Below are 71,828 nucleotides of genomic sequence, written 5' to 3' on the forward strand. Positions count from 1 at the left end.
CAGCACTTTTGCAGAACACGTCCTTGGACGGTTCACAGATCACAATAGAGGCAGTGTAGTCTAGTATTTTGAGACACAAGTTCTTATCTCATCCTACCCCCTAACGTTCCTCACATGAATCACAGCTTGTTATGTGAAACAATTTATATCAGTACAGTACAAACCTTCTATGTTTAATCACCAATGCATTCCTTCTAAGCTATTCATCCCTCCAGTTATGAGAAAATAGATCCCCACATCACCATGGGAGAATCTCAATTGCATACTCCTCGCCTCCTCAAAACCCATTGGAGGAGAAGGTCACAGGGGAGGGAGCTCTGGCTTTCTCATCCAATGGGTTTTGAGGAGGCGAGGAGAGCCGATGCGAGGAGTATGCGATTTGAGATTCTCCCACGTGACTCCATTCCACAGGACTTTGTGTTGTGAGGTGTGGCTGCATGCTGCAGGACCCCTGACCCAATGGGAGTGGAGTGTGGGGCGTTGGGCAACATGCCTGAACTAAACACTGAGCCAGGGAGAGTAGGAGAGAGGAGAGAATACACCCCCACACCCCTCTGCTCCAGCCAGGAGAGAATACACCCCCACACCCCTCTGCTCCAGCCAGGAGAGAATACACCCCCACACCCCTCTGCTCCAGCCTGGAGAGATTACACCCCCACACCCCTCTGCTCCAGCCAGGAGAGAATACACCCCCACACCCCTCTGCTCCAGCCAGGAGAGAATACACCCCCACCCCCCTCTGCTCCAGCCAGGAGAGAATACACCCCCACACCCCTCTGCTCCAGCCAGGAGAGAATACACCCCCACACCCCTCTGCTCCAGCCAAGAGAGAATACACCCCCACACCCCTCTGCTCCAGCCAGGAGAGAATACACCCCCACACCCCTCTGCTCCAGCCAGGAGAGAATACACCCCCACACCCCTCTGCTCCAGCCAGGAGAGAATACACCCCCACACCCCTCTGCTCCAGCCAGGAGAGAATATACCCCCACCCCCCTCTGCTCCAGCCAGGAGAGAATAAACCCCCACACCCCTCTGCTCCAGCCAGGAGAGAATACACCCCCACACCCCTCTGCTCCAGCCAGGAGAGAATACACCCCCACACCCCTCTGCTCCAGCCAGGAGAGAATACACCCCCACACCCCTCTGCTCCAGCCAGGAGAGAATACACCCCCACACCCCTCTGCTCCAGCCAGGAGAGAATACACCCCCACACCCCTCTGCTCCAGCCAGGAGAGAATACACCCCCACACCCCTCTGCTCCAGCCAGGAGAGAATACACCCCCACACCCCTCTGCTCCAGCCAGGAGAGAATACACCCCCACACCCCTCTGCTCCAGCCAGGAGAGAATACACCCCCACACCCCTCTGCTCCAGCCAGGAGAGAGAGGAAAGCGAGAGAGCGGAGTGAGGAGGTTCTTGTTACAGTAAAGCAGGGGTGCTACTCCTAGTGTTCACCTCTGCCATCCAACATGTTTCACAGTGAAATGTGTGTCCAGTCCTGCTTCAGAGTCAGCAGGACACGTGTCATGATACTACTGTGTGGAATGCTGCTTGTCATACAGTAGGCCTATTCCTCACCAGTGATCCTCTACATAGAAATAGAATTACTAGATTATATTTCCATGGAAGAACATGGTGTGGAGATGTCATGACAAACACGCTTGGTGACACAGTAGCTCTAATTTGTAATACAACTGGTCGATCTCTAAGGCATTCCTAGTCGATCACCAAACATCTCTGTAAAAAAACAACAACGATAAAGCCTTGCGTTCCTATTTTATGTGTTTCACGCTGTTGGCGGTAGGTGCACTTGATTCAGAAGCCCTAGCGCCGGGAAGGCACAGTGTTCCCATTTTGAAAAATGTAATGCGTCTGATGATAGAACTCCGCCTACCCGGTAGACCCAGAGAGCAAATAAAATACGCCTTACAGTGAAATGCTTACTGACAAGCCCTTAACCCACAATGCATTTTTAAGAAAGAATACCCTAAAAATAGATAATAATAATAATAATTAAAGAGCAGCAGTAAAATAACAATAGTAAAATAACAATAGCGAGGCTATATATAGGGGCCACCGGCACAGAGTCAATGTGCACCTATAGGCATACCGCTGGCCAAACAGATAGCTCAGACCACCGTGTGCAGTTTTTTCGAGCCGTAGACTGTAAAAAGAAGACTCGAACGCACATCAAAGTTGATACTGTGACATTTCAACACTTTTAAAACCATAACTAGTGACCCATTGAATACAGCAAAGAGCTGCTGTTTTTATGTGTAAGTTCATGTTGAAGTTGTTATTCAACACTGTCAACACTTCAACACCTTTATAAGCCATATAAGCTTTATAAGCCACCAGCACTGCAGCTGCAATGAATCAGTATAGCAAAGTGTTCCGATAAGCTTGCGTTGATATTATTAGCAGCTTGTCTTTTTTAATATCGAGGAATATTTCACTTTCTCTGGTCACAGGAGTAACAACATTAATTTGTGCATGAGGCAGAAATAATGCAGTGCAATTTGAGTTTCGCCATCAGCTGGAAGACTGGCCCATTTTCTCAACGGAGGGAAGGAGGGCGAAGGGACCGTGAGTCGGGGGGAAGGAGGGCGAAGGGACCGTGAGTCGGAGGGAAAGAGGGCGAAGGGAACGTGAGTCGGGGGGAAGGAGGGCGAAGGGACCGTGAGTCTAGGGGAAGGAGGGCGAAGGGACCGTGAGTCGGGGGGAAGGAGGGCGAAGGGACCGTGAGTCGGGGGGAAGGAGGGCGAAGGGACCGTGAGTCGGAGGGAAAGAGGGCGAAGGGACCGTGAGTCGGGGGGATGGAGGGCGAAGGGACCGTGAGTCGGGGGGGAAGGAGGGCGAAGGGACCGTGAGTCGGGGGAGAAGGAGGGCGAAGGGACCGTGAGTCGGGGGGGAAGGAGGGCGAAGGGACCGTGAGTCTGGGGGAAGGAGGGCGAAGGGACCGTGAGTCTGGGGGAAGGAGGGCGAAGGGACCGTGAGTCGGGGGGGAAGGAGGGCGAAGGGACCGTGAGTCGGGGGGGAAGGAGGGCGAAGGGACCGTGAGTCTGGGGGAAGGAGGGCGAAGGGACCGTGAGTCTGGGGGAAGGAGGGCGAAGGGACCGTGAGTCGGGGGGAAGGAGGGCGAAGGGACCGTGAGTCGGGGGGGAAGGAGGGCGAAGGGACCGTGTGTCTCGGGGAAGGAGGGCGAAGGGACCGTGAGTCTGGGGGAAGGAGGACGAAGGGACCGTGAGTCTGGGGGAAGGAGGGCGAAGGGACCGTGAGTCGGGGGGGAAGGAGGGCGAAGGGACCGTGAGTCTGGGGGGAAGGAGGGCGAAGGGACCGTGAGTCGGGGGGGAAGGAGGGCGAAGGGACCGTGAGTCTGGGGGAAGGAGGGCGAAGGGACCGTGAGTCTGGGGGAAGGAGGGCGAAGGGACCGTGAGTCGGGGGGGAAGGAGGGCGAAGGGACCGTGAGTCGGGGGGGAAGGAGGGCGAAGGGACCGTGAGTCGGGGGGGAAGGAGGGCGAAGGGACCGTGAGTCGGGGGGGAAGGAGGGCGAAGGGACCGTGAGTCTGGGGGAAGGAGGGCGAAGGGACCGTGAGTCTGGGGGAAGGAGGGCGAAGGGACCGTGAGTCGGGGGGAAGGAGGGCGAAGGGACCGTGAGTCGGGGGGGAAGGAGGGAGAAGGGACCATGAGTCTCGGGGAAGGAGGGCGAAGGGACCGTGAGTCGGGGGGAAGGAGGGCGAAGGGACCGTGAGTCGGGTGAGGCAGCCTTACCGTTGCTCCCTTGCTCCCCTCAGATTGACCATCCGATGCAAGCCATCAATCCAGTAAAAAAAATAATAATAATAACTTAGTGGGAAAAAAAGTATTTAGTCAGCCACTTAAAAAGATGAGAGAGGCCTGTAATTTTCATCATAGGTACACGTTAACTATGACAGACAAATTGAGATTTTTTTTTCCAGAAAATCACATTGTAGGATTTTTAATGAATTTATTTGCAAATTATGGTGGAAAATAAGTATTTGGTCACCTACAAACAAGCAAGATTTCTGGCTCTCACAGACCTGTAACTTCTTCTTTAAGAGGCTCCTCTGTCCTCCACTCGTTACCTGTATTAATGGCACCTGTTTGAACTTGTTATCAGTATAAAATACACCTGACCACAACCTCAAACAGTCACACTCCAAACTCCACTATGGCCAAGACCAAAGAGCTGTCAAAGGACACCAGAAACAAAATTGTAGACCTGCACCAGGCTGGGAAGACTGAATCTGCAATAGGTAAGCAGCTTGGTTTGAAGAAATCAACTGTGGGAGCAATTATTAGGAAATGGAAGACATACAAGACCACTGATAATCTCCCTCGATCTGGGGCTCCACGCAAGATCTCACCCCGTGGGGTCAAAATGATCACAAGAACGGTGAGCAAAAATCCCAGAACCACACGGGGGGACCTAGTGAATGACCTGCAGAGAGCTGGGACCAAAGTAACAAAGCCTACCATCAGTAACACACTACGCCGCCAGGGACTCAAATCCTGCAGTGCCAGACGTGTCCCCCTGCTTAAACCAGTACATGTCCAGGCCCGTCTGAAGTTTGCTAGAGTGCATTTGGATGATCCAGAAGAGGATTGGGAGAATGTCATATGGTCAGATGAAACCAAAATATAACTTGTCGTGTTTGGAGGACAAAGAATGCTGAGTTGCATCCAAAGAACGCCATACCTACTGTGAAGCATGGGGGTGGAAACATCATGCTTTGGGGCTGTTTTTCTGCAAAGGGACCAGGACGACTGTTCCGTGTAAAGGAAAGAATGAATGGGGCCATGTATCGTGAGATTTTGAGTGAAAACCTCCTTCCATCAGCAAGGGCATTGAAGATGAAACGTGGCTGGGTCTTTCAGCATGACAATGATCCCAAACACACCGCCCGGGCAACGAAGGAGTGGCTTTGTAAGAAGCATTTCAAGGTCCTGGAGTGGCCTAGCCAGTCTCCAGATCTCAACCCCATAGAAAATCTTTGGAGGGAGTTGAAAGTCCGTGTTGCCCAGCGACAGCCCCAAAACATCACTGCTCTAGAGGAGATCTGCATGTAGGAATGGGCCAAAATACCAGCAACAGTGTGTGAAAACCTTGTGAAGACTTACAGAAAACGTTTTACCTGTGTCATTGCCAACAAAGGGTATATAACAAAGTATTGAGAAACTTTTGTTATTGACCAAATAATTATTTTCCACCATAATTTGCAAATAAATTCATAAAAAATCCTACAATGTGATTTTCTGGATTTTTTTTCTCATTTTGTCTGTCATAGTTGACATGTACCTATGATGAAAATTACAGGCCTCTCTCATCTTTTTAAGTGGGAGAACTTGCCCACTTGGTGGCTGACTAAATACTTTTTTCCCCCACTGTATCTGTGCCTCACAAGTAATACAACAAATTATCTATTACCAGTATGATCATATACCTAAATGTTTTAAATATAATTTCAAAATGACCTGAGAAGAACAACATTGGCAGGGCAATTCAAGCATAGCCAATGCAGTGATAATGTATTGGGGCCTATAGCCTACTGCACAAATCTCATTGCTACAGAACTGTTTTTAATTGGTTAATGTTGCATAGGCTTAAGTTTTTTAAGTCATGTAAAAAGAAATCTGAGCGGTAGATCTCGGCTTGCATTTTGACTCAGAAAGTGATCTTGACTCAGAAAGTGATCTTGACTCAGAAAGTGATCTTGACTCAGAAAATGTTGTTGACCACTGGGCTACAGTGTTGTGCTTGATTCTGTAACAGTGTTTAAAAGACCACCCAGTGAGCCACAACAAAGATAATATTGTTTTTCTATTCTCAAATGATGATTCAGATGACCACAAAAAAAGACGAAGATGAAACAGCCGTAAAAAGAAACCCCTAAAATAAGATGACAAATAATTCAAAATAGGATATTGCATAATGTCACGAGAATGTAAACAACAAAGTGACTAAATAAGCATAGCTCGTTAGCATACAGTGCCTATAGAAAGTCTAAACCCCCTTTTTTTCACATTTTGTTCCGTTAGAAAGTAGGATTGAAAAATATTTGTGATTTTTTTTGGTCACTGATCTACACAAAATACTCCATAATGTCAAAGTGAAAAGAAGATTCTACAAATTTGTACAAATGAATACAAATTAAATAACTAAAATATAGTTATTGCATAGGTATTCACCCCCTTTGTTTTAAGCAAGCTTAAATTAGTTCAGAAGTAAAATGTGGCTTAACAAATCACATAATAAGTTATATAGATAATAGGGGTTGACATAATTTTTTAATGACTACCAATTCCTCTGTCCCCCATACAATACAGTACAACATTTGGAAGGTCCCTTAGTCAAGTATTGAATTTCAAGCACAGATTCAACTACAAGGACCAGGAACTTTTCCAAAGCCTTATAAAGAAGGGCAATGATTGGTAGATGGGTAACAATAACAAATCAGACATTGAATATCTCTTTAAGCATGGTCAATTTAATAATGATGCTGTGGATGATGTATTAAACCACCCAGACACATCAAAGATACATACATTCGTCCTTCTGAACTGAGCTGCAGGACAGGAAGGAAACTGCTTAGTGATGTCAACATGAGGCCATTGGTCATTTTAAAACAGCTACAGAGTTCAATGGCTGTGATGGGAGAAAACTAAGGCTGGATCAACAACATTGTAGTGACTCCACAATAATGACTGAAAGGACAGTGGAAAAACAAAACATGCATCCTATATGCAACAAGGCGCTAAAGTAAAACTGCAACAACAAACACGGCAAAGTAATACACTTTTTGGCCTAAATGCAAAGTCTTCTGTTTGGGGCAAATCCAACACAACACATCACTGAGTAACTGCGTCCTTATTTTCAAGCATGGTGGTGGCTGCATCATGGTATGGGTATGTTTGACATTGGAAAAGACAAGTTTGTCAGGATGAAAATTAATGGGATGCTTCAGTCTGCTTTACACCAGACACTGGGAGAGGAATTCACCTTTCAGCAGGACAATAACCTACAACACAAAGCCAAATCTACACTGGAGTTGCTTCCTAAGAAGACGGTGAATGTTCCTGAGTGGCCAAGTTACAGTTTTGACTTAAATCTGCTTGAAAATCTATGGCAAGACTTGAAATTTGCTGTCCAGTCATAATCCCCAACACCTTGACAGAGCTTGAAGAATTTTAAAAAGAATAATGGGAAAATATTGCACAAATCCAGGTGTGCAAAGCTCTTAGACTTCCCCAAGAAGACTCACAGATGTAATTGCTGCCAAAGGTGTTTCTAACATGTATTGACTCATGGGGTGAATACTTATCTAATCAAGGTATGTGTTTTTTTTCTTCATTAATCTTAATAAATATATTTTCTTACATTTTGACATTACAGAGTATTTTGTGTAGATGGTTGACCAAAAAATTCTAATAAAATAAAAAATGTTCCTACTTCCAAGGGTGTTGTAGACTTTCTATAGGCAGTTGTTGCAGAATGTTACAGGCCCAGCTGGCTCTAACAGTCATGGTAACAGTCTTCCATTGCATCATACTTCTTTTCGATGGCTGCGAGCGTCAGATGAGAAATGTCTGATATGCTGGTGTCATTTGAAGACAGTACCATAGAAATGTCAGCCATATTGAGTGAACCCATGAGTGTTCCAATCAAATTGCCATGGTCTGAGGGGCTTAGTCCCTTCTAGTCTTTCTATATCTATGGTCAGTACAACCCCGGAAGAACATGAGGGGGCTGGTTTGTTGTAGTGTTGTTCTTCTCCGCACTCTTTGGTCCTCGGTTCAGGATGAAAATGGTCCATTGTACGAGATATGTATGGTCGTATTTTGAATATGGGAAATGAATGACACAAAATTGTCCTCAATCTGAGACTGAATGGTCCATTTCATGACCAGTTGTGTCCATTTCATGACCAGTTGTGTCCATTTCACCATTGAGGTCTTATCAGCTGTTGTATTACAAAGATAAGTCTGACTTTGATGCCCCCATCGACAATGACTGGAGCTGGGAGCACCAGTCAGTCTGTCAACCAGACCAGTCTGTCTCAGGGTAGGTGGCTGGTTTATGGATTAAAGAGTATTAAAGCAGCTGTCAGTGAACGGGAGACTCCAAGTGGAATCCACGTGCTTCTCAAAGCTCTGCACCCTCACACACACACATTCCACACCAGGTGATAAGCACAGTATAGGCGGATGGTTCCTCATAGCTCCTCATCTGCATCTCTGAATGAAGGTCATGGAACACATTCCCTCGCAACACTGAGGTCAACATACCCCATAATCTTCCTCATCCTATTCCTCCAACGTATTCCTCCTCCTATTTAACCATTTAATTTCACCTTTATTTATACAGCTTATTCTTAGTTAACGAGATCAAATCTGGTGATTCTCATCAAGACCTGTTCAAGATTCCAAGAGTGTGTGCCAGTGGCACACCTGCTGTCCTTCGGCCTCCTTCATCTGGCTCCAGTGGGCCTGCTGTTCCTCTCCGGTGCTGTTGAACCCCAGGGACAGCCAGCCCACCCTCTCCCTGGCCTTCATGCTGCTGCTCCGGCTGTACACCGACACCACCAGGGAGACCTCGGACAGCTGGAAGAGGGCCACCTGGAAGACAACAGAGATTGTGGTCCTCTGTAGCTCAGCTGGTAGAGCACGGCGCTTGTAACGCCAAGGTAGTCGGTTCGATCCCCGGGACCACCCATACACAAAAAAATATATATGCACGCATGACTGTAAGTCGCTTTGGATAAAAGCGTCTGCTAAATGGCATATTATTATTATTATAGAGATGGGGTGGGTTGTTTCTGTCTGTCTGTCTCTCTCTCTGTCTGTCGCTCTGTCTCTCGCTCTGTCTCTCTCTCTGTCTCTCGCTCTCTCTCTCTCTCTCTCTCTCACCTGAAAGACAAAGGTTTCCTTGTAGGTGGGGTTGGGCTGGCCGCGGCACACCGACGTCTTGCACTTGGACATCTCCTTGCCCTTGGAGTCCAGCATGTTCAGCTTCACATAGGTGTCTGTGGACAAAGGGAGGGAGGGAGAGAAGGGGGAACATGGTGAGATGCTGCCATCTACTGAAGATTAATGAACATAACAGTGAAGAATAGCCTGTGGATTGAGTGTCTTGAACCACAATAGTGTCATTTTCGATCCCAGTAATTTTTCGGTTCTCTTTCACGACATGCCAACATTATCAGAGAGGAGCAGACACGACTCTGGTACAGATAGTACAGATCGATAGCAGAGGACTCACCTCTCATGATATAAAGTTGTCCCCCTATTAGCTGTTTTATACAACAAAACAGACCGCCTGGGACACAACACACAGGGCCAGGAGGAAAGGGAAGAGGACACAACACACAGAGGGCCAGGAGGAAAGGGAAGAGGACACAACACACAGAGGGCCAGGAGGAAAGGGAAGAGGACACAACACACAGAGGGCCAGGAGGAAAGGGAAGAGGACACAACACACAGAGGGCCAGGAGGAAAGGGAAGAGGACACAACACACAGAGGGCCAGGAGGGAAGGAGGAAAGGGAAGAGGAAAAGCGAGGGAAGGAAAGAGAGAAGACAGTTTAGAGAGGATAAAAGACTGAAAGTAAAGTAAATAAGAGGCAAGAATAGAGAGATTATTCCACCATTATAAATAAAAAATGTTATTCAAATCTACGTATTTTAATGCTATAGCTACCCTACTCAATAACATGACCAGCAATGCCTTATACCAGAAGAGAGCAATGCCCCCCATGCATTAAGATGACCCCATGTCTGTCTCATCTACCGGTACAGACCTGGGTTCAAATAGCATTTGTTTTCTTTCGAATACTTAAGCTGCGCTTGATTGAGCTTGCCTGGCACAATGGAACCAATGCAGTACTATTTCAACCCTGGTATGCTATAGCTACCCTACTACTTCTACATAACATTATCACAGATACAGCGGAAGAGAGCTCATCCATATGTGATGTCATCCATATGTGATGTCCACTCACTGGGAGGTTTGTCTGAGGCTGTGTTCTTGAACTGTCTTCCCTGGATGACCTCTGCAGAGAGCCTGCCAGTGGTGGAGTTATAGATGAGGCCCAGTAGGATCTCTGGTGTGGAGTCCCATGTAGAGCGGTAGGACAAAGCCGCCACGCTGCGAGACACACTCAGCAACGACCCACAGCCCTGTAGGGAGACCGGAGAGGACAGCTAACACCACATACAGAGTTAGAGAGAGGCCTTGGTTTGAGAGAGGCCTTGGTAGGAATCAGTACAATGCAACTGAATGGCTTGGATTGTGTAAGACTATGCTTTGTCTATAGGGTCAGTCTACAAGATCCTGTACCATTTATAGTGCATGCATTTTAAACGATAGCTTCTACTGGTCATTTATCTACGTTCATACAAATCAGACTTCTTTGGCGAGACATTCCACAAACAGAATCCTCCCACACACAAGCCCCTCTCCACCCTCCAACCCCATCTCCCCAGCAACTCACCGTTAGTGCTGTGCCAGGCTCCAGTGTAACGGGCAGCGCCATCTTGCCCTGCAGGTTGAGTTTGGTCAAGTAGAACACCTTCTCTCCCAGCACCTTCTCCTTCTTCATCCTCCTGACGCTGTAGAGGCGGAACCTGACGGCGTGGTCTGCCAGCGCCTCCTCCTCCACCCTGGTGAAGCGGAAGGTCTCTGTGAACATGGGGCACGGCCCCCTCTGCACCCCCGTCTTGGCACGTTGCTTCTTAGTGGGCAGCAACACCAGGTGCACCTACATTTATATTTACAGGTAACACTTTACTTAAAGCATACATGTATCCTGTGTAGGGTTGCACAATTACGGGAACGTTCAATAAATTCCCTGGTTTTCCAGGTTCCTGGTTGAAGGATTCCGGATTTCCTCCTTATTCCCTCCTGATTCCAGGGTTCCTCCAACCGGGATTTCAGGAAACCAGGGAATTTATTGAAAGTTCTCGTAATTTTGCAACCCTACTCCTGTGTGGCTCAGTTGGTAGATCATAGCACTTGCAACTCCAGGATTGTGGGTTTGATTCCCTCTGGGGCCACCCATATGAAAGTGTATGTACGCATGAGTGTAAGTCGATATGGATAAAAGTGTCTGCTAAATGGCATGTAGTATTTTTTTATTATAGTTATAATGCTTTATAACTTGCTATAAGCATGAATGAGCCTTCATAATGTATTATTATAAGTGAGTTATAATACATTTTTGTATCAATTCAAAATCATTTTACTGAAGCAGATGCTCTTATCCAGGGTGACTTATAGTCAGTGCATTCAACTAAGGTAGGTACGACCACATATCACAATCATTGCAAGTAAAACTTTCTTCAAAATAACCGCTATCTGCAAAATCAGTGCTAGTAAGGAAATACGTTTAAGTGTGAGTGCAAGACCGACGAGTACAACAGTAAAGTGTTAGTTTGTTTACGCCCCACCTGCCACGCGATGTTCCCTGTCTGTTTGAGTGCGGGGATGTCGGTTGCTGCGGTGACAGTGACGGCAAGGCGTTGCTCGCCCGAGTCATACTCGAAGGCCACGTCCAGCGTGCCATACTTGGCCAGTGGCTCGGGCTCATAGCCCACGTGGAGATGGGAGGGGGAACCATCCTGGGGGTAGGGGGAGAAATAGAGAGAAAGACAGAAAGACGATAGATGGGAGGAAAAGATGCATTGAAATTCATGAATCTGTTGGATTCAGTCCTCATCTGTGACATCACAGAGTGAGGGTAGATATAGGCCCTTAGAGCAGGACACAGCACTGGGTGAAGGGGAGACGGGAGGGTGAACCATCCTGTGGGAGAGGCGGGGGAAAGGGGGTTAGAGAAAGAGAGGGAGGGAGAGAGAAAGATGAGAGAGAGAGAGAGGATGATAAGATGGATTTTAATGCATAAATCTGTCAGTGTCAGTCTTCATCTGTGACATCACACAGTGAGGGGAGATCTTAGAGCAGGACATGACACTGGGTGAGGGAGGGGTTAGAGAACGATGGTAGGCCTATCATAGCCAAACAGAGTACTAGCCAATAGGTTTATGTTGTTAGCATTTTCTAGATATCCGGTATGCAACTGAGCATGCCCGGCTAGCGTGACACATTGTCCTATGGGACATGCTAACAGTTCACCATCTGCCGTATGAGTGTCTTTGTCCTAGCTCACCTCTGGTCCCAGGACGGCAGTGCTGTCACTAGGTACGTCCTCATCGTAGCCCTTGTTGAGGTAACTCTCAGTGTCCTGGTCAACGCTGGCCTCACTGGAGCGCTGTGTAACATTACCGTCTGGGGACGACTCCCCCAGACCCCCCGCCCCCGACCGCGAGCGAGACACTCGGACCGGACTATCCTCGTCCTGATATGGGGGTGGCTGGAGCTCGTTGAGGGGAGAGCCTTGTCTCATCTGCTGGATGCTGTTGGCTGTGTAAGACAGTAATGGATATGTTTGATAGGTCTCTTGGGAAATGTTTCAATGATTTATGTGTGTTCTGCCAATCAGACATAGCGTGCATGCCTGTGTGTGTGTGTGTGTGTGTGTGTGTGTGTGTGTGAGCGTGTGCGTGCCTTTCTATGTATGTTGTCACATCTGTGAGTTTCTCACCTTGTCCGGTAGAGGCCTCACTGCTGTGGTCGCTGGTGTGTTTAGGTCGGTTGTCCCAGACTGAGGCTCTGTGCTGGGCTGAGGGTTCAGAGTGTCCCCCTGGTCTGTCCTCTTGAGTGTCCTCCTCAGAGCCACGCTCTGAGCAGCTCTGGTCTGGACAGGTGCAAACAGATACACACACACACAAGATCATAGTAGCTCATCACAATCAGCCCAACATAAGACACAACTCCACTCTCAGGGCCCGTATTCACACGCGTCTCAGTGTAGGAGTGCTGATCTAGGATCAGTTGAGCCTTTTACATCATAATGAATCAGACTATATGGACAGGTTGGGGATCATAGACCAGCACTGCTATTCTGAGACACTTTGTGGATATATGGGCCCTGATCATAGAGGATGTGTCACAGTATTTCTTTTTTTACGGAGCAAGCCCCTATCTCCCTGTTCTATCTATTTAATGGTCTCCAGATAGAGGACGTATTAGATATCAAACTGATAAAAGCATTTACTACACTTTATCTTAGCTGAACGTCATAGAATATAATTATCATATTTCTAACTGGTAAACTCTCTCCCTGTATCCATAATGTGACATCTACAACAATCATTGAGAGAAACAGGTAAAGCCGTGAGGAGAAAGAACTGAAAAAGTGAACGTGACAGCCACAGACAGATGTATTTTGATCCATCCATGACTGTTAAAACTTAATTAGTTTTCATGTTTAGAACCCTAAACACTGAGTTACAGTTAGGTTTCAGTTAGGTCACAGGTCACAGCCATGAAGAGTAGAAGAGGGGGGAAGCAGCACACCCTCTCACCTTTATCCCCTTTATTCTCCTTCTTGCTCTGTTTCTTCCCTTTCTCTTTCTTCTTGTCACTCTTTTTCTTCTTTTTCTCAGAAGAGGGAGAAATAGCAGGTTCGGACTCTCCATCTCCCTCAGGGCTCATCTTATTCTCTTCCTCCTCTTCAGCTTTCCCCTTGTTTTTCTTTTTGGATGCTCTCGACTCTTCCTCAGTGCAAAGAGATTGTGGTGGATCGCTATGGTCGTCACGCTGGTGGACCCCATTGGATTTGTCCTCTTTCTGTTCCTCTTTGTTCTGACTAGTAGTGTGGTTCTCTTTCGGTAATGAGCTGGTTTCTTTATCTTCAGGCTCCTCCTCGATGGTCTCCTGATGGCTATTCTTCTTCTTCTCCTCCTCCTGTTTCAGCCTCTCCTCCTTCTTCTTGTCTTTCTCCGCCTTCCTCTTCTCCTTCTCCTCCTTCTTCGTCTTCTCCTCCTCCTTCATTTTCTCTTCCTGTTCCTTGCCCTCTGCAGAACTCTCTCCTGGTTTTACCACTCGCCAGCCTCCATCTTTCCACACCCATTCCAATTGGGCTGGAACATAGTCCTCTGCTGTGACGTCACTCGATTGGTTATTCTTCGAGTCATTGGATTGGCTGAGGTTGGAGCTGTAGTCTGCCAAGCTTGAGCAGGCCTCTGAAGCCTGCCGCTTGATTTTGCTCCTGAATGAGTCTGCTATCCCTTCCTGGGCCTTCCCTTCCTTGTTCTCCTGGCCCCCCTCTGCCGGTTCTGCAGCCGCCTCCTCCTCCGTCTGCACCTTCTTGATGACCTGGTCACTGAGCTCGGTCAGCTGGTCACTGACGCTGTAGGTGGCATCACTGACGGCGCTGGCTAGGTCGTCCACTTTGCTGCTGACCGAATCCAAGATGGAGGAGATGTTTACAGATGGTAGGTTCTGCCCGAAGCTCTTGAAGAACGCCATGTTGGGTGGACTTGCTGACGGCTGGAGCTGCTGTCCTTCTCCACACTGTCTGGTGGATTCTAGATTATCTTATCACCTCATCACAGGCTCTGGCTGGGATATTTGGTTCATGAGAGTGTGTGGGCCAGGTATTACTGTCTGAAATCCATGACTGACACTTTATACATGTATGAGGAGGACAATCTGTGATTAGGGATAATGTCTATTCATGACCTTCTCATCCACAAGCATTATCGTAACAGTGATTGTGAGAGTTTTAAATTGTTGGTCAGACAATCAGAAATTGATTTATTTGTATATTTTGGGACGATCCCCCAGACCTACATTAAGCCTAAACCTGAACAAATAAATGAGCTTTTCATCCCAGAGCTAGGCTTTATCTGGGTCCAGGAAACTAGCCCAGGACCATAGAACAACAGACAAACTGCATACTGACGTTGAGTGTTGTACCACTTGACGTGTTTACCTTGCTGGTCGGGCCTATAGTCGTCGAGGCGTGGCAGGTCGCTGGCGCTCTCCACTGACAGCTTGTTGCTGAGGTAAAGAAAAAAGAGAACCATCACGGCCACAAAGGCCGCAATTGAGGATAGGACCCCTAGCAGCTCAGGAGACACTAGAGAGAGAGAGAGAGAGAGAGAGAGAGAGAGAGAGAGAGAGAGCAAAAACAGAGAGACAAAGGGAGGAGAGAATGAGTTCAGACTTGATAGCTTCACCTGTATAGTACAGTAGAGACCTGATAGCTTCACCTGTATAGTTCAGTAGAAACCTGATAGCTTCACCTGTATAGTTCAGTAGAAACCTGATAGTTTCACCTGTATAGTTCAGTAGAAACCTGATAGCTTCACCTGTATAGTACAGTAGAGACCTGATAGCTTCACCAGTATAGTACAGTAGAAACCCGATAGCTTCACCTGTATAGTACAGTATAAACCTGATAGCTTCACCTGTATAGTACAGTAGAAACCCGATAGCTTCACCTGTATAGTACAGTAGAAACCTGATAGCTTCACCTGTATAGTACAGTAGAAACCTGATAGCTTCACCAGTATAGTACAGTAGAAACCTGATAGCTTCACCTGTATAGTACAGTAGAGACCTGATAGCTTCACCAGTATAGTACAGTAGAGACCTGATAGCTTCACCTGTATAGTACAGTAGAAATCCGATAGCTTCACCAGTATAGTACAGTAGAAATCCGATAGCTTCACCTGTTTAGTACAGTAGAAACCTGATAGCTTCACCTGTATAGTACAGTAGAAACCTTTCACCTGTATAGTACAGTAGAGACCTGATAGCTTCACCTGTATAGTATAGTAGAGACCTGATAGCTTCACCTGTATAGTACAGTAGAAACCCGATAGCTTCACCTGTATAGTACAGTAGAAACCTGATAGCTTCACCTGTATAGTACAGTAGAAACCTGATAGCTTCACCAGTATAGTACAGTAGAAACCTGATAGCTTCACCTGTATAGTACAGTAGAGACCTGATAGCTTCACCAGTATAGTACAGTAGAGACCTGATAGCTTCACCAGTATAGTACAGTAGAGACCTGATAGCTTCACCAGTATAGTACAGTAGAGACCTGATAGCTTCACCAGTATAGTACAGTAGAAACCCGATAGCTTCACCTGTATAGTACAGTAGAAACCCGATAGCTTCACCAGTATAGTACAGTAGAAACCCAATAGCTTCATAATTACAGTACAGACCAGTTAGCTTCACTATTACAGTCCCTGGATGGGAGACCAGATGCTGCTGGAAGTGGTGTTGGAGGGCCAGTAGGGGGATCTGGTCTAAGGAGATCCCAATGCCCCAGGGCTGTGAATGGGCCATTGCCATGCGTATGGTGCCGTCTTTAGGATGCGATATTCAACGGGTGTCCTGACTCTCTGTGGTCATTTAGAATCACATGGTTCTTATCGTAAGAGTAGGGGTGTTAACCTTGGTGTCAAGGCTAAATTCCCAACCATGCCCCATTCCATCATGGCCACTTAATCATGCCCCTCATTCCTAATTGGTATATATCACTCCTTACCTCTCTAGCTGATGTTTGGTGAGCGTTCTGGCACAAAACTGGTTGCTGTGCATTGATGAGTTGAGTTTCCCCCTTACTATGTAAAGCGCTTTGAGTACCTCAGTTGGTAGAAAATAACTATAGAATACAATCAATTATTAGTACAGTTAGCTTCACCATTACAGTTATAGCTTCACCATTACAGTATGTATAGCTTCACAATTACAGTACAGTTAGCTTCACCAATACAGTAAAGTACAGCACAGTTAGCTTCACCATTACAGTACCGTTAGCTTCACCGGTACAGTACAGTTAGCTGCACCATTACAGTACAGTACGGTTAGCTTCACCAGTACAGTACAGTTAGCATCACCATTGAAGTAAAGACAACACCGTTAGCTTCACCATTACAGTAAGGTACAGCACTGTTAGCTTCACCATTACAGTAAGGTACAGCACTGTTGGCTTCACCATTACAGTACAGTACAGTTAGCCTCACCAGTACAGTACAGTTAGCTTCACCAGTACAGTTAGCTTCACCAGTACAGTAAAGTACACCACAGTTAGCTTCACTATTACAGTACAGTTAGCTTCACCATTACAGTACAGTTAGCTTCACCGTTACAGTACAGTTAGCTTCACCATTACACCACAGTTAGCTTCACCGGTACAGTACAGTTAGCTTCACCATTACAGTACAGTTAGCTTCACCATTACAGTACAGTACAGTTAGCTTCACCAGTTCAGTACAGTTATCTTCACCAGTACAGTAAAGTTATTTTCACCATTGTAGTAAAGTACAGCACAGTTAGCTTCACCATTACAGTACAGTACAGTTAGCCTCACCAGTACAGTTAGCTTCACCAGTACAGTTAGCTTCACCAGTACAGTACAGTACAGTTAGCCTCACCAGTACAGTTAGCTTCACCAGTACAGTTAGCTTCACCAGTACAGTAAAGTACAGCACAGTTAGCTTCACCATTACAGTACAGTTAGCTTCACCATTACAATACAGTTAGCTTCACCATTACAGTACAGTTAGCTTCACCGTTACAGTACAGTTAGCTTCACCATTACAGTACAGTTAGCTTCACCAGTACAGTACAGTTAGCTTCACCATTGTAGTAAAGTACCGCACAGTTAGCTTCACCATTACAGTAAAGTGCAGCACAGTTAGCTTCACCATTACAGTACAGTTAGCTTCACCAGTACAGTACAGTTAGCTTCATCAGTACAGTACAGTTAGCTTCTCCAGTACAGTTAGCTTCTCCAGTACAGTACAGTTAGCTTCACCATTACAGTACAGTTAGCTTCACCAGTACAGTACAGTTAGCTTCACCAGTACAGTACAGTACAGTTAGCTTCACCAGTACAGTACAGTTAGCTTCACCATTGCAGTAAAGTGCATCACAGTTAGCTTCACCATTACAGTACAGTTAGCTTCACCAGTACAGTACAGTTAGCTTCACCATTGTAGTAAAGTACCGCATAGTTAGCTTCACCAGTACAGTACAGTTAGCGTCACCATTACAGTACAGTTAGCTTCACCAGTACAGTACAGTTAGCTTCACCAGTATAGTACAGTTAGCTTCTCCAGTACAGTTAGCTTCACCAATACAGTACAGTTAGCTTCACCAGTAAAGTACAGTAAGCTTCACCAGTACAGTCAAGTACAGTTAGCTTCACGAGTACAGTACAGTTAGCTTCACCAGTACAGTACAGTGGAGTACAGTAAGCTTCACCAGTACAGTACAGTGGAGTACAGTTAGCTTCACCAGTACAGTACACAACTCTTGGGAACAAAAGCATTAATAGGATATTACACTCCAAAATCAAAGTTTGTCAGATGTTTTTTAAATCTCAAAAGTAGTCAAACGTCAAGACAAATCCACGTCTCACGCCATCAATTGTGTTGATCCATCTAAATACCTCAACCCCAAATTAATGGAAAGGATAAGCACCAAATAAGATCTGGAAATTATATGGTGCTTATCTTTCCCATTCATTTGGGGTTGTAGTTGAAATTGTAGTTATGGAAACAGGGTAGTTAATTGACAATATACACTGAGTGTACAAAACATTAAGAACACCCTCCTAATATTGAGTTGTAGCCCCTTTTGCCCTTAGAACAGTCTCAATTTGTCGGGGCATTGACTATACAAGGTGTCAAAAGCGTTCCACAGGGATGCTGGCCCATGTTGACGCCAATGCTTCCCACAGTTGTGTCAAGTTGCCTGGATGTCCTTTGGGTGGTGGACCATTCTTGATACACACAGAAAACTGTTGAGCGTGAAAAACCCAGCAGCGTTGCAGTTCTTGACACACTCAAACCAGTGCGCCTGACACCTACTACCATACCCCATTCAAAAAACGTAAATATTTTGTCTTGCCCATTCACCCTCTGAATGGCACACATACACAATACATGTCTCAAGGCTTAGAAATCATTCTTTAACCTGTCTCCTCACCTTCATCTACACTGATGGAAGAGGATTTAACAAGTGATATCAATAAGGGATCATAGCTTTTACCTGGATTAACCTGGTCAGTCTATGTCATGGAAAGAACAGATGTTCATTTTGTTTTGTACACTCAGTGTACAGGCCATTGAATAGCCACTGGTGCATGAGTGGGTGTTTAATTATAAAAATAGCACAGAGCTGCCCGAGGAAAGAAAAGTTCAGAACATACTTCAAAAGTCCACATGAGAGCCTCAATTTAGATCTGATGTGCACATGCACTGCCACTGAGAACAATTCAGGAACACTGAGAATAATTCAGCAACTATGAAGGGTCGTTGGTAGAGTATTGTGGGCAGACGATCATCAATATGAAAACTTGTATTGCCTGAGGAGTCAAGGCATTACAGCTCTCGTTCACACTACATCTCCAGAGAAAAGGCCCACCATTCATCCAACCTCTTGCCCCGACTGAGTTCAGAAGGAACTACTTCTCGTGGACTATCTCTTCTTCTCACCATGGCAACAGGCAGAGACCACTGAAACTGACAAGAAGCAGTGCCTTCTCCTGTGTCCTCCTCTCCCAAATGAATAGACTGATAGTCAAAGCTCAGCGAAAAGACAAAGAGAGGGAGAGAGATAAAGAGAACCCATGGACACAGCTCACCTTCTCCATTCTAGCAGCTGTAAAAAAATGTTTTACATTGAGTATGAGTCTGAAATCCCTCACGTCTCGCCTGCAGTGAAGTATTCCATTCTGTCAAAACAGCAGTGTTGTTCCTCTTAGTGGTGATCTGGTTATCCAAGATAATTATTGAGTCATACACAAAGAAAAAGGACATTTTAAAAAGTCCCAAAACATAGAAATCGGTTATGATCCTAATATTGAGTCCAACATAACCAAAAGCTGTTACAACACTTCGAGACCATGTGGTGATCTTTCAAGTTTGGTACAAAATTCCTTAATTCTCAACAACACCTAACATAGTTACAGTACCTATCCTCTCTCACTGGCGACAATTCTGGTAATTGAGTCGTTAGGTCCTGAAGTGACCCTGAAGTCCAAAAGCCAGGCATAACTGTACTGTACACTATGTCCCTGTCCCTAACCGGAGTGTGGTGGTGGTGTACTGCTGTGTACATGTCAACATCTAAATAATTCAAACACCTGCAGTAACAGGATGCCTCTCTCATTGACAGACGCTAGCTGAGCGTTAGCCATTAGCCACCCCATGCTAACTTGACCTGAGCCGGTGTTCACAAAGTCCAAGTGCTGATATAGGAGCAATTTAGCCTTTTTAGATCTTAATGAAGGTGAATATATGGGGACCTGATCCTAGATCAGCACTCCTAGTGAGATTATTTTTGAATATGTGCCCTGAGCCCCATGTTGTCCCACTCTGCACTCACTAAGGAGTGCTGTAATAAGCCAATGGAGGCTGTGGTCATGGAGGCTGGTGGTCATGGAGGCTGGTGGTCATGGAGGCTGGTGGTCATGGAGGCTGGTGGTCATGGAGGCTGGTGGTCATGGAGGCTGGTGGTCATGGAGGCTGGTGGTCATGGAGGCTGCTGGTCATGGAGGCTGCTGGTCATGGAGGCTGGTGGTGAGTGAAGTCATGGTAACTGTGGACTGACTCATGTTATACTGCCAATCAGTCATAGGACAGATGGGATGGGCTTGTATGATGACTTTCCACAGCAGCAGAGTGGATTGGTTGTGTGTGTGTGTGTGTGTGTGTGTGTGTGTGTGTGTGTGTGTGTGTGTGTGTGTGTGTGTAAGCGGGGGGTGGAGGTGAGTGGGTAGGGGTGCGTGTGTGTTCTTGTGTCTTCCCAAGGGGCAATCTAAGAACCGAGCATCAGAGAAAGAGAACAACAACCGTGCTCTGCTGTACGGTATGTGAACTGATGTCCAGAGCCTCAGGGCTACATCTGTTTCTCAGGTAACGGCCACAATATATTTTTAAATGCAGTTCACAAAAAAAGTAATTAAAAGTTAAAGAACATGAACATTTGACATACAACTAACGTAGTATATATGTTAACAGCCAAGTTACTCTGACAAATGTGTGCCGGGTTTGTCCACATAATTCTAATTCAAAGAATCATGTGATTACCTGAGATTCTTTGAAATGACTGATAAGAAAGAAAAAAACTGCCACATTTATTTGAATATTTCCCTTTTGCATAATTCACTGTTTGCATTCAGGCTAGCTGAGCATGGTAGCAATGGCAACATTGTTTTGATCCCCTTTTTCAGGACCCAGTATCAGGGTGCCATTGTAAGTGTGTTTGAGGTTACTACAGGAAGTGTAGAGTGCGCGTAGAGGAAACTTTGCTTACACATGGACTCCCACATACGAAAACAAAACCTCTGTGGTAAATAAATCATGAATACTGTTGCCTTCTCTAGAGGAGAGTTCTAAAACCTGATATGCCACCCATTAATAATTCACATACAGATATACAGTAGAATCTTCAAGAAGTTTGTAACTATAACTATTGAGTATCCCTCTACATATGTAGGATCTTAATTTGAGCCAGTTCACTGCAGCAGGAAAATAATCCTGCAGCAACAGGAAATGTGAATTATTACGTGGATTATAATTAATGTAAATTTTTTGTAGGGGTTGATACATTTTTCATTAGGAACAGACATATCAGTGGCAGACATATCAGTATGGATGACGGATCACCACCTCAAGCTGAACCCTGGCAAGACGGAGCTGCTCTTCCTCCCGGGGAAGGACTGCCCGTTCCATGATCTCGCCATCACGGTTGACAACTCCGTTGTGTCCTCCTCCCAGAGTGCGAAGAGCCTTGGCGTGACCCTGGACAACACCCTGTCGTTCTCCGCTAACATCAAGGCGGTGACCCGATCCTGCAGGTTCATGCTCTACAACATTCGGAGAGTACGACCCTGCCTTACACAGGAAGCGGCACAGGTCCTAATCCAGGCACTTGTCATCTCCCGTCTGGATTACTGCAACTCGCTGTTGGCTGGCCTCCCTGCCTGTGCCATTAAACCCCTACAACTCATCCAGAACGCCGCAGCCCGTCTGGTGTTCAACCTTCCCAAGTTCTCTCACGTCACCCCCCTCCTCCGCACACTCCACTGGCTTCCAGTTGAAGCTCGCATCCGCTACAAGACCATGGTGCTTGCCTATGGAGCAGTGAGGGGAACGGCACCTCTGTACCTTCAGGCTCTGATCAGTCCCTACACCCAAACGAGGGCATTGCGTTCATCCACCTCTGGCCTGCTGGCTCCACTTCCTCTGCGGAAGCATAGTTCCCGCTCAGCCCAGTCAAAACTGTTCGCTGCTCTGGCACCCCAATGGTGGAACAAGCTCCCTCACGACGCCAGGACAGCGGAGTCACTCACCACCTTCCGGAGACATTTGAAACCCCACCTCTTTAAGGAATACCTGGGATAGGATAAAGTAATCCTTCTACCCCCCCCCCCCCCCCCCCCAAAAAAAATAAAAAAATAAAAAAAAAATGTGTAAAGTGGTTATCCCACTGGCTATAGGGAGAATGCACCAATTTGTGAGTCGCTCTGGATAAGAGCGTCTGCTAAATGACGTAAATGTGCCCTTGAGCAAGGCACTTAACCCTAATTGCTCCTGTAAGTCGCTCTGGATAAGAGCGTCTGCTAAATGACTAAAATGTAAATGTAAAATGAACAATCAAGGCTGACATTTTAAAGTGGAAATTACAAACTTTAGAAACCTTTTAAACCTTGAATAGACTACAAGTTTACATTTCCTGCAGTGCAGAAACATTCTCAGCAACAAAAGAGTGATAAAATTAAGATCCTACATATGTATACTCCAAAGATCAAAACGAGCAAGTTAGATAGCTACGTGCTTTGATGGAGCCATCTCTCTACTTGTAAGGGGGATACAAGTACAGTCAAGCAGACAGACAGACACGGATACATAGAGTACAGATAGAGCGATAGATAGAGAGAAAGACAGACAGACATGTACACAGACAGACAGACAGGACGCCCCCCTGATCTTACCTCGTCTGGCACAGATGAGCTCATGCACTCCACAGCTCCTCCCTCCACCACCTAAGGGGGTAATGGGATAGGAGCGTCAGGGGTTAAGATATTGCTCTGGGTCTCAAGGGTGCCACATGTTGGTCCCTGTGGTGGCTCCTCCTCAGGCTCTCCCATAGAGGTAAAACAAGGCTATTCGAGGCAGGTGACGCTAATTAACTCCAGCCAACTAATCTCATGGAGTTATCAAGTGTTTAATTACATTTAATTAGATTTAACAAGGCACTATGCCATTACATAATGAGAAGCTCTTTCCTTGGAGGAATTCACCAAAGGGTTATAGATTCCATAACTGAATAGGGTTTTGGAATGGAACAAATGTGTCTGTCCTTTAAACCGTTTAATTTATAGTATACAGAAGTATACAGAAGTATATGTAAGGGATAAACGCCAACGTTCTGTACATTACCTTGGAAATAATGGATAACGCAGTGGACGAGGCAGAGCTGAGTCCCTTTGCAGAACTCATTTTCCCAAGGTAATGTACAGAACGGAAGCATTTATCCTAGTTGCTAAAGAAAACAATATGAAAACACACATTTACCGGTATACATACTTTTTTAAAGTTGATATTTTCATTTTTATAAGCAAATCATAAAAATACTTTCTCATCTTTAGGTTGCTAGAGACGTTCGTTCGATTAGTTCGATATTTACGGACGCGACCCAGTCGTTCGTTCTTTATGTTCCGTTGCCATGCTCAGTGGCAACGTTCTTATCCCTTGCTTGCTGCTAGCTAGCCAACTAGCTACGGCTATACAGTCACAACCTCTGCAGCCAGAATAACAGCTAAGTTTATTCTGTTGCATTTGTTTAAGTTGTTTATCCCGCTAATGCCACAGTTGCCAAAGAAAACAATACTAAGCACACATTTACTGGTAGAAATACAAAATATGTGTTGATATTTTCATTTATATAAGCAAATTTATACTTTCTCATCTTTTGGACGTGACCCAGTCGTTTGTCCGATTAATTTGATATTTATGGACGCAACCCAGTCGTTCGTTCTTTATGTTCCGTTGCCATGCTCGCTGGCAACGTTCTCATCCCTTGCTTGCTAGCTAGCCAGCTAACTATGGCTAACACAGTCATGACCTCAGCAGACAGAATAACAGCAAAGTAGCTGTTTTCTATTGACATTCATTTGGATACATCCATAACAATGAGATGATAATGCCCAATTTTGTCTGGCATAGCTAGAAAAGTTTGCCTTCTCATCAGGACACTCGTCAACACTGACTTAATTATGAGGAGATCGCATTGCATATTAAACAATAGGCTAGACGCTAGCTAAATAGTTTGTTGCTAGTAAACCTGCCAATATGACAACCAAATTCAAAAATATCCGTTGCTGAAAACAGCTGGTCAAATTAGAAACGTGGGAGGATTTGAAAGCTTTAGCGGCGGAGGGGTTAGGAGAAATTAATGTTAATCACTTACGTCTTTACAAAAACAAATCAATGCTAGCTAGCTATATTTTTTCCGTGTTGGCCCTGCGTTTACAATGTATTCCATTTCAGTTTTGTGTAGTTTTTGGTTTAGCTTTCTGTAACTTTGTAGCAAGTACGTTCTGCATGTGTAGGCGCATATTGCGTCATGATTGCAAGGTGTCCCAATAGATGTTCTAACTGTCCCGATATCTTCTCCAACTGTCCTGTTATCTGGTTTTAATGCCCATTCTAGAATGCCCTTTTAGCCAATCAGAAACTAGTATTCAACAATGCTGTGGTATAATTAAGCAATAAGGCCCTAGAGGGTGTGGTATATGGCCAATATACCATGGCTAAGGGCTGTTCTTATGCACAACGCAATGCGGAGGATATATTGGCCATATACCACAAACCCCTGAGGTGCCTTATTGCTATTATAAACTGGTTACCAATCTAATTAGAGCAGTAAAAATACATGTTTTGTCTTACCCGTGATATTTGGTCTGATATACCATGGGTGTCAACCAATCAGCATTCAGGGCTCAAACCAACCAGTTTATAATTATGAATAGATCAGTATTCTTAACCCCGTATCCAAACCTTTTCAAACTCATAAGACAATAAAGACACACAGGCACGAATACACAAACACACAGACGCACACATACAGTGGCTTGCGAAAGTATTCACCCCCCTTGGCATTCTTCCTATTTTGTTGCCTTATGTAACAGGGTTGGTTATGTTTCCACTTGCCTCTAAAGAAATGTGTATTTAATGTTCAAGCATTCTTATTGGTTGGTTCAACTCTGATGACAATAAGGCGTGTTGTGATTGGCCCCGCTTGCAGCTAGGGGGAGATCGCGAACGTCAGGTCTTCCCAGTATGAAAATGTGATGCAAGGGGTAGGTCATGTTCTGAATACCGTTTTATATTTTACAATGTGTACAAGGTTGCTGTACGTTACTGATTTATACATGTGTGGGTATATGGTACCTGTTAGAGATTGAGGGGCTTTCTGGGATGTGCATTGGCATATGATTGCTGTAGATAAGTGTGTTAGCTAGCATACACCGATGTAATGGTCACATGAGCCCACTGCTAACACAGTTGCCTTCATGCTACAGATTTTGCCATCGACAGCCATCAATATCGTTAAGCTCTGCACAACTAACGTGCTGTTTCCCATTTAACAACAGGTACCCCCCCCCCCCAAAGTCAATACTTTGTAGAGCCACCTTTTGCATCAATTACAGCTGCAAGACTCTTGGTGTATGTCTCTATAAGTTTGGCACATCTAGCCACTGGGATTTTTGCCCATTCTTCAAGGCAAATCTGCTACAGCTCCTTCAAGTTGGATGGGTTCTGCTGAGTACAGCAATTTTTTAGTCATACCACAGATTCTCAATTGGATTGAGGTCTGGGCTTTGACAAGGCCATTCCAAGACATTTAAATGTTTCCCCTTAAACCACTTCAGTGTTGCTTTAGCAGTATGCTTAGGGTCATTGTCCTGCTGGAAGGTGAACCTCCATCCCAGTCTCAAATCTCTGGAAGACTGAAACAGATTTCCCTCAAGAATTTCCCTGTATTTAGCGCCATCCATAATTCCTGCAATTCTGACCAGTTTCCCAGTCCCTGGCAATGAAAAACATCCCCACAGCATGATGCTGCCACCACCATGCTTCACTGTGGGGATGGTGTTCTCGGGGTGATGAGAGGTGTTGGGTTTGCGCCATACATAGCGTTTTCCTTGATGGCCAAAAAGCTAAATTTTTGTCTCATCTGACCAGAGTACCTTCTTCCATATGTTTGCGGAGTCTCCCACATGCCTTTTGGTGAACACCAAACATGTTTGCTTATTTTTTTCTTTAAGCAATCGCTTTTTTCTGGCCACTCTTCCGTAAAGCCCAGCTCTGTGGGGTGTACGGCTTAAAGGGCTTAAAGTGGTCCTATGGACAGATACTCCAATCTCCGCTGTGGAGCTTTGCAGTTCCTTCAGAGTTATCTTTGGTCTCTTTTTTGCCTCTTTGATTAATGCACTCCTTGCCTGGTCCGTGAGTTTTGGTGGGCGGCCCTCTCTTGGCAGGTTTGTTGTGGTGCCATATTCTTTCCATTTTTGAATAATGAATTTAATGGTGCTCTGTGGGATTTTCAAAGTTTCTGATATTTCTTTATAACCCAACCCTGATCTGTACTTCTCCACAACTTTGTCCCTGACCTGTTTGGAGAACTCCTTGGTCTTCATGGTGCCGCTTGCTTGGTGGTGCCCCTTGCTTAGTGATGTTGCAGACTCTGGGGCCTTTCAGAACAGGTGTGTATATATACTGAGATTATGTGACACTTAGATTGCACATAGGTGGACTTTATTTAACTAATTATGTGACTTCTGAAGGTAATTGGTTGCACCAGATCTTATTTAGGGGCTTCATAGCAAAGGGGGTGAATACATATGCACGCACCACTTTTCCATTATTAATTTTGTAGCATTTTTTGAAACAAGTTATTTTTTTCATTTCACTTCATCAATTTGGACAATTTTGTGTATGTCCAATACATGAAATCCAAATAAAAATCAATTTAAATTACAGGTTGTAATGCAACAAAATAGGAAAAACGCCAAGGGGGATGAATACTTTAACAAGGCACTGTACGGTCAGATGTACGTAACAAGACACACACACACACACATACACACACTTGGCACTATGCTATGTAGGACTTAATGCTCTGAGTGGCTCCAGAGAGAGTGTATTATAACTCTTAGTCTAACTGTAGCTCAGGCTCTTGGCTTTCCACCCGCATTCCTACACTATTGAGTGTGTACTATAGGCCCTATGGAGGGTGAGTTTACAGAGACAGGAAATAGAAAGACATCACTAAGGTCAATAAGGCAACATGGGCAGTCAGGGCAACCTCTCTCCCGTCCTTTCACACAAATCAACCTCTACACTATTGTGAGTCTGAGCCACCCCACTCACAGCTTGATTAAAGCTCTCCTTCCCCATTGACATTTTTGCAGAGGAAAAAATAACAAACGGAGATTGCTCAAATAGTGCAACACAGGCTACTGCTTAAAAATGTATGTTTTTCCTTTGCCGGTATATGACCAGTATAGCCTACTCTTTCTCTCTAGTCTATGTTTTCTATCAACCATGCAGCAAACAAGTCAGGTAAAAACAAAAAGTATTTAGAAATAGGCAGCTTTTATATACTCTGCAACAGCTGTAGCCTACAGATAATACTTCCTATTTGCGATCCATAAAAAAAGATGGATATAGGCTACACAAAGGCTATAAGCAATTGATAAACATCAATATTCTTTACACCAGTGACCAGTAAAGTATAGATGAGCATTGGCTAAGGACCAGCACATTCACCAGCTAACTCTTTCCTCTCTCTCTCTCACAGCATCGTATTTACCAGGTGTGACAGCAACACTTCCAGTGCTGAGACCCGATAGCGGCCCTAGCAACGTACGACAAAACGTGACCAAGTAGCCTATAAATGTGTATGATACAATATTGCGCAGAAGCAGCCTTGAATGTAGACATTGTAGGAGCTTACCTTTGACCGCATTTATCTGACTGCAGCAGTAGTAAAGTCCACATTCCATTATCCTATAATAAACTTCAACACTTACTAGGCTATGCTATCCTGTTTCTAACGAACCATTTATGAGGACTCGCACACGTTCATGCGTGAGACTCTGTTAAGACAACGTAATGTCCGATACATTTATTTTGTCTCGGTCGCGGTCCACTTCAGCGCCACTTAGCGTCCTTCAATAAAGTGTCACGCGCGCGCATCCCACAACATCCCCACATATTTGCAGCTACTCTTCAGCATCCCTGCAGCCTATGTAGGCTACAACGCAAGCCGACGAGACACCGCAATGTGCATGTATATCATTACTAGACATTTATCTTGCCGAATAAATGGTGCTGTCACTAAGCATTCTAGCTCTGTCCCATACAAGTTATATGAGTACAGCAGGGCACCTGTGACGGTGTAGAATACTTACCATCAATCGCCATTATGTTCTGTTCCAGATTGGACCAAAGCGAGGGGGTGAAAACTGGGGAGAGGTTATTCTTGTGTTTGAAGGAGGGGGGTATTGTTTGATAGCCTGATCCAAGGCCATCCTGACTGTTTAGCGAAGCCGAATGTGAACTCGCGAGATTAGGATGATTTGTATGAGGTTAATTGTTTGACGCTGTTCATCAGCACCGCACGCTGACTAGCCTACCTGTGCAATGAAAAATTTTAGGTTATTTGCAATAGTTACATATTTTAGTAATTGCATGTTAAGAAAGTATGATGGATTATGTATAAAAATTTGATAGTGCAACATGAATACATTATATGTGTTTATCAAATAGCCTATGTTATGTATTGCAGCATACTGTGATATAACGTTATACTATTGTAATATTCAAAGTTTCATAAATTAAATGAAAATTGTGTAGTTATCAACAGGCCTATTGGTCAGTTGTTCCATTCTTGCCTGGTCTGTGTTTTTGTGCTTATATTAACTTTTTTTTCCCAATGATTTATTACTGTGTAATTATTGGCAAAAACACCCAGATAAAATTCCATGTAACGATATGGTGGGCTGGCCTATATGCAAAAAGTAGCCAGGTAATGTGATTCAAACGAATGATTATTTAAGTTTTGGTGTTTTACATTTTTTTCCTGAATGAGCATCATGGGTAAAAAGACACGCCCGTCGAAACCTCTCAAACGTTTCCGCAAACTAGCCTGTGGCCGCTTGTTCTGATCATCTACATTCGGAATCACTGTTACGGAACTGTCAGACCTAGAACTTTTCGATTCCAGGCCAAATATGAGTGAAATCAAACCTACCGATCCAGCAACAACTAACGCTGGAGAGGAAAAGGACTGGGCAGCAGCAAAATCCTTTTTTGACAGTTTAAAAACAAAGAAACCTAGACCCGTAAGTGATACATACGCAGTTGTTGTTTGCCTTTGCAGATAAAAGTGTCTACACGGGTCTATAGTGTCCTATTTGCTAATCTCTAGTATCGTAATTTTTTCTTGACTATACTTGTTTTCCAAATAGCCAAAACCCCAATATGCCATTACTATCGCCGTCTCTTCTCGCACCCTGTTCAACATGGTTGCGGAGCGGAAGATCTCCGAGGAAGAGGGAGTCGAGAAGTATGTGACCTATCAACAGGAGCACGAGAATGAGCCGCTCATGCCAGGTGTGGCGTTTCCTCTCGTGAAGGTAGATTAGAGGGATTGAATTAACGTTAACTAAGGATATGGCCTATCTGCATGTCTGTGCGTGGGAGAGTCAGAGGGTTGCCTTACAATTGCATAAGGATTCCTTAGTGGAGGTGAAGGGGAAACCTCACTCACTGTATTGCCAATGCCTTTAAGCCTAGATGCAATTTGTGTAATCCATCCAGAATAGTGTTTTGCTCAGAATTACAATAGCCAATGTTATTTTCAACTGTTATGCACCATCCATACATGAATGCACGAATGACACTGTGGCTGAATGACACTGTTACTCTGGTTCTTCCCATATACAAGCTCCTCTATAATGGTATGCAAGCACAGGATTAGGCCATGTTGTAATCTAAAGCAGAATGACAAATGTTTAAATCAAGGGAAGACCCCTTAAAATAATCTGTGTGGGTGTGTTCCTGCATTTGTGAGTGCGTGTGTGTGCACATATTCATATGTTGCAACTTGGAACAGAATATTCTGAAGCAACACCCTAGAAGTAGTTGGTGTAGTCAGCCAGGTTCTGTCATTGTTTCTTAATCCCTGTGTCAATTATGTCCTAAAAAAACACACTCTCACACACACACTGCAGGCTCTGATGACAGTGAACTCCAGACTGAGGCAGCTCTACCCCGACAGTGAGGAGCTGTTTGATATCGTCCTGATGACTAATAACCACGCCCAGGTCGGGGTGCGCCTCATCAACAGCATCAACCACTACGGTCCGTAAAACACGCCTACAACACGCCTACAACACGCCTACAACACGCCTACAACACGCATAATGCTCTGTAACGCATACTGCTATGTTACAGCCACGCCTACAATATTATAATATAATTATTTTGCAATGTATGTTCATTCATGTTTCATTAAATGATTGGACATCCAATTTTAAGCTGTTCTTTTGACCAAATATGTTGTTTTTAATGTTTATATGCCTGTTGTTCATGATATGTAGTGGCAATCTGTGGCTACCAGCCTGATGACTATACCATCACATTTCTATGAGTTTCTGATAAAAAACAATGGTTCCCTCTACCTAACAGATTTAACCATTGAGCGATTCTGTATGACGGGAGGGCAAAGCCCCATTGGCTATCTAAAGGCCTACATGACCAACTTGTACCTCTCCAAGGATGGAGAAAAAGTCACAGAGGCCATTGAGGAGGGTAGGTGGTGATGCTACTGGTTTAGGATGGACTGGTTTAGGTTAGCATGGATGCTAAGTCCAAAACCGTAGATTACATTGTGGTAACACTTTATAGTGTAGCCTACATATATAATGCATGGATGATGCTGTTATAATGGGTTGTGACTAGATGGTATACAGCCAAGGACGAGTTTACAATTTAACTACCATGAGAGTTGAGAGAGGATGAGGATTTCACTGTTGGTTTTACACACAACATAATTGTACAGTTTCAGTTAATAAAACTGACGATTGTTTATTTTTTATGAAAGTATTGATGATGAGTGTACTGTTGCTTGTATGCGTGTGCTTCCTGTAACTGTCACCTCTTGATGTCATCCCCGTCACACTAGGTAGCTAGCTACAGTAGTTCCCGCAGTAGTTGCAGGATGAAGGACAATGTGTCCCGGTGTTGTTGCCGTTCATGTTCACCCCATTGGGTAGACTGTATCACGGTAACATCTAGACGTTTACCAATATGAGTTATTTTAGTAGGAGACTAAAATCCTATTAAAAAATATTTATAAATTGGTCACGTTATACTAGCTACCGCCGGCGACACCGTGAAAATACAGCTGCCGAGTAGGAAGCACCTCACGTCGGCAAGCACAACACCGGCGTGCCTTGTCGTCGTGATTAGCTAATTGGCATGTCAAGGTGACATCCATATGAACACTAGCTGTCATCACAGATGAATGGAGAAACCAGTTAGTTAAAAGTATATTTACTGTCCTCGCCTAGGGACTCATAGCTAGCTAACTAACCTAACTCTCTAGCGAGAGAATGGCGATTTTTGCGTCACTTCCGTCCGTAGCTCTATACCATCTAGCCATAACTGTTGTAATGCGTTGTAAGACTTGTTATGAGCATGTATAAGCCCCTTGTAATGTCTTATAAACAGGCATTGCTGCAGCGACCATGTTTACATCTGGAGATGTGGAGAACCAGCTGTCTGACACACAGCTGAAAGTAGCTTTTGACGGGGACGCTGTCCTCTTCTCTGACGAGTCGGAGATCATCGTAAAACAACACGGCCTGGACACGTTCTTTGAGCACGAGAAGGAATTTGAGAACAAACCTCTTGCACAGGTGATCATGAGAGGACTCTGAAGCAGAGTATATGCCTCCATTTTATATTCGCTTTTGGCATGGTCGTTTGTGTCAGATTTCCTTTACTCCCTATAGAGGGGTTATAGATGTTCAACTAACTAGGAACAACCGTTTTAACTAACTATCCCAAATCCTAGACCTAACCCTTTCCTTATACCTACCAAGATGTTGCATAACTAAAGACCATCTATAATAGGGGACTATCCCAATAAAGTGGAACCCATTGATGTATTATTTGCTTTGATTTTGGACAAAAGTAAAAATAATACTATGCCAACCCTATGTCTCATTCATTCACTCAGGGTCCCTTGAAGTGTTTCCTGGAGGCGCTGGGGAAGCTCCAGAGAAAGTTCTACGCAAAGAACGAGCGTATGACCTGCCCCATTCGTACCTACCTGGTAACAGCCCGCAGCGCAGCCAGCTCAGGGGCCCGTGTCCTCAAGACCCTCAGGAGCTGGGGCCTGGAGATTGACGAGGCCCTGTTCCTAGCCGGGGCCCCCAAAGGGCCCCTCCTGCAGAAGATCCGGCCCCATATATTCTTTGACGACCAGATGTTCCACATCGAGGGAGCCAAGGAGATGGGGACCATCGCTGCACACGTGCCTTATGGGGTCGGTCAGAAGTATCACAAGGGGAAACTTATTGAGCAGCCCGCTAGAGATGCCAAAGACAAGAAGTAGTGAGCCTCCTAGCGGTGGGAAGGTAGCATAAGTTATGCAAATGCTTAGTTGCACACAACCCTGTCATCAGCTGTAGTAACTTCATTGTTTATCACCTTTTTTAGAGCAGGATTTTGTATTATTTCTCTCTATTTACACTTTATTACAAATGCCTTTATCAGAATATATTGTATTAACAGGAGAGAAAAACATATTGTTTAGGACTGTAGATGGAATACTCACATCAGGGACCAATGTCACCTAATGTTCTCTGTCATAAGGAGAGAAGGGATCACTTTCCTACAATCCTCATCATCATCACATTATTGTCTTTAATAGTATTTGGTAAAATATGTAGTTTTTTATGAAAATGTATGTCATAAAGTGTTTTCAAATTTTACACAGGAAAGTATATTTAGGAAAGTGTATTTTATATCTTTAGAGAAGCACATTTTGTCTCATGGCCAGATAAACATGTATGTTATATTCTCAACACTCCCGTATCTAGACTTCTCGCTTCTGCCCACGCATGTCATGGTTTTGTGTATTGCGGTTTAACATAGCTTTTAGGTACTTTGCATAGAGGATTGGTAAAGATTTGTGCACTCTAGTAAACGTATGAAAAGGAACACTTACAAGGTAGAATGCTTATTGATATGAAGTGCTGCAAATAAATCTGCATTTTGGTTTTAATGCACACCATACAAAACAGACTTTAACACACTATTATTTACACTTAAAGATGCAGTCTGGGATCTTAAGCACTTACAATTACAAATTCGTAACATATTGTACGAAATGGAATTCGTAACATATCATACGAATTGCAAACGTTAAATTTTTTATTTTTTGCAGGACATAACATATCATACAAAATGGATGACATAGTACACAATGGTGCAAATTTTTCTCGTGAGCACAACTTTCGAAATTACTGGCTGAAATGTACTAAACTAGGAGCAACACTTTAATATTCATTCATTATTTTTACTATCCATGCATTGTTCTAATCCATTCCATTTTCTTATTCCATTTAAAAACATTACTTTTTAAACGCAAGAAACCTCACCTTGCTCTTAGTAAAGCTATATTAGGCCATATTTATTATTGCTATATCAAAATCTCAAGCAAGCTAGTTCAACATATCTGTTCCACTAGTAACATTTTACGTATCAGGCGTTGTGTTCCAAATAGTTTACAGTTGAATATACATTATGTATAAGGGCAGTCTATATTGTATGTTGAACTTTTTTTTTTTTTTTTGTGATAACACATATTTTAGTAATTGTCCCCAAAAAAGTACCAACATTTCTATTTTTAAGAATATCCCAGTCTGTATTTTTTCAATTTTAATTTAACATAAAGGGTTTATCATATGCATATTGCAGTAAGTTTGCAGTGAGGTTAAATAAAGGTTTGAAATGGATGTGAATTGTTGATTCATGTTTTTATGTATTATCAACACATTTGTCACGTCTCCTCCCGTTGCTCCCCTCCGGCGCTCTGATTCTCACTGATCACCAGAATTTGGAGCACATCCGGGCAGCGAAACGGATGAACTTTCGTCAAGCCAGGTGGGCCCAATTTCTCACTCGCTTTCAGTTTATTCTGTCCTACCGCCCAGGTTCCCAGAATGTGAAAGCCGACGCACTCTCCAGGATGCACCATACCGGAGGAAGGAAGGATCTGGGGGGTCCTATCCTGCCACCGTCTCTCATCGTGGCACCTGTCTTTGGGATGTGGATGAAGACATCCGCCTGGCAGCTCAGGAGGACCCAGCGCCTGCCAACGCCCCTCCGGGGCGCGTGTATGAGTGGGCGAGGTGTATGAGACCGGCAGGGTGAGTGGGCGAGGTTTCTACCCTGGGCAGAATATGCCCAGAACTCGCTCGTTCACTCCTCCACAGGGCTCACTCCCTTCCAGTGCGTCCTGGGGTACCAGCCGGCCCTGCCCCCTTGGACACCCAGCCAGACCAATGCGCCCGCTGTCGACGAGTGGTTCCGCAGGGCCGGACAGGTCTGGGACGCCGCCCATGTCCATCTCCAGAGGGCCATTCGTCGGCAGAAGGACCAAGCCGACCGCCATCGCAGTGAGGCCCCCGTATTCCAGCCTGGTGATGGTGTCTGGCTGTCCACAAAAAACCTCCCTCTCCGCCTGCAAGAAACTGAGCCCCCGGTTTGTGGGGCCGTTTAAGGTCCTCCAGTGGATAAATGAGGTATCGTACCGGCTGCTCCTTCCCCCTCACTACCGTGTCTTACCCACTTTCCATTTGTCTCTCCTCAGGCCGGTGGTTCCTGGGTCCTCTGGCGGATACCGTCCCCCGGGGTACGCCCCCTCCGCCTCTGGACATTGACGGGAGTCCGGCGTATGCGGTGAGGGACCTGCTGGACTCCAGGTTCCGTGGGGGCGGCTCCATTACCTGGTGGACTGGGAGGGGTATGGTCCTGAGGAGAGGAGCTGGGTTCCGGCTAAGGGACGATCTGGACCCCAACCTAATTCGGGACTTCCACCATTGCCGCCCTGACCGGCCCGCTCCTTGTCCTCGGGGGCGTCCTCAAGGCTGGCGATGTCCTGCGGCGGGAGCCGCGCGTCCGGGAGGGGGTACTGTCATGTCTCCTCCCGTTGCTCCCCTCCAGCGCTCTGATTTGCCGGTCTACTGAGCCACCGGTCTGAGCGCACCACCTCGGCAACACCAGAATGGAAACCCAACGCACCCTAATCACCTCCAGCGCACCTGCACCTCATCATCTCATCACCACCCCTATATTTACATTTTAGTCATTTAGCAGACACTCTTATCCAGAGCGACTTACAGTTAGTGAGTGCATACATTTTTTCATACTGGCCCCCCGTGGGAATCGAACCCACAACCCTGGCGTTGCAAGCGCCATGCTCTACCAACTGAGCTACACGGGACCATATATATATATATATATATATATAGCCCTGGACTGTTCAGTGTTGTGTTGTGTGTGATTGTTAGTGTCATGTCGTGTACTCGCTCTTTGTTGTTCTCTTGCTCAGTGTGAAGTAAACCTTTACATTGTTGATGTCTGCGTCTGTGTCCTGCCTCTTCGGTCCTCAGTACTCGTCACAACATTGATACAAACCTGATTGAGATGTTGTGGCAGGACCTGAAACTAGCAGTTCATGCTCGAAAACCCACAAATGTCGCTGAGTTAAAGCAGTTCTGCATGGAAGAGTGGGCCAAAATTCCTCCCCAGTGATGTGAGAGACTGAACAACAACTACAGGAAGCGTTTGGTTGCAGTCATAGCAGCAAAATGTGGCACAACCAGTTACTGAATGTAAGGGGGCAATTACTTTATCACTCAGGGACATTGGGTGATGTATACATTTTTTATTAAAAATGAAATGAAATAAGTATCACATTTTTGTGTTATTTGTTCAGTCAGGCTCCTGTTTAACTCACCTACAACTTGCAGGCTTGATTTATGAGTGGGAGAGAACCAGACAAAAAAAGGGTTATTTCCTAGTGTGAATATTTAGCACTTCCTGGTGTCAATTCAGCTACAGGATGCATTCTCTAGAGTTGATCCTCAACACTGAAAGGTGTTGCTGCTTAATACTGAGGGTGTTGAAAAAACACTTCCATGATAAACTCTTTATTACATTATTTACAAAATGTGAGCCATTGTCGCTTGAGAGTTTTGACGGAATCCCTCACCTGGGAACAATTTCTCTCATTACTGCTTTAGCTACTGCAGATTATGATGCATGCCTGCATGGAAAGCACTATATCCATTTAGAAAACATGTAAACTTATCACCAGACAATATTTGTACCCTTGACAAGGGGAGAGTTCAATAAAGTCCATTTTGACTGAAAGGCATCTCAGGTGTGGGGTGAGCTCAAATAGGCATGGGTGCAGCTCTTCCAACATTATGGGCTGCACAAATAGAACATAGTTTACAAAAAATTTCAACAAATGTAGTAAACCCAAATGTGTGCCAAATCTATTAATATACATTACCAGTCAAAAGTTTGGACACCTTCTCATTCCAGGGTTTTTCTTTATTTTATCTTTTTACCTATTTTCTACATTGTATGAAATAACACATATGGAATCATGTAGTAACCCAAAAAGTGTTAAAGAAATCAAAATATATTTTATATTTTAGATTCTTCAAAGTAATAACCCTTTGCCTTGATGACAGCTTTGCACACTCTTGGCATTCTCTCAACCAGCTTCATGAGGAATGCTTTTCCAACAGTCTTGAAGGAGTTCCCACATATGCTGAGCACTTGTTGGCTGCTTTTCCTTCACTCTGCGGTCCAACTCATCCCAAACCATCTCAATTGGGTTGAGGTCGGGTGATTGTGGAGGCCAGGTCATCTGATGCAGCACTCCATCACTCTCCCTCTTGGTCAAATAGCTCTTTCACAGCCTGGAAGTATGTTTTGGGTCATTGTCCTGTTGAAAAACAAAATGATAGTCCCACTAATCGCAAACCAGATGGGAGGGCGTATCGCTGCAGAATGCTGTGGTAGCAATGCTGGTTAAGTGTGCCTTGAATTCTAAATAAATCACGACAGTGTCAACAGCAAAGCAGCCCCACACCATCACTCCTCCTCCATGCTTCACGGTGGGAACCACACATGCGGAGATCATCCGTTCACCTACTCTGCGTCTCACGGCAGTTGGAACCAAAAATCTCCAATTTGGACTCTTCAGAAAAAAGGACAGATTTCCACCGGTCTAATGTCCATTGCTCGTTTCTTGGCCCAAGCAAGTCTCTTCTTATTTTGGTGTCCTTTAGTAGTGGTTTCATTGCAGCAATTTGACCATGAAGGCCTGATTCACGCAGTCTCCTCTGAACAGTTGATGTTAAGATGTGTCTGTTACTTGAATTTATTTGGGCTGCAATCTGAGGTGCAGTTAACTCTAATGATTTTATCCTCTGCATCAGAGGTAACTCTGGGTCTTCCTTTCCTGTGGCGGTCCTCATGAGAGCCAGTTTCATCATTGCGCTTGATGGTTTTTGCGACTGCACTTGAAGAAACAAAGTTCTTGAAATTTTCTGGATTGAGTGACCTTCATGTCTTAAAGTAATGATGGACTGTCGTTTCTCTTTGCTTATTTGAGCTGTTCTTGCCATAATATGGACTTGTCATTTACCAAATAGGGCTATCTTCTATATACCACCCTACCTTGTCACAACACAACTGATTGGCTCAAACGCATTAAGAAGGAAAGAAATTCCACAAATTAACTTTTAGCAAGGCACGCCTGTTAATTGAAAAGCATTCCAGGTGACTACCTCATGAAGCTGGTTGAGAGAATACCAAGAGTGTGCAAAGCTGTCATCAAGGCAAAGGGTGGCTACTTTGAAGAATCTGAAATACATTTTGATTTGTTGAACACTTTTTTGGTTACTACATGAATCCGTATGTGTTATTTCATAGTTTTGATGTCTTCACTATTATTCTACAATGTAGAAAATAGTAAAAATAAAGAAAAACCCTGGAATGAGTAGGTGTCTCCAAACTTTTGACTGGTACTGTATATATAAATCACCCCTTTTGACACATGGTCCAAACCATGTGACAATTTTGCAAGGTAGGGAAAAGCACTGGGAGGCGGGGTCACACGTGCATGTTCGCTGCCAACATTTATTTTCCACTGCATCAGCCCCCTGTTGTAGCAGAGAGACATCATTAAAGGAACGAGAGGTGAAAGGGTCAATGCATGCCAGCACAAGGAGAGGAGAGGTAGGGGAATCAGCAGCCGCTTTCGCTGCACAGTCTGCAGCAGCATTTCCTAGGGAAACAGGGTCAGTGTGTTTAGTGTGGGCTGCACACTTGCACATTGCAAGAGTGGAGCACAGGAGTACTGCCTCAAGCAGTTCTTTAACCATTTTATGGTGTGCGATTGGTTTATCATTTGAGGTGAGGAAACCACGATGTTGCCACAGGGTTCCAAAAACGTGACAGACATCAAAAGCGTACTGAGAGTCAGTGTACACTGTGAGGGACTTCCCCTTTCCCAACACACAGGCAAGTGTAAGAGCAAACGGCTCTGCTGGTGCAGAGTAGTGGGAGGGCAGTCTAGCTGCCTCCTCAATATTGTGGGGTGTACACACAGCATAAGATGCAACTGGATCACCTGAAGAAGAAGCAACAAAATAGATTAAATCACTTTTAGGAATTGGCACATCTTGGAGATCAGGGCGTGGTTTACACAAGAGGTCAACCACCTCACTGCAGTCATGTGCATCACCGTCAGACTATGTGGGGAGTAAGGTTGCAAGGTTTAAGACAGTGCAGCGTTTCAGAGTAACATGAGACATTGTAAGTAACACATTGTGCCAATGTAACAGTCTTGCGGGGGTGAGATGTGCTGTCCTTGCCTGTGAGAGAAGGGAGAAGACAGAATGAGGCACATGAACAGAGTATTCTCCTCCATTGTTCCCCTCTTCCTCCTCCACCCCGTCTTCCTTCGTGGCCCCTTCCTCCTCTTGCTCTTCCAGCCCCCCTTCCCCTTCCTCTGTCTCCTGAGTTCCCTCTGTTCCCTCCCTCATAAAACATCAGCTGGGCACTTGCCAGTTTCTTCTGTTGTCTCTCCCTTCCTGCAGCTTGTGTACAGCATGTGGCCAGACTGTAGTCAGGGGATGAGATTATGGTGGAAAACTGGGTCCACCATTGTGCCCCACTATGAGAGGGAGGGGGAAGCTCCTTCACGATGTCCATCATTTCCCCCATTTCCCAATTCCGCTGGACTAGGATTGTTGGAGGGGCGTTGTCGTCACAGCCCGCCACTGGATTGGGTATTGACATCAGAGGAAACAGCGCGGCAGAGGGTGGTGTTGAAACAGGAGGGGGAGGGGGTGGTAAGTCTGGATAAAGTCCACAGGTCATTTCGGTGACCAGTCGTTTGGGAGGCTTAGGGTTTCGGCGGGGGCAGTCCTGAGGTGTTGGTATTTTACTCTGGAACTCAGTGTGTGTGGTGGTCAGAGGAGCTGGTATTCTACTCTGGAACTCAGTGTGTGTGGTGGTCAGAGGAGCTGGTATTCTACTCTGGAACTCAGTGTGTGTGTGGTGTTCAGAGGAGCTGGTATTCTACTCTGGAACTCAGTGTGTGTGGTGGTCAGAGGTGTTGGTATTCTACTCTGGAACTCAGTGTGTGTGGTGGTCAGAGGAGCTGCTATTCTACTCTGGAACTCAGTGTGTGTGGTGGTCAGAGGAGCTGGTATTCCACTCTGGTGGTCAGAGGAGCTGGTATTCCACTCTGGTGGTCAGAGGAGCTGGTATTCTACTCTGGTGGTCAGAGGAGTTGGTATTCCACTCTGGTGGTCAGAGGAGCTGGTATTCTATTTATTTATTTATTTTTATTTTTGGTCATTTAGCAGACGCTCTTATCCAGAGCGACTTACAGGAGCAATTAGGGTTAAGTGCCTTGCTCAAGGGCACATCGACAGATATTTCACCTAGTCGGCTCGGGGATTAGAACCAGCGACCTTTCGGTTACTGGCACAACGCTCTTACCCACTAAGCTACCTGCCGCCCTATTACTCTGGTGGTCAGAGGAGCTGGTATTCTACTCTGGTGGTCAGAGGAGCTGGTATTCTACTCTGGTGGTCAGAGGAGATGGTATTCCACTCTGGTGGTCAGAGGAGCTGGTATTCTACTCTGGTGGTCAGAGGAGCTGGTATTCCACTCTGGTGGTCAGAGGAGCTGGTATTCTACTCTGGTGGTCAGAGGAGCTGGTATTCTACTCTGGTGGTCAGAGGAGCTGGTATTCTACTCTGGTGGTCAGAGGAGCTGGTATTCTACTCTGGTGGTCAGAGGAGCTGGTATTCTACTCTGGTGGTCAGAGGAGCTGGTATTCTACTCTGGTGGTCAGAGGAGCTGGTATTCTACTCTGGTGGTCAGAGGAGCTGGTATTCTACTCTGGTGGTCAGAGGAGTTGGTATTCTACTCTGGTGGTCAGAGGCGTGTCTTTTTCTTCTTCGTCTTCCTCAGATTCTCCGTTGTCTGATCCCACAGCCCCCCCTGCTGCTGGGGGTCCTGGGTGTGGAGGTGGTAGACGTTGTTGAGGTGGGGGAGCATAGGGTGGTCGATGATGTTGATACAGTTCATCTATACGTCTGTGCCTACTTGCTTTGGCTTTCTTTTCTTCAGCTTTCATCATTACCTCTGCACTTTTCCTCTCTCTCTGTCCTTGTCTCTGCTTCAACTTCACACTTTCTAAAATTAGCCAATCATATATTATTTTTCTTGCCTTTCCCTACTCTCTCCAACTGTTCTCTGACTAATTTCAATTTAACGACACTGAGGGTGCCTTCTTCGGGAAAATCTCCATTCGTTAAGCGGTGCCATTGTGACACGTCCTCGGCAACACTCGGACCCCATTTGCTCACCATCACCTTCAACGGCCCTGTGTAGCATGTGGTGGCTGGAGGATGATCCCATCTTGAGTTCCTATCTCACTCACACACACACACACACACAAAATAGAGGAGTGATCAGTTCCTACAACTTAAACCATGTAATTGCATGGCTGCTAAAATATTGCCTAATTTGGAGAACTAGTCCAAATTGGTATCGTAACTACACAAAAAGTAAACACAGTTTTGCTATGATACTTAGTTTCAACTGTATGAGAAACCGTTCTTCCTGTAGATTGGTTAATAAGTCTATCCCTAACCTGATGTTCTAGTCTAACGTGACGTCCTAATCAGTCCACCCGCATCACGCTATGTGGTAGAGCATGCTCTCTATCACTTAGCGCAAAGTGATTCCTCTTATTTCAATTCTCATTTTCTCTGCTGTCTTATTGGACTTCCGGCGACGATGTGGTGAGGAGCAGCAGCTGACTAAAGAGGCTGTGAAGCTCCATCTATATTTTAACTAATTATTCAACGCCAAGTTACACATTTTGTTAACTAATTGTCCAAGATATCGGTTACATGGAAAAACGACTTAGAAACACACAAAAGACACTTTTGATGAAAAACACAAAAATGTTGTCTCTACCTGCAGCTAGCGAGGAAAATGGCGGAGAAGAACAGCCTGATGACCCAGTTCTAAAGGAGATTCGCAAAATGAACAAAAATCTCGAAGCGAAGATGTGCTGAAATAAAACGTACAGTGGGCGCACTGAAAACAGAAGTGGACAATCTCGACAACCAAGTTACAAACGCAGAAGAGAGGATAACAACCTTGGAGGACAAGAACACCAGCCTAAACGACACTGTTCGAAAAATTCGAAGAACAACTTCAATACCAGTAAAATTAAAGTCAGAGAAACACACTTCGGATCAGAGGGGTTCCGAAATCCACATAAATACAAAGGATTGTGTGAAAGACATTGTACGCAACCTATTTGATAACACACCGGAGGATGTTAACGACATGATCATCGAGAGAACACATCAGACACTGCGCCCAGGACCAGCCCCACTCAACCCCCGGCCTATCCTGGTAAGGTTCTTACAATACACCGACAGGGAGAAGGTCCGGCTCAGAGCAAAAGAGCTTAGGACTTTTCACTGGAAAGGGACAAAGGTGGGATTTTTCCCTGACTTTTCCAAGGAGGTTCAGGACAAGAGAAATGCGTTCATGGAGGTGAGGCATATGTGCATAAAATGGGGACTGAAATGCTTGTTGCGATATCCTGCCGTGTTCTGGGTTACTGAGAGAGGATCACTACGTCGTTTAACAGACCCAAAGAAGGCAAAGAAGTGTGTCGCGGACGTCAATGAGGCCGAACAAATTGAGTAGCGTGGTAGGCAATGGAAGATCCGCATGGTGTCGGTGGTTCGTCACGGATGGACTACCATTTTTCTCTAAGGTGATAGGAGAACTTCCTATGTTGTGAGTAACAGTCTCATTGAGTGTTTATGCTGCGAATGCTGCCTATAATGTTTCTTTCTGCTTTACAGTTGATATCATTATAGTACTAGATTAAGCAGGATAGTAGTCCAAGCATGTCGTTCTGTTTTATGGTTATAGTGGCGATTAACATATATATTATTTTAAGTTTTCACTCTTATAACAGCAATAATGGTTCAATATACGCCACAGCAGGCGTGTTCGTGCCATGCGTGATGGGCACAACCCAAAGTGTTAGTTAGCTTATTTTATTTCATCATTATTATGACCTATACCGGTCTCCCTTTTGTGTTTCTTCATTGCTTACATTCCTGCCTTTTGGAATTAGACAGTTCATGTATCAGTCTACATGAGAAAGGTAATCTCTTCTCTTTGCACGAACAATGATCAGCCTGTCTTTATGTTCGATGTTTTTGGTTGATCTCTGTCATTTCAAAATTTATATGGTCATGCCTATATTTGCCGTTGGTAAAACGTTCTTATTCTAGTTGGAGCATCAGCGCTCAGAAGCGCTTCACACAGATGAAGGCCTGGTTTTGGGGGGAGGGAGATTTTTATTTAGTATTTTCATTTTGTTGTATCTTGTGGGGTTGGGATATGTTTATGACATATTTGTTCTATGGGAAGTTTAGTGTTCTAGGTGGGGGGCACTACCAGTCATTCACTTTCTTTGATTCGCTAAGCGGTGGCTATCAGAAACGCATTGATTTAAAATATTCTAACACTCGTCACGTTTTGGTAATAATATATTTACAACCTTTCATATTATGACCAAGGTGATTAAAGTTACATTGTGGAATGTGAACAGATTAGGTTGATATTTAAAAAGACTAAAGGTATTGAATGATCTTAAACAAAAACACTCAGACGTGATTATGCTCCAAGAGACCCACCTGCTGGAAAAGGATGCTCCTAGGGTGGGAGACAGATGGGTGGGAGACAGATGGGTGGGCAGTGCTTACCGTAATACATTCAACCCCCAAAAAGAGGTGTCTCTATTCTATTTTCCAAAAGTATACATGTTCAAGTGGAAAAATAGTTAAAGAACAAAGAGGGACGAATCTTGATTTTACTTGTAAAGATTTCAGGACAAAATATAATAATGGGAAATATTTATGCTCCGAATGAGGAGGACCCAGACTTCTTCCTTCAACTTAACAAAATAATACTGGATTTCGGTGATTTTCCTCTGGTACTAGGGGGGGACGATAATCAGGTCCCTGATGCTTTTTTAGATAAATTCAAAACTGGTCTAACCAGGACCTCAAAAACTCAAGAAGCAATCAAAACACCGTGTAAAGATGCTGGTCTTTATGATAAACTCAGCAAAAAAGAAACGTCCTCACTGTCAACTGTTTTCAGCAAACTTAACATGTGTAAATATTTCTATGAACATAACAATATTCAACAACTGAGACATGAACTGAACAAGTTCCACAGACATGTGACTAACATAACTTTTCAGGGAAGTCAGGAACCAATATACACATCAGTTAGGAAAGCAGAGGCTAGCTTTTTCAAACAGAAATTTGCATCCTGTAGCACTAACTCCAAAAAGTTTTGGGACACTGTAAAGTCCATAGAGAAAAAGAGCACCTCCTTCCAGCTACCCACTGTACTGAGGCTAGGAAACACTGTCACCACCGATAAATCTACGATAATCGAGAATTTCAATAAGCATTTTGCTACGGCTGGCCATGCTTTCCACCTGGCTACCCCTACCCTGGCCACCAGCTCTGCACCCTCCGCTGCAACTTGCCCATGCCCCCCCCCCCCGCTTCTCCTTCACCCAAATTCAGATAGCTGATGTCCTGAAAGAGCTACTAAATCTGGACCCCTACAAATTAGCTGGGCTAGACAATCTGGACCCTTTCTTTCTAAAATTAACAGCCGAAATTGCAACCCCTATTACTAACCTGTTCAACCTCTCTTTCGTATCGTCTGAGATCCCCAGAGATTGGAAAGCTGCCGCGGTCATCCCCCTCTTCAAAGGGGGTGACACTCTAGATCTAAACTGTTACAGACCTATATCCATCCTGCCATGCCTTTCGAAAGTATGTGAAAGCCTAGTTAACAAACAGATCACCGACCATTTCGAATCCCACCGTACTTTCTCCGCTATGCAATCTGGTTTCCGAGCTGGTCATGGGTGCACCTCAGCCACGCTCAAGGTCCTAAACGACATAATAACCGCAATTGATAAAAGACAGTACTGTGCAGCCGTCTTCATCGACCTGGCCAAGGCTTTTGACTCTGTCAATCACCGCATTCTTATTGTCAGACTAAATAGCCTTGGTTTCTCAAATGACTGCCTCGCCTGGTTCACCAACTACTTCTCAGATAGAGTTCAATGTGCCAAATCGGAGGGCCTGTTGTCTGTACCTCTGGCAGTCTCTATGGGGGTGCCACAGGGTTCAATTCTCGGGCCGACTTTATTCTCTGTGTATATCAATGATGTTGCTCTTGCTGCTGGTTACTCTCAGATCCACCTCTATGCAGACGACACCACATACATCTGGCCCTTCATTGGACACTGTGTTAACAAACCTCCAAACGAGCTTCAATGCCATACAACACTCCTTCAGTAGCCTCCAACTGCTCTTAAATGCTAGTAAAACTAAATGCATGCTCTTCAATCGAACGCTGCTTACACCCGTCCGCCCGACTAGAATCACTATTCTCGGCGGGTCTGACTTAGAATATGTGGACAACTACAAATACCTAGGTGTCTGGTTAGACCGTAAACTCTCCTTCCAGACTCACATTAAGCATCTCCAATCCAAAGTTAAATCTAGAATCGGCTTCCTATTTTGCAACAAAGCCTCCTTCACTCATGCTGCCAAACATGCCCTCGTAAAACGGACTATCCTACCGATCCTTGACTTCGGCGATGTCATTTACAAAATAGCTTCCAACACTCTACTCAGCAAATTGGATGTAGTCTATCACAGTGCCATCCGTTTTGTCACCAAAGCCCCATATACTACACACCACTGTGACCTGTACGCTCTCGTTGGCTGGCCCTCACTACATATTCGTCGCCAAACCCACTGGCTCCAGGTCATCTATAAATCACATCTAGGCAAATCCCCACCTTATCTTAGATCATTGGTCATCATAGCAACACCCACCCGTAGTATGCGTTCCAGCAGGTATATCTCACTGGTCATCCCCAAAGCCAACACCTCCTTTGGCCGCCATTCCTTCCAGTTCTCTGCTGCAAATGACTGGAACGAACTGCAAAAATCTCTGAAGCTGGAGACACTTATCTCCCTCACTAACTTTAAGCATCAGTTGTCAGAGCAGCTTATCGATCACTGCACCTGTACACAGCCCATCTGTAATTAGCCCACCCAACTACCTCATCCCCATATTGTTATTTATATTGTTATTTATTTTGCTCATTTGCACCCCAGTATCTCTACTGGGGGGGGGGGGGGGGGGTCAAAATCAAAAGCAACAGTTCGTATCTGGTGTGGCCACCAACTACATTAAGTACTGCAGTGCATCTCCTCCTCATGGACTGCAACAGATTTGCCAGTTCTACCTGTGAGATGTTACCTCACTCTTCCACCAAGGCACCTGCAAGTTCCCGGACATTTCTGGGGGGAATGGCCCTAGCCCTCACCCTCCAATCCAACAGGTCCCAGACTTGCTCAATGGGATTGAGATCCGGGCCATAGCAGAACACTGACATTCCTGTCTTGAAGGAAATCACGCACAGAACGAGCAGTATGGCTGGTGGCATTGTCATGCTGGAGGGTCATGTCAGGATGAGCCTGCAGGAAGGGTACCACATGAGGGAGGATGATGTCTTCCCTGTAACGCACAGCGTTGAGATTGCCTGCAATGACAACAAGCTCAGTCCAATGATGCTGTGACACACCGCCCCAGAACATGACAGACCCTCCACCTCCAAATCGATCCCACTCCAGAGTACAGGCCTCGGTGTAACGCTCATTCCTTCGACGATAAACGCGAATCCAACCATCACCCCTGGTGAGACAAAACCATGACTTGTTAGTGAAGAGCACTTTTTGCCAGTCCTGTCTGCTCCAGTGATGGTGGGTTTTTGCCCATAGGCGACGTTGTTGCCGGTGATGTCTGGTGAGGACCTGCCTTACAACAGGCCTACAAGCCCTCAGGTGAGCCTCTCTCAGCCTATTGCGAACAGTCTGAGCACTAATGGAGGGATTGTCCATTCCTGGTGTAACAGTTGTTGTTGCCATCTTGTACCTGTCCCGCAGGTGTGATGTTCGGATGTACCGATCCTGTGCAGGTGTTGCTACACGTGGTCTGCCACTGCGAGGGCGAACAGCTGTCCGTCCTGTCTCCCTGTAGCGCTGTCTTAGGCGTCTCACAGTACGGACATTGCAATTTATTGCCCTGGCCACATCTGCAGTTCTCATGCCACCTTGCAGCATGCCTAAGGCACATTCATACAGATGAGCGGGGACCCTGGGCATATTTATTTTGGTGTTTTACAGAGTCAGTAGAAAGGCCTCTTTAGTGTCCTAAGTTTTCATAACTTTAATTGCCTACCGTCTGTAAACTGTTAATGTCTTAACGACCGTTCCACAGGTGCATGTTAATTAATTGTTTATGGTTCATTGAACAAGCATGATAAACAGTGTTTAAACCCTTTACAATGAATATCTGTGAAGTTATTTGGATTTTTACGAATTATCTTTGAAAGACAGGGTCCTGAAAAAGGGACGTTTCTTTTTTTGCTGAGTTTATATGGAGATTGATCAATCCAACCACTCGTGATTACACATTATTTTTGAAAAGGCACATGTTTATTCACGCATCGACTACTTCCAGATCTCACACTCTCTCATAGATAAAGTGGGTGCTTGCAGTGTGATAGCTGTGTCAGATCATGCACCCATTGATCTGGCTGTTGGAATAGGAGCAGAAAGAGACGCATGTAAATGTTGGAGAATGAACACCAGCCTCTTACAGGACAAGGTGTTTTGTGAATTCCTTAAAACACACATTACGATATTCTTTGAAACAAACAACAATAGTGTGAAACAGGTATACGTCTGGGAAGCTTTTAAAGCTTATATTCGCGGAGTAATGATACAACGTTCAGCTACTATTAAGAAAATGGATGAACTTGAAACAGAGCTCAAAAGGCTGAAGAGGGAATATTGGTCCAATCCTAACAACATTTCTCTGGTAAATCTGACGAAAACCAAATGCGTGCTGAGTACTTTATTATTATTATTCGACCGCCCTATTACTTTGGAGGAATTGACCGAAACTATAAGACAAGCACCCAGTGGCAAAGCTCCAGGGTTGGATGAGATACCCAGTGATTTCTATAAAAGGTTTGCAGAGCAGCTTAGTCCAGAAATATTGAAAACATTGAACACATCGATTGACACAGGTGAGCTCCCACCTTCTATGAGTGATGAAGTAATCACCCTAATCCTCAAAAAGGGAAAGGATACTATGAGTGTGGGAGCTACTGTCCAATTTCTGTGATAAATTGTGATGGAAAATTGTTTACAAAACGTCTGGCTATGAGTGTGAATCATATCATTAAGAAAATCATAAATCCAGACCAGGTGGGATTTGTGAAAGGCAGAACCATCTGATCATCTTAGAAGCCTTTTGCGTGTCATCTGGAAGGCACAATATTTGGATACTTCAGTGGTAGCCTTATCCCTAGATGCAGAGAAAGCCTTTGATAGGGTGGGCTGGGACTAACTGCATTATACTATAAATACATTTGGATTTGGACAGGGCTTTCAGAATATTATTAAACAACGACCCCAAATCCATAGTAGTCACAAACGGACTACGATCATCTCCATTTTCAGCAGGACGAGGCACGAGACAAGGTGACTGTCTCTCTCCTCTCCTATTTATTATATTTACATTTTACATTTTACATTTTAGTCATTTAGCAGACGCTCTTATCCAGAGCGACTTACAGGAGCAATTAGGGTTAAGTGCCTTGCTCAAGGGCACATTTACGTCATTTAGCAGACGCTCTAGTCCAGAGCGACTCACAAATTGATGCATTCACCCTATAGCCAGTGGGATAACCACTTAACAAATTTTTTTGTGTGTGGGGGGGTGGGGGGTGGGGGGGGGGGGGGGTGGGGGGGGTGTAGAAGGATTACTTTATCCTATCCCAGGTATTCCTTAAAGAGGTGGGGTTTCAAATGTCTCCGGAAGGTGGTGAGTGACTCCGCTGTCCTGGCGTCGTGAGGGAGCTTGTTCCACCATTGGGGTGCCAGAGCAGCGAACAGTTTTGACTGGGCTGAGCGGGAACTATGCTTCCGCAGAGGAAGGGGAGCCAGCAGGCCAGAGGTGGATGAACGCAATGCCCTCGTTTGGGTGTAGGGACTGATCAGAGCCCGAAGGTACAGAGGTGCCGTTCCCCTCGCTGCTCCAAAGGCAAGCACCATGGTCTTGTAACGGATGCGAGCTTCAACTGGAAGCCAGTGGAGTGTGCGGAGGAGGGGGGTGACGTGAGAGAACTTGGGAAGGTTGAACACCAGACGGGCTGCGGCATTCTGGATGAGTTGTAGGGGTTTAATGGCACATGCAGGGAGGCCAGCCAACAGCGAGTTGCAGTAATCCAGACGGGAGATGACAAGTGCCTGGATTAGGACCTGTGCCGCTTCCTGTGTAAGGCAGGGTCGTACTCTCCGAATGTTGTAGAGCATGATATCATTAGAACCATTAGCCAAAGCCATAAGGCTGCATCAGTCAATCAAAGGGGTTAATATGGGAGGTAGGGAAAATAAACTACTGCTTTATGCAGACGACATATTACTATGAATGTCAGACCTCCAACTCTCCATATCACTTTTACTGGACCTAGTAAATGCATTTTCAGAGATATCGGGCTATAAAGTAAACTGGACCATATCTGAAGTAATGTCCCTATCAAAACATTGTCTGAGAATTGACTTCCTCAGCTGGAGGTTTCAATGGGTCCCTAAAAACTTGAGGTACCTGGGGATCGCTTTAAATCCTGGTCTAGAGAACATGATTTCTGAAAACTTTGACCCACTATTGAACAAAATTCAACTCCAGTTTAAGAGCTGGGATATGCTACAAATCTCATTATGGGGTAGGATACAGGTTATAAAGATGGTCATAGCTCCTAAACTGAATTACGTCATCAGCATGTTACCCCTATCCATACCTGTGTATACTTTTAAATCCATAGGCAAAATGATTTCTGAGTTTATTTGGGCCGGTATAAGGGGCAGACTGAGAAGGTAGGATTTAAGCTCCCTAACAGCCTTTGTAGCTGCCCAAATAGGCTCTCTCTTTATTGAGAACTCAACTAGGCCAATTTGGTTGGACATGGAAGAGGAACTTAAGGCCCCATTCGGAGCATCAGATTATTTGAGTCAACAAAAGGTGGGACTGCAGAATCCAATTGCTCTAACCACAGCCAAAATAGTCATATTGAAACGCTGGAGAGAGAAGGACCCTCCCTCATACAACGAATGGGATATAGCCTTGGCAGAAACAGCTTCATACGAAAGATGGATTTATTAAATGAATGGTAAACTCGATAACTTTTTTGACATCTGGGGACATTTCTCTCAGAGATAGAAAGAGAAAACAATATGTAATGATCTGATAGACTACAGACATACATAGATGACTGGTAGGGGTAGGGTCTTTAAGGCCTGACAGACTACAGACATACATAGATGACTGGTAGGGTCTTTAAGGCCTGACAGACTACAGTCATACATAGAAGACTGGTAGGGGTAGGGTCTTTAAGGCCTGACAGACTACAGACATACATAGATGACTGGTAGGGGTAGGGTCTTTAAGGCCTGATAGACTACAGACATACATAGATGACTGGTAGGGGTAGGGTCTTTAAGGCCTGATAGACTACAGACATACATAGATGACTGGTAGGTTCTTTAAGGCCTGATAGACTACAGACATACATAGATGACTGGTAGGGGTAGGATCTTTAAGGCCTGATTAGACTACAGACATACATAGATGACTGGTAGGGGTAGGGTCTTTAAGGCCTGATAGACTACAGACATACATAGATGACTGGTAGGAGTAGGGTCTTTAAGGCCTGATAGACTACAGACATACATAGATGACTGGTAGGGGTAGGGTCTTTAAGGCCTGATAGACTACAGACATACATAGATGACTGGTAGGGATAGGGTCTTTAAGGCCTGATAGACTACAGACATACATAGATGACTGGTAGGTTCTTTAAGGCCTGATAGACTACAGACATACATAGATGACTGGTAGGAGTAGGGTCTTTAAGGCTTGATAGACTACAGACATACATAGATGACTGGTAGGGGTAGGGTCTTTAAGGCCTGATAGACTACAGACATACATAGATGACTGGTAGGTTCTTTAAGGCCTGATAGACTACAGACATACATAGATGACTGGTAGGGGTAGGGTCTTTAAGGCCTGATAGACTACAGACATACATAGATGACTGGTAGGGGTAGGGTCTTTAAGGCCTGACAGACTACAGACATACATAGATGACTGGTAGGGGTAGGGTCTTTAAGGCCTGACAGACTACAGACATACATAGATGACTGGTAGGGGTAGGGTCTTTAAGGCCTGACAGACTACAGACATACATAGATGACTGGTAGGGGTAGGTTCTTTAAGGCCTGATAGACTACAGACATACATAGATGACTGGTAGGAGTAGGGTCTTTAAGGCCTGATAGACTACATACATACATAGATGACTGGTAGGGGTAGGGTCTTTAAGGCCTGATAGACTACAGACATACATAGATGACTGGTAGGTTCTTTAAGGCCTGATAGACTACAGACATACATAGATGACTGGTAGGGGTAGGGTGTTTTGTTTTGTTTATTTAGTTTTTCCTTTTGTTGTAATGGTTGTTATGGGGGGGGGTTTGCGGGTGAAAAATGAAAAGTTTGTTTCCTTTTCTATCTTAACTGTGCGGTGCGTTCGTGGGTGTTCACGCCCCTTTACTTTTTCCGCATTTTGCTGTGTTTTGTTCCTTGTTCTAGAATGGATTAGGTAGTTTTTTTTCCCTTGTCGGTCTGCACTCATTGTGGACACACAATGCAAATGTCCAATTACAGTAGTCAAAGCAACCTTTGGGCTATCCCATGAGTGTTTGTGAGTTATATGACGTATCAGATCTGATGTAAGACAATGCTTAACAACAGGGATAGACTCGCCCATCCAAACATTTCCATAAACTTGCCTGTCATCGCTTGGTCTGTCCATTTGAATCACTTTTACGGAACTGTCAGATCTAGAACTTTTCGATTCCAGGCCAAATATGAGTGAAATCAAACCTACCGATCCAGCAACAACTAACGCTGGAGAGGAAAAGGACTGGGCAGCAGAAAAAGCAAAGAAACCTAGACCCGTAAGTAATAAATTTTTACATTTGCAGCTGTTGTTTGCCTTTTGCCAATAAAATCATTGTCTTTACACGTACAATATTGGTAATTTGTTTCAATAAAACCTTTGCTTCATAATCTTGTTTTCCAAATAGCCCAAACCACAAAATGCAGTTACAATCGCCGTCTCCTCTCGCACCTTGTTCAACATGGTTGCGGAGCAGAATATCTATGAGGAAGAGGGAGTCGAGAAGTATGTTACCTATCAACAGGAGCACAAGAATGAGCCGCTCATGCCAGGTGTGGCGTTTCCCCTTGTGAAGGTAAATTAGAGGGATTAAATTAACTAAAGATATGGCGAACCTGAATGTCTGTGTGTGTAGAGTCAGTAGGTGTGGTTGCGCTACGACTTCATACAGATTACGTATTGTAAGTGAAGGGGAAACCTCACTCACTCTGTATTGCCAATGACATTTGTTTAATGCATCCAGAATAGTGTTTTGCTCAGAATTACAACAGCCAATGTGGTTTCCTACTGTTATTCACCATCCATACATGAATGCATGAATTACACTTTGGCAGGTTATTCTTGTTCTTCCCCTATTTAAGCTGCTCTACACTCTTAGAAGTAAAGGTGCCTGGAAGAACCTTTTGTGTTGACACACCTGCAGAGGGTTTCCTTGAGGAACCCCTCTGAAAAGGTTATGTTAGAAATTGCGTAATTCAAATCTGGTATTGGAATAAGAGAAAACATAATCAAGAGATATTCAATCCAAGCTAAATTTATTATATGCAAAATGTATGTATGATAAGTATGATGGTTCGTATACGGGCTCACTGAAATACCACGCAGGGCAGACAGAGAACTGATCCATTGTTACAGGCTGTTCTTTTAAATACCCTGACATTGATAGTTCCCGCTCCTTGCTGGGCCTATCAGGGTAGAGGTTGGGCGTGGTTTAGACTTGCCCAACCTATCGCTGGCGCTCAGGCTGGTCCCATCCCCTTGGCGCTCCACTGTTGCACACTGTTGCCATAAGTTGTTATCATAACAACCTGTAGAGTCAGCACCCATAGACACCGTTCCACTGTACTCTATGTACCTACGTTCAAGGACGGTTCACAGATCACAAAGAAGCAGTGTAGTCTAGTATTTTGAGACAAAAGTTCTTATCTCATCCTACCCCCTAACGTTCCTCACATGAATCACAGCTTGTTATGTGAAACAATTTATAGCTATTCATCACATCCAGCTATGAGAAAACAAATCCCCACAGTTCTTAGAGGAACCCCTGTGTAAAGGTTTGAAAATGGATAATATGGTAATATTATTCATTTGATAATATGTTGTAGAGTTGGCAGCCTATCAGATTGGAGGCGTGGTTTATTGGAGGCATGGCTTTCAGATGTTTTGTCATCCGTTAGCATAAATGTAATTCCTGTTCGTCATGTTAAGTTTGTACACTGCAAATTAAAATGTTCCTTGAATATTTGTGCATATTATATATTTAGATATAATGTTAGTAAAATTAACATTGAGGATTATAAACAGTAATAAAGTGGAAACTATTAGTGATGTTACATTTGAGGCATGCGTTGAAATCGCTAAGCAATTTACTTCTAAGCAGTGTGCCGACACCTGTATCACTTTATCAGAAGAACGTGATCAATTAAGTCTGAAGCTTCGTTTTGTCAAACAACCACATGGCTGGTTTGGTATTGGTTTCAGTAGAAAACCAAAAGGCTACCCTGCACACGCGCTACGGCGTGTGGGACTTAATCTATAACAGGAATCATCAACTAGATTCAGTCCCGGACCAATTTTTTTTTCACCAGCCATGTTGAGTCATTTTTTCTTAATCCCTATGTCAATTATGTCCTAAAAACACACTCTCACACACACACACACACACACACACACACACACACACACACACACACACACACACTGCAGGCTCTGATGACAGTGAACTCCAGACTGAGGCAGCTCTACCCCGACAGTGAGGAGCTGTTTGATATCGTCCTGATGACTAATAACCATGCCCAGGTCGGGGTGCGCCTCATCAACAGCATCAACCACTACGGTCCGTAAAACACGCCTACAACACGCCTAATGCTCTGTAAAGCGTACTGCAATGTTACAGCCACGCCTACAATGTTATAAAACACACCTGTTTTGGAAAGGATGTTTCATTGAATGATTGGACATCCAATTTGAAGCTGTTCTTTTGACCAAATATGTTGTTTTTAATGTTTATATGCCTGTTGTTCATGATATGTAGTGGAAATCTGTGGCTACCAGCCTGATGACTATACCATCACATTTCTATTAGTTTCTGATAAAAAACAATGGTTCCCTCTACCTAACAGATTTAACCATTGAGCGATTCTGTATGACGGGAGGGCAAAGCCCCATTGGCTATCTAAAGGCCTGCATGACCAACCTGTACCTCTCCAAGGATGGAGAAAAAGTCACAGAGGCCATTGAGGAGGGTAGGTGGTGATGCTACTGGTTTAAGACGGACTGGTTTAGGTTAGCATGGATGCTAAATCCAAAACCGTAGATTACATTGTGGTAACACTTTATAGTATAGCTTACAGATATAATGCATGGATGATGCTGTCATAATGGGTTGTGACTAGATGGTGTACAGCCAAGGACGAGTTTACAATTGAACTACCATGAGAGTTTGGTCTTAATTTTGGAGAGGATAAGGATTTCATTGTTGGTTTTACACACAACATAATTGTACAGTTTCAGTTAATAAAACAGACGATTGTTTATTTTTGATGAAAGTACTGATGATGAGTGTACTGTTGCTTGTATGCTTGTGCTTCCTGTAACTGTCACCTCCTGATGTCATCCCCATCACACTAGGTAGCTAGCTACAGTAGTTCCCGCAGTAGTTGCAGGATGAAGGACAATGTGTCCCGGTGTTGTTGCCGTTCATGTTCACCCCATTGGGTAGACTGAATCACGGAAATGTCTAGACGCTTACCAATATGAATTATTTTAGTAGGAGACTAAAATCCTATAAAAAAATATTACAAATTGGTCACGTTATACTAGTTACCGCCGGCGACACCGTGAAAATACAGCTGCCGAGTAGGAAGCACCTCACGTCGGCAAGCACAACACCGGTGCGCTGGTCATTCGCACCGGCTTGCCTTGTCGTCATGATTACAGAGGGCAATAACGTTAGCTAATTGGCATGTCAAGGTGACATCCATATGAACACTAGCTGTCATCACAGATGAATGGAGAAACCAGTTAGCTAAAAGTATATTTACTGTTCTCGCCTAGCGACTCATAGCTCACCCCATACAGAACCAATAGCTAGCTGTTGGCATAGCAACAAAACCCGCCAAATCGCACTGCGAGAGAATGACGATTTTTGCGTCACTTTCATCCGTAGCTGTACATAACCGTTGTAATGGTTTGTAAGACCTGTTATGAGCATGTATAACCCCCTTACAATGTCTTATAAACAGGCATTGCTGCAGCGACCATGTTTACTTCTGGAGATGAGGAGAACCAGCTTTCTGACAGGCAGCTGAAAGTAGCTTTTGACGGGGACGCTGTCCTCTTCTCTGACGAGTCTGAGATCATATTCAAACAACACGGCCTGGACAGGTTCATTGAGCACGAGATGAAATTTGAGGACACACCTCTTCCAAAGGTGATCATGAGATGACTCTATTTTATGTTAGATTTTAACATGGTCGTTTGTGTCAGATTTCCTTGATTTCCTTTACTCCCTATAGAGGGGTTATAGATGTTCAACTAACTAGCAACAAACATTTTAACTAACTATCCCACTATCCCTAAACCTAGACCTAACCCTTTCCTTATACCTACCAAAGTGTTGCATATCAACATTGGCAGTTAATATCTTGGTGATCGTTTGAGCATCTAAAGACTAATAAAGTGGAACACTATTGGTGTATTATTTGCTTTGATTTTGGACAAAAGTAAAAATAATACTATGCCAACCCTATGACTCATTCATTCACTCAGGGTCCCTTGAAGTGTTTCCTGGAGGCGCTGGTGAAGCTCCAGAGAAAGTTCTACGCCAAGAATGAACGTGTGAACTGCCCCATTCGTACCTACCTGGTAACATCCCGCGGAGAAGCCTACGCGGGGGCCCGTGTCCTCAAGACCCTCAGGCTCTGGGACCTGGAGATCGATGACATCCGGTTCCTAAAAGGGGCCCCCAAAGGTCCCGTCCTGCAGGAGATCCAGCCCCACATATTCTTCGACGACCAGATGTTACACATCAAGGCGGCCATAGAGGTGGGGACCATCGCTGCACACGTGCCTTATGGGATCGGACAGAAGTATCACAAGGGGAAACTTGTTGAGCAGCCCGCTAGAGATGCCAAAGACAAGAAGTAGTGAGCCTCCTAGCGGTGGGAAGGTAGCATAAGTTATGCAAATGCTTAGTTGCACACAACCCTGTCATCAGCTGTAGTAACTTTATTGTTTATCACCTTTTTTAGAGCAGGATTTTGTATTATTTCTCTCTATTTACACTTTATTACAAATGCCTTTATCAGAATATATTGTAACAGGAGAAAAAAACACATTGTTTAGGACTGTAGAAGTAATGCTCACATCAGGGACCAATGTCACCTAATGTTCTCTGTCATAAGGAGAGAAAGGATCACTTTCCTACAATCCTCATTATCATCACATTATAGTCTTTAATAGTATTTGGTCAAATATGTAGATTTTTATGAAAATGTATGTCATAAAGTGTGTTACCATTTTACACAGGAAAGTATATTTAGGAAAGTGTATTTTATATCTTTAGAGAAGCACATTTTGTCTCATAGCCAGATAAACATGTATGTTATATTCTCAACACTCCCGTATCTAGACTTCTCGCTTCTGCCAACGCATGTCATGGTTTTGTGTATTGTGGTTTAACATAGCTTTGAGGTACTTTGCATAGAGGATTGGTAAAGATATGTCTACTTTAGTAAATGTATGAAAAGGAACACTTACAAGGTAGAATGCTTATTGATATGAAGTGCTGCAAATAAATCTGCATTTTGGTTTTAATGCACACCATACAAAACTAACTTTAACACACTATTATTTACACTTAAAGATGCAGTCCGGGATCTTAAGCACTTACAAATTCTTAACATATTGTACGAAATGGAATTCGTAACATTTCATACGAATTGCGAACGTTAAATTTTTTTATTTTTTTGCAGGACGTAACATATCATACAAAATGGATGACATAGTACACAGTTGTGCACATTTTTCGGGGAACCGTTTTGGTTTGCAAAAGTATCACTTTAATATTAATTCATTATTTTTACTATCCATGCATTGTTCTAATCCATTCCATTTTCTTATTCCATTTAAAAACATGACTTTTTAGATGCAAGAAACCTCACCTTGCTCTTAGTAAAGCTATATTAGGCTATATTTATTATTGCTATATCAAAATCTCAAGCAAGCTAGTTCAACATATCTGTTCCACTAGTAAAATGTTACATATCAGGCGTTGTGTTCCAAATAGTTTACAGTTGAATATACATTATGTATAAGGACAGTCTATATTGTATGTAGCACATTAACTATGTTTCATATTTTAGGAATTGTCCAGAAACTCTCATTTCTATCCAGTCTGTATTTTTTCACTTTTTACTGAACATAAAGGGTTTATCCTGTGCATATTGCAGTAAGGTTGCAGTGAGGTTAAATAAAATAAACGTTTGAAATATTCTGAACAAAAATATAAATGCAACATCTAAAGTGTTGTTCCCATGTTTCATGAGCTGAAATAATAGATCCCAGAAATGTTCCATACGCAGAAAAAAGTTATTTCTCTCCAATGTTGTGCCCAAATTTGTTTACATCCCTGTTAGCGAGCTGTTCTCCTTTGCCAAGATAATCCATCAATCTGACAGGTGTGGCATATCAAGAAGCTGACTAAACAGCATGATCATTACACAGGTGCACCTTGTGCTGGGGACAATAAAAGGCTACTCTAAAATGTGCAGTTTTGTCACACAACACAATGCCACAGATGTCTGAAGTTTTGACGGAGCATGTAATTGGCATGCTGACTGCAAAAATGTCCACCAGAGCTGTTGCCAGAGAATTGAATGTTCATTTCTCTACCATAAACCGCCTCCAACGTTGTTTTAGAGAATTTGGCAGTATGTCCAACCGGCCTTACAACCACAGACCACGTGTAACCACGCCAGCCCAGGACCTTGACATCTGGTTTCTTCACCAGTGGGATCGTCTGAGAACAGCCACCTGAACAGCTGATGAAACAGGAGTATTTCTGTCTCTAATGAAGCCCGTAGGGAAAAACTCAATCTGATTGGCTGGGCCTTGCTCCCATGTGGGTGGGCCTATGCCCTCCCAGTCCCACCCATGGCTACACCCCTGCCCAGTCATGTGAAATCCATAGATTAGGGCCTAATGAATCTATTTCAATTGACTGATTTCCTTATATGAACTGTAATTGATGTGAATAATTGATTCATGTTTTTATGTATTATCAAATCTCACCGTTAGATGGTGCTGCTGGCTACAAAATGGCTGAAATGTTTTGTTCACTGCTTTGTATTGTTTACATAGGCCTTTGCTCTAGCATCGTTTTTGCTCTCACATGCACATTCACTTGTGTTTTAAAACTAAACTAAGCAAATCAAATATCTAACAAACTCATTCTGAATCTAGAGCACAATCCTCCATACGTCATCTTTCCCCTATTTGAGTTGATCGAGACCCTTGTTTCATGTTCTCTTCCATGCACTTGCAAGAACACACCACACGAGGGCGCATTCATTCACACTATTTACATGAGGCATCTTTCTGCCTGTCGGGCAACAGACTACATCTCTCCATGAGCTGGGCCCAGCCTGCAGTTTCCATGGATACTCTGGGTGCTGCTGACACCAGGAGGACTAAGTAGGCGCGGCTTGTTTAAGACACAATTAATAACAAAGGATTAGAGGCACATAGTACCCTGCTGCTTTCTATGAGAGACACCGCGTCCTCATCACACAGGCGCTATAATGTGTGTGTGCACGTGTGTGTTTGTATATGTGTGAGCATGCGAACTGTATCTGTTGGTGAGAAGTGTGTGTCATGATGGGGGATCCATTGGGGATCCATGGGGGATCCATTGGGGGATGTTTTGGTGTCTACAGGGATGTCAACAACAGGAACAACACTTGACTGTATCCTGCTCCCAGGGGGCTAGCATGTTGCACATCTTTAGACTGTGTTACATAGTAGTGACGCACACACACAGCGGTATGTCTGCTTCATGCCAACAGGAAACTGTGACATGATAATGACATGTATTGAGGTCAGCTGGGTGTTTTCCATACGAGGAGGAGCAGGAAGATTCCAACAGCAGCCACATTATCCAGGTCGCCAACCGGAATCTGTGAGGGCCTAAAATACTACAATTCAACCCAATGACTTTCCATACGAGGAGGAGCAGGAAGATTCCAACAGCAGCCACATTATCCAGGTCGCCAACCGGAATCTGTGAGGGCCTAAAATACTACAATTCAACCCAATGACTGTACAGTGAGTGCAGCAAGGACTATACTATAGACTGATGTTGCACATCTTTAGACTGTGTTACATAGTAGTGACGCACACACACAGCGGTATGTCTGCTTCATGCCAACAGGAAACTGTGACATGATAATGACATGTATTGAGGTCAGCTGGGTGTTTTCCATACGAGGAGGAGCAGGAAGATTCCAACAGCAGCCACATTATCCAGGTCGCCAACCGGAATCTGTGAGGGCCTAAAATACTACAATTCAACCCAATGACTTTCCATACGAGGAGGAGCAGGAAGATTCCAACAGCAGCCACATTATCCAGGTCGCCAACCGGAATCTGTGAGGGCCTAAAATACTACAATTCAACCCAATGACTATCCACTCACTGTAATGTACTGCAGGTCTATTTATAGAGGAACTTATTCAGTTGTTTAGTGATGACATTTCTATCAGACATTGATAGGCCTAAAACTTAGAGATGGAGTCAGATGTGCAGCAAGGACTATACTATAGACTGCTATTTACTTACAAACTAGTGTAACAAAGATGGTTCTGTAAACATGTGCACATTTTGAGGCTATATGTATTGAGTTTCAGTGGATTTGAGAATGTCTTTAAAGTTACGCTGTTCAAATGCCTGATACTCAGTGTTCCATTAGACCTTGTGGTTTCCTGTGTCATGATTCTGGCATTGGGCCTTTAATCCTCATAGGATTGTAGGCAATAGTTTCAGTAGCCTATATGTTACTTATTAAATCTGAATTCAACATGATAAGGAATTAAATGGAAATATTCATTGATTATGTCACAATCATTATAAGAGTCTCTGGTTACTATGACGTCGATGACCTAGATTTAACTATTAGTGATGCAGTTATGATTATGATGCCATAATACGGAGGGATACCTCTGCTGTTCCATCCATATAAATATAATCTCATTCTAGTTCTGTGGTTCCATTATCAAGGCACTAGACAGAAAGATGCCTGAAGGCTTGTGTATCATTGAATTGTTGACCCAGCTAGAGTGATTGGCTTTATCTGAGAAAGCAAACCATGGATAACTCTCCTCGAGGTAAGTATTTATGAATTACACTTCTGATTGGTCTGATTTAATGTTACAGAATTCTGGTAACTTTCCCTAAAGTCCACTATGAACAACCACCAATGGAGCAAGATTTGACTACATTTGTACAGTTCAATAGTGGTAGTCTCTCAGGTAGTAGTAGTCTCTCAGGTAGTAGTAGTCTCTCAGGTAGTGGTAGTCTCTCAGGTAGTGGTAGTCTCTCAGGTAGTGGTAGTCTCTCAGGTAGTAGTAGTCTCTCAGGTAGTGGTAGTCTCTCAGGTAGTGGTAGTCTCTCAGGTAGTGGTAGTCTCTCAGGTAGTGGTAGTCTCTCAGGTAGTGGTAGTCTCTCAGGTAGTAGTAGTCTCTCAGGTAGTGGTAGTCTCTCAGGTAGTGGTAGTCTCTCAGGTAGTGGTAGTCTCTCAGGTGATTATTATGTTTTTGCATGTCTCCTACACTCCACCTGCACTGGATAGCTCCTTGATGACATGCCTGTGGCATCTGAAAGGGAGGGGATCTTCCAGACAGAGAGCATCCCTGTGCAGAAGCAGGGGATCCCCACAACAGGGACCTTCCAGAGCGAGGGGATCCCCACCACAGAGACCTTCCAAAAAGAGGGGATCCTCCCCACAGGAACCAATGAACAAATACACCATGTTGTGGACATTTCTATGCTATGAGAAAAGGTGATTTAAGACGTATTGTATCTTATGTGTAAAGATTTTGCTATTGTGAGAGTGTGATACTAAGTTGTAATAGCTTGAATGTCTGCTACTCATGTGAGTGAGTGACTTGGTTTAGCTATCACAAGGTTCTAGGAAGTAGTCTGGTTGAGTTTGGGATGTAACAGAGGATCACAGCAGGACACTCTTCCCTGTTAGCTAGTTCTGTATGGTAACACATGCCACTTAGCAGATGCTTTTATCCAAAGTGACTTACAGTTATGGGTGCATACATATGGGTGGTGCCGGGAAACAAACCCACTATCCTATTGGCAAGTTGCAGCAGGGGGGGCAGAGCTGGTGGTCGGGGTAGGGGTAGCCAGATGGAAAGCATGGCCAGCTGCAGCAAAATGCTTATTGAAATTCTCGATTATCGTAGATTTATCGCTGGTGACATTGTTTCCTAGCCTAAGTGCAGTGGGCAGCTGGGAGGAGGTGCTCTTATTCTCCATGGACATCACAGTGTCCCAAAACTTTTTGGAGTTAGTGCTACACGATGCAAATTTCTGTTATAAGAAGCTAGCCTTTGCTTTCCTAACTGATTGTGTATATTGGTTCCTGACTTCCCTGAAAAGTTGCATATCGCGGGGGCTGTTCGATGCTAATGCAGTACGCCACAGGATGTTTTTGTGCTGGTCAAGGGCAGTCAAGTCTGGGGTGAACCAGGGGCTATATCTGTTCTTAGTTCTGCATTTTTTGAATGGGGCATGCTTATTTAAGATTGAGAGGAAAGCACTTTTAAAGAACAACCAGGCATCCTCTACTGACGGAATGAGGTCAATATCCATCCAGGATACCCGGGCAAGGTCAATTAGAAAGGTCTGCGCGCTGAAGTGTTTTAGCGAGCGTTTGACAGTGATGAGGGGTGGACCCATTACGGACGCAGGCAATGAGGCAGTGATCGCTGAGATCCTGGTTGAAGACAGCGGAGGTGTATTTAGAGGGTAAATTAGTCAGGATGATATCTATGAGGGTGCCCATGTTTACGGATTTAGGGTTGTACCTTTTAGGTTCCTTGATAATTTGTGTGAGATTGAGTGCATCTAGTTTAGATTGTAGGATGGCATATCCCAGTTTAGGTCACCAAGCAGTACGAACTCTGAGGATAGATGGGGGGCAATCAATTCACATATGGTGTCCAGGGCACAGCTGGGGGCTGAGGGGGGTCTGTAGCAAGCGACAACAGTGATAGACTTATTTCTGGAGCGGTGGATTTTTAGAAGTAGAAGCTCAAACTGTTTGGGCACAGACCTGGATAGTATGATAGAGCTCTGCAGGTTATCTACATTTGCATTTTACATTTACATTATTTAGCAGACGCTCTTATCCAGAGCGACTTACAAATTGGTGCATTCAACTTATGATAGCCAGTGGGACAACCACCTTAAAAAAAACAACATATATATATATATTTATGGGGGGCGGGGGAAGAAGGATTACTTTATACTATTCCAGGTATTCCTTAAAGAGGTAGGGTTTCAAGTTTCTCCGGAAGGTGGTCAGTGACTCCGCTGTCCTGGCGTCGTGGGGGAGCTTATTCCACCATTGGGGTGCCAGAGCAGCGAATAGCTTTGACTGGGCTGAGCGGGAACTGTGCTTCCGTAGAGGTAGGGGAGCTAGCAGGCCAGAGGTGGATGAACGTAGTGCCCTCGTTTGGGTGTAGGGTCTGATCAGAGCCTGTAGGTAAGGAGGTGCCGTTCCCCTCACAGCTCCGTTGGCAAGCACCATGGTCTTGTAGTAGATGCGAGCCTCAACTGGAAACCAGTGGAGTGTGCGGAGGAGCGGGGTGACATGAGAGAACTTGGGAAGGTTGAACACCAGACGGGCTGCAGCATTCTGGATAAGTTGAAGGGGTTTAATGACACAGGCAGGGAGCCCAGCCAACAGCGAGTTGCAGTAATCCAGACGGGAGATGACAAGTGCCTGGATTAGGACCTGTGCCGCTTTCTGTGTAAGGTAGGGTCGTATTCTGCGAATGTTGTAGAGAATGAACCTGCAGGATCGGGTCACCGCTTTGATGTTAGCGGAGAACGACATGGTATTGTCCAGGGTCACGCCAAGGTTATTTGCACTCTGGGAGGAGGACACAATGGAGTTGTCAACCGTGATGGCGAGATCATGGAGTGGGCAGTCCTTCCCCGGGAGGAAGAGCAGCTCCGTCTTGCCGAGGTTCAGCTTGAGGTGGTGATCCGACATCCACATTGATATATCTGCCAGACATATAGATTGCAACTCTGTCCCCTTTGGCAGTTCTATCTAGATGCATGGGCGGTGTGTTCAATAGGGCGATATGGGCGACGCACTGCCAAACGGGAAAAGGAAGGGATTTTTTTTCTAATCAATTATATCATGGCAACAGTAGTTCAGTGTTCACGTCTGATCTGCCAGCCACTAAATGTCCAATCAGGCTAAAGTCGTGCTTCAAATGTCCCCGCCCGTTTTGGGGCGATTTCAGTCAGGTTGAAAATCGCCCAGAAGTCTCTCATAGCCTCTAATGTAAAATATTTTTTTTTCAAATTTCTGAGCTTTCAATACATTCTCTATGGGTGTCTGAGGGCTTGCACTTACGCGCTTTCGTCATACGTAACGTAACGTAACCATGAACGGCAGACAGCAACGCTTGGACAGCGACTGGTGTAACCGACATGCACCATCTTTCAGAAAAGATTAAGAAAAATGAGCTGTCAAAGACCCACATTGATAGCTGTTTGAGATTGTCTGCTTTGGTGAGAGTGAATATTGCCACTCAACTGGATGAGGGATACAGGCTAGCTGTCCGCCGCCACAACGATGAGGTTAGCAACAGCAGAGTCGTGAACACTGTCTACGAGAATCGAGACGACCTCATAGAATGTTTTGAAGCCATCCGGCCGGGTTCATTGGGTTCATTTGACCAGCCCACCGTACCAGAAGCTACAGAATAAGGACATCGATGCTGTCTTTATCAAACGTGCCCTCGACAGCTTCGCAAGCAGTGTGCAGGCCATAAGGTAAGATAAAGATTAAACAATATCATTCGATCTTTCTCAAAGCAGAGCTTTATTTGAAAATGTATGCATGAAAGGAGACTACATTTGTGTTTGAAATTACATTATTGTCATTATATATGGCCAGTGGTGTAATCTATCTTATTTTATATACTATGTGTACTGTACAGTGGTGCTCATAAGTGTATGAACACATTCTAAAGCTGACTAAGAAGAGGAATAAAAAAATAAAAAAATCATCTTTTGGAAATTGATCTTAATGACTTAATTAAAAAAGTTGGAAAATCCAACCTTTAAGGACACCAATTTTCTTTTCTTTTTTATTCCTCTTTTTAGTCAACTTTAGCATGGGATCATAAGCTTATGAGCACCACTGTATACTGTGCTGAACATCCAGGCTATGTGAGACACAAAGGCTAACTTAAACACTAAAGACTTTATGCATCCCTGCCCATTTTAAGTGGAACTGAAGTATTTGTACTATACATGGATACATTGCATATACCTGTGCATCACATAGACAACAATACTGTACAAAGCCAACAAACACATTGGTCTGTTTGCCTTCAGGGACTCCTCTCAACAGCAGCTGCAAGAAGCAACAGGAGCCAAAAGACCCAGAACAGCTTTGAGAGAAGAGGAGAAGCAGAGGCTGTCTGAAGAGGTCTGCAACACCATCCTGGATCACACCAAAGAAAGGTTCTCTTTCTCTGGCCACCTTGTGAGTGCTACCTTACTGCAAGCAGACATGTTTGAAAGGTACTGCCATTCAAAAAAATAAAAAATCTGTTCATGTTCATTTTTACAAATCTATACAATTGGCCAGAATATGGTTGTTCATATTTACAAATCTATACAATTGGCCAGAATATGGTTGTTCATTTTTACAAAGCCATACATATTGTTTATGCAGTGTTGAGGAATGTGAAAGAACACCCTTGATTATTTTTACTGTGATAACTTATTTTGCTTTTGTAAGCCAACACTTTTGAGATCAGTCAATAAATGCTTCTGGTATTGACTTATATGCTGCCCCTGTCTTCATGTTGTTGCTGGACATATCTTTTTAAAAATGTGTGTAGGTCACCTAAATCATCAGAAAAATTGCCCCTCCTGAGAATTTTTTCAGGAGCCGCCACTGTCTAGATGGAAAATGTTGTAGTTGGGGATGGACATTTCAGAGTTTTTGGTGGTCTTCCTAAGCCAGGATTCAGACACTGCTAAAACATCAAGGTTGGCGGAGTGTGCTAACGCAGTAAGTAACTAAAACTTAGGGAGGAGGCTTCTGATGTTAACATGCAAAAAACCAAGGCTTTTACGGGGTTACAGAAGTCAACAAATGATAGCGCCTGGGGAGTAGGATTGATACTGGGGGCTACAGTGCATGGGTTAACCTCTACATTACCAGAGGAACAGAGGAGGAGTAGAATAAGGATACGGCTAAAGGCTTTAAGAACTGGTCTTCTAGTGTGTTGGGTACAGAGAATAAAAGGGGCAGATTTCCAGGCGTTGTAGAATAGATTCAGGGCATTATGTACAGACAAGGATATGGAAGGATATGAGTACAGTGGAGATAAATCTAAGCGTTGGGTAACGATGAAAGAGATAGCATCACTGGAGGCACCGATTGAGCCGGTCTCCTCGTGTATGGGGGATGGGACAAAGGAGCTCTCTGAGGCTGGTTCAGCGGGACTGGGGGCTCTACAGTGAAATTGTATAATAAGAACTAACCGGAACAGCAACATGCAAGGCATATTGACATGGGAGAGAGGCATAAAGCAATCACAGGTGTTATACAAGAGAGCTAAGACAACAACTGGTAATGGCGAGGAAAGTTTGGGCTGAGGCTAAACAGATAAACAGGACAGAGAAACAGAATGGGGGTACCGTGTAAAGGAACAGTCCAGCAGGCATCAGCTGTGCAGATGAGTGATCATAAGGTCCAGTGAACAGTAATGGGTGAGTCCGGGAGCAGTTCGAATGGCTGCTACAACACAGGCGAGCAGGAAGCACGGCTGTTGATTGCGTGTGCTAGTAGGCCGGGGCTAGCAGATGGATCTTTGTGGTCTTCGCAACGGGAAGCCTTTTGAAACCTCATCAGACGATTACGTCGGCAGACCAGTCGTGATGGATCGGCGGGGCTCCGTGTCGACACTAGGTGGTCCCGTCCGGTTGACAGAGAGGTAGATAGCCGGGAGATGGGCCTGGCTCGAGGCTAGCTCAAGGCTAACTGGTGCTTGCTTCGGGGGCGGTGGTGATTAGCCAACAATGGTGAAAACTGCTAACGGTGGCTAATAGCAAGTAGCTAGTTAGCTAGTTAGCTGGCTAGTTTCAACCGGAGGTTCTGGATAAAAAGGTAAAATAAATAATAGAATCCGTTCCACATTGGGTGAGGCGGGTTGCAGAAAAGTATATTTAGTTGAAGGATGAAAAGTGTGATTGAGAAATATATACGAAAGAGACAAAAAACTAAAAACAGGCTATTTACACGGACACACTACAGATTACACGACCGCACTGCTACGCCATCTTGGTAGTCTCAGCCAATCATAGCTTTCTCTGGTGTTCTCTTGATAAGTGTGGTCCTCTATAGCTCAGCTGGTAGAGCACGGCGCTTGTAACGCCAAGGTAGTGGGTTCGATCCCCGGGACCACCCATACACAAAAATGTATGCACGCATGACTGTAAGTCGCTTTGGATAAAAGCGTCTGCTAAATGGCATATTATTATTATTATTATTATAAGACCTTTCCCACTAACAGAAAGTCTAGAAGGTCTAGGTGGCAGGTATCCCAAGCTATTGTACCCTGCTGGGATCACCACAATGCCTCATTTACATTTACATTTACATCATTTAGCAGACGCTCTTATCCAGAGCGACTTACAAATTGGTGCATTCACCTTATAGCCAGTGGGATAACCACTTTACAATATGTTTTTTTTTTATTATTTTTTTGGTGGGGTGGGGTAAGGGGGGGAAGAAGGATTACTTTATCCTATCCCAGATATTCCTTAAAGAGGTGGGGTTTCAAGTGTCTCCGGAAGGTGGTGAGTGACTCCGTTGTCCTGGCGTCGTGAGGGAGCTTGTTCCACCATTGGGGTGCCAGAGCAGCGAACAGTTTTGACTGGGCTGAGCCAACAGCGAGTTGCAGTAATCCAGACGGGAGATGACAAGTGCCTGGATTAGGACCTGTGCCGCTTCCAGGGTCGTACTCTCCGAATGTTGTAGAGCATGAACCTACAGGATCGGGTCACGACCTTGATGTTAGCGGAGAACGACAGGGTGTTGTCCAGGGTCACGCCAAGGCTTTTTGCACTCTGGGAGGAGAACACAACGGAGTTGTCAACCGTGATGGCGAGATCATGGAACGGGCAGTCCTTCCCCGGGAGGAAGAGCATCTCCGTCTTGCCGAGGTTCAGCTTGAGGTGGTGATCCGTCATCCATACTGATATGTCTGCCAGACATGCAGAGATGCGATTCACCACCTGGTTATCAGAAGGGGGAAAGGAGAAGATTAGTTGTGTGTCGTCTGCGTAGCAATGACAGGAGAGGCCATGTGAGGATATGACAGAGCCAAGTGACTTGGTGTATAGCGAGAATAGGAGAGGGCCTAGAACTGAGCCCTGGGGAATACCAGTGGTGAGAGCACGTGGTGCGGAGACAGCTTCTCGCCACGCCACTTGGTAGGAGCGACCTGTCAGGTAGGACGCAATCCAGAAGTGAGCCGCGCCGGAGATGCCCAACTCGGAGAGGGTGGAGAGGAGGATCTGATGGTTCACAGTATCAAAGGCAGCAGACAGGTCTAGAAGGACAAGAGCAGAGGAGAGAGAGTTAGCTTTAGCAGTGCGGAGAGCCTCCGTGACACAGAGAAGAGCAGTCTCAGTTGAATTACCAGTCTTGAAACCTGACTGGTTTGGATCAAGAAGGTAATTCTGAGAGAGATAGCAAGAGAGTTGGCTAAAGACGGCACGCTCAAGAGTTTTGGAGAGAAAAGAAAGAAGGGATACTGGTCTGTAGTTGTTGACATCAGAGGGATCGAGTGTAGGTTTTTTGAGAAGGGGTGCAACTCTCGCTCTCTTGAAGACGGAAGGGACATAGCCAGCGGTCAAGGATGAGTTGATGAGCGAGGTGAGGTAAGGGAGAAGGTCTCCGGAAATGGTCTGGAGAAGAGAGGAGGGGATAGGGTCAAGCGGGCAGGTTGTTGGGCGGCCGGCCGTCACAAGTCGCAAGATTTCATCTGGAGAGAGAGGGGAGAAAGAAGTCAAAGCATAGGGTAGGGCAGTGTGAGCAGGACCAGCAGCGTCATTTGACTTAACAAACGAGGATCGGATGTCGTCAACCTTCTTTTCAAAATGGTTGACGAAGTAATCCACAGAGAAGGAGGAGGGGGGGGGGGGGAGGATTCAGCAGGGAGGAGAAGGTGACAAAGAGCTTCCTAGGGTTAGAGGCAGATGCTTGGAATTTAGAGTGGTAGAAATTGGCTTTAGCAGCAGAAACAGAGGAAGAAAATGTAGAGAGGAGGGAGTGAAAATATGCCAGGTCTGCAGGGAGTCTAGTTTTCCTCCATTTCCGCTCGGCTGCCCGGAGCCCTGTTCTGTGAGCTCGCAATGAGTCGTCAAGCCACGGAGCAGGAGTGGAGGACCGAGCTGGCCGGGAGGATAGGGGACATAGAGAGTCAAAGGATGCAGAAAGGGAGGAGAGGAGGGTTGAGGAGGCAGAATCAGGAGATTGGAGGGAGAAGGATTGAGCAGAGGGAAGAGATGATAGGATGGAAGAGGAGAGAGTAGCGGGAGAGAGAGAGCGAAGGTTGCGACGGCGCATTACCATCTGAGTAGAGGCAGAGTGAGTAGTGTTGGAGGAGAGCGAGAGAGAAAAGGATACAAAGTAGTGGTCGGAGACATGGAGGGGAGTTGCAGTGAGATTAGTAGAAGAACAGCATCTAGTAAAGATGAGGTCAAGCGTATTGCCTGCCTTGTGAGTAGGCGGGGGACGGTGAGAGGGTGAGGTCAAAAGAGGAGAGGAGTGGAAAGAAGGAGGCAGAGAGAAATGAGTCAAAGGTAGACATAGGGAGGTTAAAGTCACCCAGAACTGTGAGGGGTGAGCCATCCTCAGGAAAGGAACTTATCAAGGCTTCAAGCTCATTGATGAACTCTCCAAGGGAACCTGGAGGGCGATAAATGATAAGGATGTTAAGCTTGAATGGGCTAGTGACTGTGACAGCATGGAATTCAAATGAGGAGATAGACAGATGGGTCAGGGGAAAAAGAGAGAATGTCAACTTGGGAGAGATGAGGATTCCTGTGCCACCACCCCGCTGACCAGATGCTCTCGGGGTATACGAGAACACATGGTCAGTTGAGGACAGATAGCCTGTGCAGAGAGGAGAGAGCAGGGATAGACAGACGCATAGTTGACAGGCTACTGAAAATGGCTACAATAATGCCTCCATACCAGGGGCCTGGATCGCTCCCTCCCTCACACTTCACCCTCATGGCACCGATGGCTGTGCCATTCCATGTTGACAAGCAGCAACTCATCCCAGGCACTCTACCCTATTGAAGTATGACTCTGGACAAACCTTCCGCAATGTATTCATTTAATTAGCTTTACAGCAACACCTGGCTGAAGTAGCAATGATGTTTAAGCTACAGTTTTCTTTTTTGTCTCACAGGCCATTTGCCAGGAGGGATCGTTTTAAAAGACGCACAAAAAAGAGGATTTCAGCGTAGAAAAATAATGAAAACTCTTTTAAATCTCCCTCTCTCCTTCATTTAATCATTTCATCATAGCTTTGATATGTTTTATTGTATCCTTTAAAGGCCATTGCTTGTGCATTGCTCTAAGTTACATACTGTACAGATAAGTGTATTTCATACAAATAGTTCCCAAATAAAAATGCATATACAGTGGGGAGAAAAAGTATTTGATACACTGCCAATTTTGCAGGTTTTCCTACTTACAAAGCATGTAGAGGTCTGTAATTTTTATCATAGGTACACAAAAATCCAGAAAATCACATTGTATGATTTTTAAGTAATTAATTTGCATTTTATTGCATGACATAAGTATTTGATACTTCAGAAAAGCAGAACTTAATATTTGGTACAGAAACCTTTGTTTGCAATTACAGAGATCATACGTTTCCTGTAGGTCTTGACCAGGTTTGAACACACTGCAGCAGGGATTTTGGCCCACTCCTCCATACAGACATTCTCCAGATCCTTCAAGTTTCGGGGCTGTCGCTGGGCAATACGGACTTTCAGCTCCCTCCAAAGATTTTCTATTGGGTTCAGGTCTGGAGACTGGCTAGGCCACTCCAGGACTTTGAGATGCTTCTTACAGAGCCACTCCTTAGTTGCCCTGGCTGTGTGTTTCGGGTCGTTGTCATGCTGGAAGACCCAGCCACGACCCATCTTCAATGCTCTTACTGAGGGAAGGAGGTTGTTGGCCAAGATCTCGTGATAAATGGCCCCATCCATCCTCCCCTCAATACGCTGCAGTCGTCCTGTCCCCTTTGCAGAAAAGCATCCCCAAAGAATGATGTTTCCACCTCTATGCTTCACGGTTGGGATGGTGTTCTTGGGGTTGTACTCATCCTTCTTCTTCCTCCAAACACGGCGAGTGGAGTTTAGACCAAAAAGCTATATTTTTGTCTCATCAGACCACATGACATTCTCCCATTCCTCCTCTGGATCATCCAGATGGTCATTGGCAAACTTCAGACGGGCCTGGACATGTGCTGGCTTGAGCAGGGGGACCTTGTGTGCGCTGCAGGATTTTAATCCATGACGGCGTAGTGTGTTACTAATGGTTTTCTTTGAGACTGTGGTCCCAGCTCTCTTCAGGTCATTGACCAGGTCCTGTGGTGTAGTTCTGGGCTGATCCCTCACCTTCCTCATGATCATTGATGCCCCACAAGGTGAGATCTTGCATGGAGCCCCAGACCGAGGGTGATTGACCGTCATCTTGAACTTCTTCCATTTTCTAATAATTGCGCCAACAGTTGTTGCCTTCTCACCAAGCTGCTTGCCTATTGTCCTGTAGCCCATCCCAGCCTTGTGCAGGTCTACAATTTTATCCCTGATGTCCTTACACAGCTCTCTTGTCTTGGCCATTGTGGAGAGGTTGGAGTCTGTTTGATTGCGTGTGTGGACAGGTGTCTTTTATACAGGTAACGAGTTCAAACAGGTGCAGTTAATACAGGGAATGAGTGGAGAACAGGAGGGCTTCTTAAAGAAAAACTAACAGGTCTGTGAGAGCCGTAATTCTTACTGGTTGGTAGGTGATCAAATACTTATGTCATGCAATAAAATGCAAATGAATTCTTAAAAATCATACAATGTCATTTTCTGGATTTTTGTTTTAGATTCCGTCTCTCGCAGTTGAAGTGTACCTATGATAAAAATGAAAGACCTCTACATGCTTTGTAAGTAGGAAAACCTGCAAAATTGGCAGTGTATCAAATACTTGTTCTCCCCACTGTATCTAATTCATAAACATATTACAAAATAATAAAAATCAATTTTAAATTGACCCCCAAATATTTAAATATATTACTTTTCTGTATGTGTGTGATGAGTAAACTTGCCTGAGACCGCAAGACTTCTGTTCGCTCCCTGATTAAATGTCCAGGCTTTAGCTCAACAGACTACCACAGTCCTGTGCCATGCAGGAGACCTAGGTTAAAAACCTGGTGGGTTACACATGCTCC

The 71,828-nt window shown here is 44.7% G+C and overlaps 3 protein-coding genes across 4 annotated transcripts; 2 read left to right on the top strand and 1 right to left on the bottom strand.

Moving 5' to 3' along the window:
• Window positions 1–8,039: 8,039 nt before the first annotated feature.
• Window positions 8,040–15,002, bottom strand: LOC311106751 (uncharacterized protein). Its single transcript, XM_084149147.1, has 9 exons — window positions 13,446–15,002; window positions 12,623–12,775; window positions 12,188–12,477; window positions 11,469–11,639; window positions 10,412–10,780; window positions 10,022–10,223; window positions 9,284–9,340; window positions 8,932–9,047; window positions 8,040–8,640 (listed from the first exon to the last, which is right to left on the bottom strand). The coding sequence occupies exons 1-9, from the start codon at window positions 14,389–14,391 to the stop codon at window positions 8,440–8,442; spliced, it is 2,505 nt and encodes an 834-aa protein (XP_084005273.1). The 5' UTR covers window positions 14,392–15,002; the 3' UTR covers window positions 8,040–8,439.
• An 8,364-nt stretch (window positions 15,003–23,366) lies between these two features.
• LOC311106849 (cytosolic 5'-nucleotidase 1A-like) lies at window positions 23,367–33,994 on the top strand. 2 transcript variants are annotated; one of them, XM_084149221.1, is made up of 7 exons: window positions 23,367–26,665; window positions 27,763–29,308; window positions 29,435–29,602; window positions 30,200–30,329; window positions 30,657–30,779; window positions 31,701–31,888; window positions 32,212–33,994. In XM_084149221.1, the coding sequence occupies exons 2-7, from the start codon at window positions 29,198–29,200 to the stop codon at window positions 32,587–32,589; spliced, it is 1,098 nt and encodes a 365-aa protein (XP_084005347.1). In that variant the 5' UTR covers window positions 23,367–26,665; window positions 27,763–29,197; the 3' UTR covers window positions 32,590–33,994. The 2 variants fall into 2 exon arrangements, with proteins under 2 accessions (XP_084005347.1, XP_084005346.1); XM_084149220.1 differs by lacking the exon at window positions 23,367–26,665 and adding an exon at window positions 26,868–27,013.
• A 17,526-nt stretch (window positions 33,995–51,520) lies between these two features.
• Window positions 51,521–56,337, top strand: LOC311106484 (cytosolic 5'-nucleotidase 1A-like). The gene is made up of 6 exons (XM_084148820.1): window positions 51,521–51,814; window positions 51,944–52,111; window positions 53,743–53,872; window positions 54,159–54,281; window positions 55,281–55,468; window positions 55,807–56,337. Exons 1-6 carry the CDS (start codon window positions 51,725–51,727, stop codon window positions 56,182–56,184), a joined length of 1,077 nt encoding a protein of 358 aa, XP_084004946.1. The 5' UTR covers window positions 51,521–51,724; the 3' UTR covers window positions 56,185–56,337.
• The last annotated feature ends 15,491 nt before the right edge of the window (window positions 56,338–71,828 follow it).

This window comes from Coregonus lavaretus (genome assembly GCF_964263955.1).
Source record: "Coregonus lavaretus genome assembly, chromosome: 31".
Classification (NCBI taxonomy): domain Eukaryota; kingdom Metazoa; phylum Chordata; class Actinopteri; order Salmoniformes; family Salmonidae; genus Coregonus; species Coregonus lavaretus.

What these genes read in the sequence shown, in the direction of transcription:
- LOC311106751 (XM_084149147.1), bottom strand. Translation starts at nt 14,391, where the DNA reads ATGGCGTTCTTCAAGAGCTTCGGGCAGAACCTACCATCTGTAAACATC. An exon ending in GGAGAATAAAGGGGATAAAG is followed by an intron (nt 12,776 to 13,445) that starts GTGAGAGGGTGT and finishes GCACCTGTCCAG; the next exon opens with ACCAGAGCTGCTCAGAGCGT. An exon ending in TGAGGCCTCTACCGGACAAG is followed by an intron (nt 12,478 to 12,622) that starts GTGAGAAACTCA and finishes ACATTTCCCAAG; the next exon opens with AGACCTATCAAACATATCCA.
- LOC311106849 (XM_084149221.1), top strand. Translation starts at nt 29,198, where the DNA reads ATGAGTGAAATCAAACCTACCGATCCAGCAACAACTAACGCTGGAGAG. An exon ending in CAACAGCATCAACCACTACG is followed by an intron (nt 30,330 to 30,656) that starts GTCCGTAAAACA and finishes TCTACCTAACAG; the next exon opens with ATTTAACCATTGAGCGATTC. An exon ending in CACAGAGGCCATTGAGGAGG is followed by an intron (nt 30,780 to 31,700) that starts GTAGGTGGTGAT and finishes TCTTATAAACAG; the next exon opens with GCATTGCTGCAGCGACCATG.
- LOC311106484 (XM_084148820.1), top strand. Translation starts at nt 51,725, where the DNA reads ATGAGTGAAATCAAACCTACCGATCCAGCAACAACTAACGCTGGAGAG. An exon ending in AAGCAAAGAAACCTAGACCC is followed by an intron (nt 51,815 to 51,943) that starts GTAAGTAATAAA and finishes TTTTCCAAATAG; the next exon opens with CCCAAACCACAAAATGCAGT. An exon ending in AGGACACACCTCTTCCAAAG is followed by an intron (nt 55,469 to 55,806) that starts GTGATCATGAGA and finishes TCATTCACTCAG; the next exon opens with GGTCCCTTGAAGTGTTTCCT.